Source organism: Lampetra fluviatilis, chromosome 58, assembly GCF_964198595.1.
Source record: "Lampetra fluviatilis chromosome 58, kcLamFluv1.1, whole genome shotgun sequence".
Classification (NCBI taxonomy): Eukaryota; Metazoa; Chordata; class Hyperoartia; order Petromyzontiformes; family Petromyzontidae; genus Lampetra; species Lampetra fluviatilis.
This window is the reverse complement of record NC_136332.1, coordinates 8648391-8711120: the sequence shown is the minus strand read 5'-3', so window position 1 is coordinate 8711120 and position 62730 is coordinate 8648391. Positions and strand designations below refer to the sequence as shown.

The 62730-nt window shown below is 46.9% G+C and overlaps 1 protein-coding gene across 1 annotated transcript; it reads left to right on the top strand.

Moving 5' to 3' along the window:
• The first annotated feature begins 17355 nt into the window (after positions 1-17355).
• LOC144950536 (uncharacterized) lies at positions 17356-55689 on the top strand. Its single transcript, XM_078880674.1, has 8 exons — positions 17356-17470; positions 19972-20100; positions 20826-20934; positions 22574-22654; positions 40120-40184; positions 41770-41903; positions 51450-51569; positions 55534-55689. Exons 1-8 carry the CDS (start codon positions 17356-17358, stop codon positions 55687-55689), a joined length of 909 nt encoding a protein of 302 aa, XP_078736800.1.
• The last annotated feature ends 7041 nt before the right edge of the window (positions 55690-62730 follow it).

Genomic DNA, 62730 nt, shown 5'->3' with positions numbered 1-62730 from the left:
GTATTCCAATAAATACAATTCTTTCGTCAGATGAGTATTTAAACCGAAGACGTCATATCTATATTGTCTTGGAATTGTATTGGTACATACAAAGCAAAATTACTTTCAGTGCTTCGAGTGCAGGAGGATTGTGTGAAGAGCTGCCGATTTTGTTATGCGGTGCCGAGCAACGGATGCTGGTAAAAAAGCAAAGCGCGCGTCACGCCACCAGCAACACCGCCACCACAGCCGTATGTGAGGTTGTCAGGTCCGTTCTCCAATATCTCCGAGCGTGGCTACTGATTAATTCTGTCGTGCGTGCAACACGAGGACGCGGGCGATGTCTCCTCTTGCTCGCGCTGGCTATAATCCAAGGCGTTCCCTTTGCCCGCGACACTATCTTATCAGACAGCTTTAATGCCATGGTGAAGGATGGGACAACAACCCCCGTGACAGACCGACGCGGCCTATGTAGGCGTTCATGTAAGCGTCTGTTTAGTTTTGAAACAACTGCTGCGAGATAAAGAGGTCCATAGGCTTATGAACGCAAATGCTATATTAGTCAATTTGTGTTGATTGTGAAACAGACACGTGCATCTCTATGTATTTATTTACACTGCGCTGTTGGGTAGCGATAATGTTCATGAACTTAACCTAGACTACAACCAATTGCAGACACTATCGCCTGGCGTGTTCGATGATCTCACTGAGCTGGGAACTCTGGGCCTGGCCAATAACCAGCTCGCCTCTCTCCCACTTGGAGTGTTTGCGGATCTGGCCCCGACTGCCTCCGAGTGCACTGAGAGCCGAGCAGCAGCAGAGCGAGTCACGGCTGAGACGCGAGCCACGAGGTTGCGAGATTCGTGTTCAGGCCTCTGTCGATCCTCTGACCAGGTCGTGGGTTCTGGATGGCGAGAGGTGGCGGCGGCTTGCAGATGCTGATCTGGCAGTCGACTAACCGTGGTTGGTGATGATGATGTTTAGAGTGCATGAATAAAATGCACCCTACTCGAGGAATGTCAAATGTTCACGACTGACGAGTTGGATCGACACGGCACTGCGAGGGCTGCATCCAGTCGTAGGCGAGTTGTTATCTCCCTCCCATGGCACATGACGATGTCTGTTGTACATTTGTTCTTTCTCTTCCCGTGGTGTTCGCGTGATCTGTCCTCCGGGTTTTCCTCGCTCCATATTTAAAAAAAAGCGTGCTCTGTTGATATTATTTTTCTGCTACTATACATCCTATGTGTGATGATGATGATGATGATTACGCCACTTTGATAGCTATCGTTTGTGGCCAGGTTGCCTGTGAACCAGAGCTAATAGCTCAATGGACTTTACCTGCTTCATTTAACCACCCGGAACTCGATAGATTATATCAGATCCGTCAAGCTAAGCGCAGATGTGCCTGGATGGCGCGTGGATAGGTGACAGCTATGCACGCCATGTTGCCGCGTGCGGCTCCGGTGCCGTGCTGCTATTCGCTTGCTCGTCAGCATTGGATAGTCCAATCAGAAGGTCCCAATTTCATATCTCAGTTGGAGGATGTCTCAGCGAATATTCCATCCCTCCGGGGTCAATAAAATAGCTACAACTTTGTGGGGATATTGACAGCGGTTGTCCTATGGATATACTCGCTCCTGCCATAGGAATGTGGAACATCCACCACTGGCTTAGAGTTGTAATCTGAAGATCAGCACCGCTGCAGTATTCATTGGAGAAATACATCACGTTGACCTGTATTGACGTTGAGGCTAATCGAGTGAACTAAATTGCAAACTGGGCATTAACAAAATAGAAATGATAAAACATTCTGGTTCACATTGTCGCTATAACTCGTTACAATGAGTTACTGTTTGGAAGTAAATGTGTCAATTAAATGGTTGTATTATAAATAATGTGCACAAAATAGATAGCTCTGACAGCTCGAGTGCGTTCGATACGAACCGGCCGTGTGCACAGGTTAATTATTTACATCTGTGAATGGGTTTTGACCTGGTGTAATACTTAGTGTATAAACGCATACTTGCTGTACAAGTATAGATTTAAAATATGTGTATACGTCTTATTGCACATTTGCTACGTATGTGTGAATGTATATATGTGAGTGTATATGTGTGTGTGTCTCATTAAGTGTGTTATGTATGATTGTGAGTGATTGTGAGCGCGTGGTGGAGCCGAGTACCGAGAGCCGCGGCGTGGCGACTGCTGTGGAGGAGAAGCTTCTCAGCGCGTTGCTCTCCAGCACGAGGGTCCGAGTCTCCGCGGGAATCCCAGTTGGCACGAGGACTCCACCTCTCGCATCACCGCATCGTCTCGATGGTCATTCATATAGGAATATTTATAAACATTAATAATGTACTATTATTATTGACACTGAATCAGTGGCTAGTTGTGTTAGCGCGCCCCCACTGCCCACCCATGTAGCATTACACGCGCACAAACATAGATGATCGGCAGGTCACGCGTGGCGCCCAGCGTGGAAGAGTAGGCCAATTACCATCTGGAGGGGCTCTATAGAGCTCCCTTCCTCCAGCATTGACGTGAGCGACCAATTTCAGGGCTGCGACATCGCTTTATCCGTATCGCGGTGTTTATGGGATACGCATGTGGTCCACTCAGCCGGGATTCGCCGTTCTCGGAAGCTGAGCAAGGGTGAGTCTGGATAGTGCTTGGATGCGAGACCATCATGCACATGGTGATGAAGTATGGCTAAATAAGAACCCACTAGACACTCATCCAGCAGTGGAGTGCTAATAGAGCTGCATGCACACGTTCTATTCTCTAAGAAGAAGAAAAAAGCTGACTTTTCCGGCAATAGCTCTCCTTCAGAGCAAACAGAGATTAGATTGATTGCTTGGAACAAAGTCGGGGGGGGGGGTATTTAACACAACTTAAAAATGTGGTCGCAGGCATAAACAGACACGCACATGGAAGCATGCAGAAAAACAAATACGTTCCTTTGATCGTTAGCATTTTATTATTAAGCACTAAAAATATACTCATTTAATTTTAGTTATTTATCAAGTGTACGTTTGAGATGTGTTGTGTTTCAATGGTCTACTCGCGATGCGATGATCCCGTCTGTACATTGACACAAAGATGGCGACATTGTACTACACAACACAGTCGTTACATTCGTTGCAAACGTTTTAAACGTCATGCATGATATTAGAAATGCTCTACAGTAATTTGGCGCTTGTTGGATATACACTAAGATGCGTACGAGGTTAAGCTACACCTGTACAATAACCAGCTCAAGTCTCTCCCGCCCGGCGTGTTTGGCAGTCTGACTAAACTCCTCACGCTTCTCGAGCTGCATTACAGCCACGCACTGGCGCTGCAAGGGCCGGCCAAATAGCCAGAGGCCCCCACGTCTCGGAGATGGCAGGAGGTCGGCTCACCATCATCGGAAGCGTCGTGCAGAGAAGGCGTTGAGAGTCGAGGGATCTTCAGTCATCCGTCCAACGGAAGCCCGCTCGGAGCTACACGCGAATCAGCAATGTTAATACATCGCTAAACGAACACTCGTTCTTACATTCGACCCAATAACGGGGAATTACCAATTTTGCATTGCCTCTAATTTGTAAATTATTAAGTAGCAATTCATTATTGAATCAATAAGGTACCTTCAGCGAATTATTAATAATGAATCAACACAAATCTACCTTATATCAGCTTCTCACCAATAACGACAAAGGCGGCCGGGCGTGGTGCTGGCCACCCACCCCTTCCGCGTGCCGTTACGACCTTCATCGTTGCTCGCTAACAGCACTTGTCCCAACAGTCTGTCAATGTGATACGGGGGATCTTTGTCTTTTGCTGTCTTTTTTGGGTTAGATCGCGTAAATATAAATGTGTCGTTAAGCCACCACCACCCGACACAGCCAACTAGTAAGGGTTGTCACGTAAACAGAACCTGCTAATAAGTGGCTCCTTCAGCACACCGCTGTGCATGGCAACATGTCTGGACAATATTATACCATTGCATCGAAGCGTAACAATGGAATGATTATTAGCGGCCTCTTTGCTGAACGGGGTGAATGATGTGCGATCGAATGGCGTTCTTCTCGAACGCGTCCACGTGAAAGCAGCCTCTACACCGCCCTCTTGGCAAGCCTCCAGCGGGGAGAGATTGCAGCCGGTTCTCGCCGAGGTATAGCTCCTTCAACGCCACCAACTGCTCGAAGGCACCGCTGGGAAGCGACTCCAGTTGGTTTTTGTCGAGCTCCAAGCGATGCAGTTGTGTAAGGTGCGCGAATGCTGTGGAGGAGATGGTTTTCAGCTGGTGCCAAACCTGTGAACAGTCACGACGACCACCACAACCACGACTACCACCCCATTCACCACCACCAACAACAACAACACAAACGTGCATAAAACACCGGGGGAATTCGCATACGCCCCTAAATGTGTCAGGTCCCCTTGTCGACTTTACACGCTAAGCCAAGGGTTGGGCCTTGCCAGGGCCACGTGTGATAGGCCCCGGGCCGCGGGATGGCAGTGCTGAGTGTCGCCCACTCGCGAGCGTCGCGAGCTTTCTCCGGGTTCTTCGTTTTTTAAAGCACACACTCGTGGATGGCACCAGCCAACCATCTCAATGCAGGACTCCCTTACTAATAGAGATGTGAAACCGCAGTGAGGGGTTTCTTCATAATTAATTGACCACCCTTGATATACACCGGTGATCGTTATGACACGCCATCTCTCCCCTGTTGGATGAAGGTGGTCTCGGGGTGCCTCGACCCATCCTCCTCTTGCGCCTGAGCTGAAGTCATCAAATCCACAGAGGAGGTCCTCTCGGGCCCTCCTCCAGCTGCCCTCGTCCTTTCTGGAGATTTGTTTTCTCCGAGCTCATTTACTTTCCTTATCGGCCACTACGACGTATATGTGCTCGTTCCCATCTGCTCCTCTGTCTGTTTAAATGCCCTCGTTACGTTATTTAGGGTATTCATTGCAGCACAATACCATAATATAATATATAGTGTATGTTAAATACGATGGAATATCATAAGACAGCTCCTGATAACCTAATGATGCTGGATGCAACCTCCAGCGAAACGTCAGGACACATAAACATGTTATTCTCTTGATTCATGTGACACTGTTATGAATGGGCTGTGTCGGGTGGAGGAGAGTTTACCACACAATTTTTGACACGACCTCATAGACAAATAATTACAACCTCAAGTTTTTGAATCTGCTGCATACACAACATCCGAACTGATAATCACCGATTCTGTTGATGAAAACTTCCACATTGATTCAACACGCCCAATGATATATCGTGAGCTAGAATAATAAACATTAATTGATGATGAAAAATGAATATGCTTGACCCTTTCCGGAAATAATACAGGAAGTGTTAAGATGTTCAAACGACAAATAGACACATTGCAAGACATCAAGTCTGTTTTAACCACACATGCGTGTAGTAAAACACGCAAATAAAACATGCTTTGCTAACGTATGCATTGTCCTGGAAACGGATTGGCCTTCACCAGAGACACAGCCTCTTTGATGGCCTTGTCTCACCAGGGCTAGACCAGAGAACGCCAAAAGGCGAACAGCACAAAGGCAATGCCAATGTCAAAGTTGGGTTGAGCAGGTATCGTCTGTTTGGTGTTTGAACATCTTGCCTGTAAGAGTAAAGCCAATTTTTTTCATCATTTGATACCAAGGCTTCCCCATTCAATGTGTCCAGCTCCCAGTGAGTGGAGCCCGAGGCCGCTGTCGTTGGCTGGGAGAGATTTGAGTTGGTTCCCCTGCAGGTAGAGCTGCTTCAGCTCCGCCAGTTGGTCGAACAGCCCCGCGGGCAGCGACTCGATCTGGTTGTTGTCTAGCTCCAGCCTCTCCAACTTAGTCACTGTCGAGAAAAGTCTATCAGGGATTTCTTGCAGACGGTTGTACCGCAGGTTGTACAGGCCGCTGAGAGAGTTTGGACACTGTTCATTCGATGTATATCTACTGGATTTCAGAACATCGTATACAGAGTGCTTCAAAAAAATGTTAACAATGATATGGGACTATCGTTTTTAATGCAAAAAGAACGGATAATACATTGTAACATGCCAACAAATGTATGTTAATGGCTTCAACAAGTCAAATAGTCTCCAACTTGTTCGCCTCCATTGTCAACACATGCCTGGAATCTTCTCCAGGTGGTCTTTAGAGCCCGGAGGCACATTTCTTGTGGTATTGTTGCAAATTCTCGGAAGTGTTAAAAAAAATTTGAAGCACCCAGTATACATATAGTCCTTGACTTACGAACGGGGTACGTTCCTGAGACCCGTTTGTAAGTTGATTTGTTCATATCTCGGAACTCAATATTAATTTTGCATATGGTCAGACATGATGGGGGTCACAAAGATATCAAAAAGCATGCAATGATAGTGTAGTAATTTCTCAGGAGGCTTGACGACGGGATCGGAGGCACACTTATTTATTAACACAACTTGTATACAGTTAGCGAGTATACACAGGACCTAAGGGGTAACGTCCCCTTACTCGGCTAACAGGGAGACACAACATCTAAGCCCCGCTAACCTAAGCCCAAGTCCTCCACTAGGGAGCTAGGGGAGGCTACCTGTCCCAGCCCTGGTCAAGCTGGGATCCGACCCCCTGAGTTCCCAGACCTGCTCGTCAGTCTGGGCTCTCGGGGCCACGCCACCGGCTTGCCCTGGTCGGCCCTTATAAGGACAGCGAGCCAGGGGAGCTCCGGGGCCTATTCTAGCTGGTCTTCCGTCTTCGCTGGTTAAAGCTGATACCTCGACCTCGAGCCCTCCGGCTCACCCCCTCTTATAGTCCGCGGCCCCCCCGGGAGGGGCCCGTGGGGGATGCAGGTGCGGACGTCGGTGTGGCCACCTCCTATGTGTACGGCCCTAACCACGCCCCTTGTGTTTGTTTGCCATCCGCTCCCATACACAATTACACCTCTACATCACCCCCCCCTGTACAGCTCGCAGCCGTCCCCGGCTGCAAAAAAACCAGAATAAAGGTGCATGCCTCCCCAAAACCGTGTGTGCCTCGCGTAAATTTAACAAGAACAAGAACAGTCATAACAACAACAACAACAGGAAACAGGTAGAAGAAGAAAGAGAAAAAAAAATAACCCGGCGCACCCTCCCGAATAAATACCCCATTCCGCAAACCCAACATATATACACGCGCTCCGGATGCCCCTCCCCCACTGTCCGCAAGGGCCCCCCAACGGCCGACCTCACAATAGTCTGCGCGTTTTGGCGCGCGTTCTCGCGGCGGGCCCGTCACAAGGGCTCGACCCGGCACGCTCAGTGGTGGTTGGTGACGGTCCGGGTGCAAGAGAGTCTGGCGTCGCTGCCGAGTGACCCCCGACCCCTCCGGGAGGGGTTGGCGGGCGTGGACCCGTCACTCCTGTTGCACCTGGAGATGGAACAGTTGATGTCATGTCAGGCGAGAGCAGCGACGTCGGGGAGTCGGCGGACCCCTCACACGTTTGGCCATGCGTGTGTGTGTGTGAACCACGGGCCGGCGCAATGAACGGTTTCAACCTTGAGGGGTGCACGTACCACCGACGCCTCCCCCATTTGACGCGAACACATTGCGGCCGTAAGACCTGTACGACCTCCACTGGCCCCCGCCACGGCCGTACCAACTTTGACGAGGTTGCCAGTGGCACCTGGGGACAGTGCAACCATGCCCTGTCCCCTGGTTTCCATTTGAACACATGTACCCGCCCCAGCCGAAGCCTCTCGTTCGCCTTCTGGCGGAGTTCAGAATTTTGCACGGCCGCTTCCCGCGCCTCAGACAATTTGCTGATGTTAAATTTAACGTGTTCGGACAAGGTAGACTTCGCTTGAGGCGCCGAGAGCTTCAGCTGGGTCGTCACAGGGGGGTTAGCCTCGCGGCCATACATTAAAAAGAAAGGGGAAAATCCGGTGGCCGCATGGGGAGCCATCCTGTAGGCCTGCAACACACCGGCTATGCGAAGGTCCCAATCTGTCTGGGATTCGGACACCTGTTGGGACAGCATAGACGTGATGGTCCGATGTAGCCGTTCCACCATCCCGTCAGTTTGAGGGTGATACGGGGAGGTCCGAATTTTCTCCGTACCCAAGAGGTCGCACACCTCGCGGAGGAGTTTTCCCGAAAAATTCTTACCCTGGTCAGTAAGCAGCCGTTCCGGAGCACCTTTGTCGAGGACATAGCCCTGGACAAAGGCCTCCGCGATGGCTGCTGCCGACTGGTTGGCCAGGGGCCAGGCCATAGGCCATCTCGTGAAGTATTCGACCCCTGTCAATAAATACCTATTCCCCCTGGGTGTAGCGGGAAATGGCCCGAGTATGTCTAGCGCAACGAGCTCGTTAACCCGGGAAACCTTTATGGACTGCAGCGGAGGGTTGGACCCCCTAGCTGGTGGCTTTCGCTGCGCGCATTGCGTGCACGACCCCAGGAGATCCCCCACGTCCTTTGCCATGCCCGGCCAGAAGAAATCGAGCTGGAGCGTGGCAAAGGTCTTGTGAACCCCCAAGTGCAGAAGCCGCTCATGAACAGCCCATACCACCTTACCCCTCAATGCTGCAGGCACCACGAGCTGCTGGCGGCGGGTTTTTCCGTCCCAGTGCATTAAAAGACCCTGGAACAACCCCCACGAGTCAATGTTCGCCACCCCCTGCCCAACCCCCCCTGCGCGACGGCGCAGAGCGAGGAGGGAGGTGTCCTCCATTTGGAGGCGTCCCCATTCCGCGACCGACAACCCCAGCAACGAATCCCTCCCTTCTTGCTCGATAGGACCCGAAGCCAAAGGCGCATCGGCGGCGGCCACGAGGACCGAATCGGTGGTGACGTTCGGGGGCCTACAACGCCCCGAACCCAGGAGGCAAGCGCACTCCGAAGTGGGTGGCAACCGTGACAGGGCGTCAGCGTTCGTGTGGCGGACGCCCTTACGATATGTGGTGACAAAGTCGTAGTCCTGGAGAATCTCCAACCATCGAGACAACTGGCCCGATGGTTGTTGAACCCGCAGAGCGTACTGTAGGGCCGCATGATCTGTACGGACGGTGAAACGCCGACCGTACAGATATGGGCGGTACTGCTGAATGAAATAAACAATTGCCAATAATTCCCGACGGGTAACGCAGTACCGTTGTTCCGCTGGAGACAGTACCCGACTACCGTAAGCCACCACATGCTCTACGCCCCCAATGAGTTGGGACAGCACGCCCCCGATGCCCGTGTTACTTGCATCTGTATCGAGCAAGAAGGGTTGTGAGAAGTCGGGGTAATTCAACGGCGGAGCCCCCACCAGGGCATTCCGGAGGGCGTGAAAAGCAGCCTCCTCCTCCAGCCCCCAATGAAACCTGACTCCCTTGGACGTCAAGGCATGCAATGGTTTCGCGATCGTAGCGAAGTCAGCCACAAACCGTCGATAGTACGACGCGAACCCAATGAAACTCCTGACCTCTCCCACCGAGGTGGGAGTCGGCCAGGAGCTGACGCATTCCGTTTTGGCGGGATCAGTGGATATCCCCGAGCGCCCAACAATGTGACCCAAATACCGCACCAATTCGCGGAGCAAATGGCACTTCTGCGGTTTAAATTTTAAATTGGCAGCCCGCATTTTGAGAAAAACAGCACGCAGCCTCTGGAGGTGTTCCTCGAAGGATTTGCTAAAGACGATGACATCGTCCAAGTAAATTAAACACGAATCCCATTGTAAGCCTGCCAAGACCAGTTCCATTAACCGCTGAAAAGTTGCCGGCGCAGAATGTAAGCCCATCGGCAAGCGGTTAAATTGGAAGAGACCTTGCGGTGTCCGAAAAGCAGTTTTAGGTTTTGATTCGTCATCCAGAGGAAGCTGCCAGAATCCAGATAGTAAATCGAGGGTGGAAAAGAATCGCGCCCCCGCCAAGGCATCGAGCGACTCATCCATTCGAGGAAGCGGGTACGCATCTGCCACAGAAATTTTGTTCAATCGCCGAAAGTCGACACAAAACCGCAGTGAGCCGTCGTGTTTTTTCACCAAAACGATCGGTGCGCCCCACGGGCTGTTGGAAGGGGAAATGATATCGGCGGCAAGCATGTCATCAACAGCCGATTTGACATGATCCTTTTCGGCGGGACTGAGCCGAAAGGGATTTTGGCGGATTGGCGCGCTGTCACCCGTGTCAATATGGTGTCGCAGCAATTTAGTACAACCAATATCAAATTTGTGTTTACTAAAAACGTCGGCAAATTCTTTCAGGAGAACTCGCAGCTGCGCACGCTGCGTGTCGGACAGATCCACAGATCCCGCGCAAAGTGCATCCAGCCATCCGTCATCACAGTCCGAATGCGGTCGCGACGGAGGATCGGTGGTTACCTGACCCACGAGTGGTTCCTCATAGGGCGCCGGCGTTGCGTGTGCAAGCACGGTCCCTTGAGGAACCACGGCCGTTCGCGATCCTACATTAAGGACTGCAATGAAGGGGTCCCCATCCCCTTTCACCATGGTCTGAGCCGCTAGCAAATCGGGTCCATTGACCCCGGCCCGAGATGGTCCCAACAAGACCCCCCGATCCGCAACCCCTTTAGCAAACGGCCGACGCAACCTAAGAGGGACGAGCATCTGAGCCCCCGGGGGTACGCGCACAGTTTTTGTCACGAGCGCCTGCACGGTGGCAAACGCCCGACGCTCCGTGGTGGGGGAAGACAAAAATGTAACACGTCGGCCCGATGGGAGCTCGATGCACCCCTGGTCAATCAAGATACGGATGGGCATTTTGGCCAAGAAATCCGTCCCCAACAGGCACGGAACCGCGAGTGAGGAGGAAACCAAAACAGGCCCGGATAATTTAATGTCTCCAATGCAAACTTTGGCGCGGATTTGCCCAATAATGCCCAGCGAGCCCCCGTTAGCAGCATAGCATGGCACGTCAACAGGGAGCAAGGGACGACTTTGAACGGGAAGGATGTTATAAATCAAATCAGATATAATGGTCGCCGATGCCCGTGTCAATTAAAATCCGCACCTCTACCCCATCAATATGACCGACCACAACCGATGATCCCGCCGACGCAGCAACGACACGATGGGCGAGCTCCGACCACTGACCCGGTTGGAGCGCTCGCCGCATTTCAGAACAATCGCGCGCGATGGGCGGCGATTTTCGAACCCTGTTCAGTTGAGCGCGTGAGTGTGTGTCGGATGTGTGCATGGGCCAAACGTGTGAGGTGCCACGACTCGCCGTATTTCTCTGCTGGAGCTTGGGTGGAGACGGCGTGGCGTCCTGACGAGGTGTCGCTCCGCGCTGACGGGGAGCCCGGCATCCTGACGCAACGTGGCCTTGCAGGCCACAGTTGTAGCAGCGTGTGAGCGCCCCAGATGGCCTGGGCTGCTCCTGGCGGCTCGGTCCATTCCGAGCCTGCGGTGCCGCCGATCTCCATTCCCCCCGCCGCTCCACCCCGCAGACCTCCTCTGATGGGAGGGCGGTGGCCGCCATGGCATGGCCGGCCACCCCCTTGGCAGCCTTGCGACGCAGGGACCGCAAGCCCCCGTGGATGTGGCGCGCGACCAGCAGGGACGACATCTCTCCGTCGTCTTGAGCCAAGACGGCGATGTCCAGCTCATCGGCGAGTAGCAGCAGCTTTTCAGCCACCATGGCGTCCACTCCCTCCTCGTCCATCCGCGGGAAAGCTGCCTTTGCCAGGGCCAGGAGAGCCGTTCGGAAGGCCAGGGGCGATTCGTTGGCGCCCCGATGCCGATCGTGGAACAGCTGCCTGCAGTCCGAAGGCGGCCCATAGACGGCTGACAGCAGCTGCAGCGCCAGGTGCAGCGTGGCGCGCTTCTCCTTAGGCGCCGAGGTGAGGGTAGCCAGGGCGTCGTCGTCCAGCATCGCCGGCAGCGCGCATAGTGCCTCGGCGTCCGTCCAGTTCGCCATCTCTTGATGAGCGATGAACCGCCTTTTGAAGCCGCCCCAATCTCCAGCCGCTCCCACGAACTCCTTGAGAGGCGGCAGTCGCTGTTGTAAGGCGACGTCCGTGGCTGCGGATCTCGCTCCCTCGTTCCCAGCCGACGTTACAGTGTGGGCGGGCTGTGAGCATGGCATCGCCGGTCGCTCCGTTGTTGACGCGCTGGCCGGCGTTGATGATGTCACGGCTCGTGCTTGGCCCTCAGCAGTCACCTGACGCAGGCCGGCCCCGCCCTCTGCTCGCACTGTAGTGATGGCGGGAAATTTAACCGCGAGCCGCGTCGGGGTGGCGGGAAATGCCGGCGTGCGTCGGCTGCTGCCGTCTTCCCGCGCAGCCCCTCCAGCTCCCAGCCGCGTGATCTCCTCCAACACGGCGGCCGCGGCGTAGAGCAGCTCCGCCAGGTGGGAGTGAGCCAGCCGAAGTCCCTCGGCCGACGCATCCCCCCCCTCCTGTCGTAGCGGCGCGGGTGTACTCGGCCCCGGCTGCTCCGATCCGACCTCGGCCATCTCTGGTGGTGATTCGGCCGCGGTGTCCTCCCTCTCCGACTCCCTGGTACGTGTCGTCCCTCGTGTGTCCATCTTTGGACGTTTTACTTCTGACACCAGATGTAGTAATTTCTCAGGAGGCTTGACGACGGGATCGGAGGCACACTTATTTATTAACACAACTTGTATACAGTTAGCGAGTATACACAGGACCTAAGGGGTAACGTCCCCTTACTCGGCTAACAGGGAGACACAACATCTAAGCCCCGCTAACCTAAGCCCAAGTCCTCCACTAGGGAGCTAGGGGAGGCTACCTGTCCCAGCCCTGGTCAAGCTGGGATCCGACCCCCTGAGTTCCCAGACCTGCTCGTCAGTCTGGGCTCTCGGGGCCACGCCACCGGCTTGCCCTGGTCGGCCCTTATAAGGACAGCGAGCCAGGGGAGCTCCGGGGCCTATTCTAGCTGGTCTTCCGTCTTCGCTGGTTAAAGCTGATACCTCGACCTCGAGCCCTCCGGCTCACCCCCTCTTATAGTCCGCGGCCCCCCCGGGAGGGGCCCGTGGGGGATGCAGGTGCGGACGTCGGTGTGGCCACCTCCTATGTGTACGGCCCTAACCACGCCCCTTGTGTTTGTTTGCCATCCGCTCCCATACACAATTACACCTCTACAATAGCACAGACAGCACACAATGTTACGTACGCAAAATGGCGCCAAACGGTTCTCTATCATTGCGCATCATGCGTGATGCTGGGACCCATTACATCTCGTGGGGGATTGCTCTGCCGAACAGAATAGTTCCATGGCTCGGTTCATAACGTTCATATCTTGGGCATTCCCTCTCTACATATATATTCAAAAAATAAACACAAGCGATGAGATCACAAGGAAGGCATTGCTGTATAATGGGTGGATGGAATCGGCGACTAGTCTGGCGATTTAAATTCGAACAGGCTGACGACACTTTCTGACACGGCGTTCCACGGGCTCCGCGAGCTCACGTGGCTCAACCTGGAGCAGCAGAACCCGCGAGACAGACCCCCTCCACACTCCGCCCGCCTCGAGGGACGACGGCTACGCACACGTGGCCCGCGTACCCAGAGCGTGTCTCATGTACCCAGAGCGTGCCTCGTGTCCCCAGCGCGGTGATGCCAATCTGCACTCGTCATTTGGTGTATATGCACTGTTAACAAAAATACTTAACAATACTGCCTTAAATATGTATAATCAACGACGTTTCGGGCAATGGCCATTCGACGACGCTTTGGTCAATCGCCCTTCTTCATGGCACATACATAAGAGCCGTTGCCCGAAACGTTGCCGATCATATATACGTTTTTCTTTTACGGCAGTGTTGTTGACAAGTGCCTTTTTAAATAGTAAAGATTGCACATGCAAAAATTAGTCTTCATAAGAAAGTATGGACATGTGTTGTAAAATAAATATTTTTTTTGAGGTTTGCTGATATAAAACATTGTAAAATTACAATATAGAACTGGCTAATTCGTCATACTCATCGTATCAACTTAGTATAATAATTTATCCTATACCAATGGTATTTATGCAGAAAAATTGTATTAGCCCACGCAAAGAATAACAAGAGCAGCATTCTGATAGGGATACCCTGCACTAAGAGTATTCGCTCATCCTAATCGCATTTTCCTGATAATGTAAAATTATAGCAATAATAATTATTAGTCTATACTAAAATGTTATCCGACACTTATGGTAATAACCCACGCTTCTAATATGAGCCGTAAATAATAATGTTATCCAATTCGTCGAGTATAAGCATATGTTAATAGTGTTATCAAATACGCTAACATCATATAATATAATTCTAATAGTATCATTCTATAGTAATACATTTATCTCACACGAATATGTTTGTTCGCATTCAGTATTAGCCCACACGCATTATATCAATCCATGACGACAGCATTGACTTATACTCACATTGCTCTTAGTCCTAATCTCTACTCATGGTATCGACGTTATGAGTCCTAATCTCTACTCGTGATATTGATGTTATGAGTCCTAATCTCTACTCATGGTATCGACGTTATGAGTCCTAATCTCTACTCATGGTATCGACGTTATGAGTCCTAATCTCTACTCGTGATATTGATGTTATGAGTCCTAATCTCTGCTCGAGGATTTGATGTTATGAGTCCTAATCTCTGCTCGAGGATTTGATGTTATGAGTCCTAATCTCTGCTCGAGGATTTGATGTTATGAGTCCTAATCTCTGCTCGAGGATTTGATGTTATGAGTCCTAATCTCTGCTCCAGGATTTGATGTTATGAGTCCTAATCTCTACTCGAGGTATCGATGTTACCACGTGGGGAGCCGCACCCGCCAGAACACTCTGCAGCTGATTGGTGCTCAGACTCAGCGTGGTCAGTTTAGTCAGACTCACTCACGGTGACTGCGTGCAGCCAATCATCACTAATTGCTTTCGAGTTTTAATTTGTAACATATCACACATGGCTGTTGTCTCGTTTACTCAGGAAAGCTTCGCCTGAGTCTCAGGACTCAGTTACAGGAGGGTCCTGCCAAGTTTTCGCAGTAGCGGGGCAATTCTTGCTATGCGTGTACATCCCAGTTGAGTTATTTGCGGGTAATATTTCAAATTCAATGGCTCACTCTTGCCAATGATTGATTCACCGTTTTGTTTAACCTCTTTGTTGATTCATCGTTTTGCTTTAACCTCTCTCCGCCACCACAGCGCCTAGCCATGTAGCACGATGTTGCTTTACTGCACTGAACTCCTCCCAGAAAGCCACGCGGCTGATGGGATGTGTTAACATGTTTTAGAATTTACGTGGCAGGGAGGTAGATGCGTGCAGAGGGCGCATTATCTGCTAATTAATTTCCCCACGACAACGCTGCTCATGCTTATGTTGTGTTATGGGCAGTAACAGTGGGAGCAGTGGGCTCGCATTCGTAGTGGCAGCAGCAATAGCAGCTGCCTGGCAGTGACACAGAAGCAACAGCAGCGGCATGAACAGGAATAGTTTATAACTGTAAAGCAGCAGGAATGTCAGCACCAGCGAATAGTATCGGTGGTTTTCGCTCTAATGATAAGTTGCATTTAAAGCGGAACCAGCTAAAATCTCTCCCACCAAATGTGTTCGACCGCCTGACTAAACTCACGTTGCTTCAACTGAATGACAATCAGCTGTAGAAAGTGCCCAGCAGGAGCGCAGAGGGAGGGAAACCGACGTGGCTTCAGCAATCGGCTTTGTTGAGTGCTGAGTGCCAAATTCGGAAGGGATAAAGGCACGTGCCTGGCTTTATACATTTTCAGTAGGAGAATGTTTTTGGAAATCACCCTTATTCAAAACACTCACTATTGCGCACAGTGGTCGCATCATCTGCTGGATTGGGCAGTGTTGGTGGTGGCTACGCTGCTGCTGCACGTGGCTTCATATAATCCAGCGCTGTGGAGGCAGCAGCGAGGGTTGGTGGATCACACACATGTTATGAAACTCCCTTCCCGATGCCTGGATAGTACTTATTGTAGTATTGGGCCGAGTCAGGAGATGACAGGCATTGCAGCAATGGATTGTTGACTTTATATGTGTAGTGGCATAGCGCTGGCTGCTGGCGAAAAAGGGGATATGTGGTGTACGGAGGTTCTGACGTCAGCATCTAGGGAAAAGGTCACAGAAGGGGCCCATCGTGAAGCCTCATGAACCCGCTGGTAGGTTCCAGAAAGGGGGTGTGCCGGGGGCGGAGCGAGGCCACGCTGAGAGTATGAGGGGGGCCCCTGTGGGGGACCTCGTGGCTGTTGCTGGAAGTGGGATGATCCCCGTCGTGCTGCTCAAGTCCATCGCCACCGTTCTTCTCGTTGTCGTCTCCGTCTTCACCATCCCGGGGCGCCACTAGTCAGACAGCCTACTAACTGTTCTAACTAAGTAGTGCCGCAGACAATAGACGACCTTAATAATTAGTGTGTTATCCCGATGGTGCTTTTGTTAAATACAGTAGTGCCTGCAAGTCTTACTGTCTCCGAGTTAGTCACGACATATGTATGGAAATTTGTATGTTACCCCGCTTGTATGTCTGGGCTTTTTCCGGGCACTCAGGATTCCTTCCACACTCGTTTGTACAACGGTCAAACATCCCAACGTAGCAGGTTCTTCCTGCAAGTCAGGTTCCTCCTGCAAGTCAGGTTCCTCTAGTTAGTCAGGCTTCTCGGGGTAAATAAGATCCATTATAATTGAGTGGGAAAAATAGAATCACAAATAAAACTAGTAGGAATCATAAAATATATAATCATAGCACCATAAATCAATTAACTTCACATGACCTATATCTGAACAGTAACCAGCTAAAATCTCTCCCTTCTGGAGTTTTTGACAGTCTGACTAAACTCACGATTCTGCAACTGGATTACAATCAGCTGTAGATTGCTTTCACAGCTAACGGCTCCACCAGATGCGAGCAGCACATTCCCCAGAGGCTGGCACGATATTGAGTCTTAAATATCCATCCACTACGGCTCGATGCACGTTTACATTCATTGGCATCAGCCATGGTCACTCCCCGAAGCCACCGCCATCTCTCACCATCTTGTAGTGTCATGCTCCAGCTAGCATTATTCTTGACCGTCAGCTGTTCAACCGACGTGTCCTGCCCAAGCCTCCTCACTTTTCTGAGCAGCTTGAATGATGTCAGCAATGGGCAGATGTTCTCGACCCCAAATTGATGTTTGCAGGGCTTTCTGGTTGTACCGCACCTTGTTTGACATGTCCGACGTTTCATTCCACGTGCAGGGAGCGTCTTGATGACCTGAATTCTTCAGGAATATAATTCAGTTCTTAAAAACACACGAGAGTTGTGCAGCACAATCGCGACAACCGGCACAATCGTCGTATAGCTTTACATTATTTCCGTTTCGGTATTTCATTTGAAAAAGAATGAACACGTTTATCCAACATATAACATTAATTATGGTGGCGATGTCCAAAGTGGCCTCGAACTCGCTGGCGACACTCTCTGACACGGCGTTCCGTGGCCTCACGAAGCTCACGTGGCTCAACCTGCAGCTCAACGCGTTGCAGACTCTCCCCTCTGGCGAGACGCAGCTGCCTCCAGTTGCATGAGCTGGGCCAACCTCCCAATCAATGGAGCAGCACCCTCCTCGTCGTCGTCCGGATATTCAAATAGGGCCTCCTGGGTACAGCATTGTGATAAGTGGGCAATAATCGATAGTAGAGAATATTTAAAGTAATTAAATAATAGTAGGAATTATACATTTTTTTATTACTAGAAGTCTAGCTCCTGTGGAGGCCGTCTCGACGTCCCGCGTCTCGCCCGTCGCACCCACTGATGCCCTCTTCTTCATCCTGTGTGCAGATACTACTGACTATTGTATGTAGGGTGTGTAGGTATATGTGCCTACAACAGATTTGTTTTCTTTTTGGAGGGGGGGGGGGTCTTGTAACCATGTTGGATCAACTATAACTTTTTTATTCAGGCGTTCTGAAAGGCTCTTATTATTGAATTGACAGACACACAGACAAACGAACACATGGAACGCCGGGCTTTTATAATAGACTAGCGGGAAGTACCTGGCGTTGCCCGGGTCTTACAAATATTTCAAAACTACTCTTAAAAATCTAACAGCAGTGCGTACTGACTGTGGTGGTACCTGCTATGATTACATCAGTGCATACTGTGGTGATACCTGCTATGATTACAGAAGTGCATACTGTGGTGATACCTGCTATGATTACAGAAGTGCACCGACTGTGGTGGTACCTGCTACCACTACAGTAGTACATGCTGACTCTATAGCAGTATTTATCGACTGTATAGCACAAAGTACTCACCTGACAGAGTGGTGTGGTGAGGCCTAGTCCCGTGCAGAGCCTCCGGTCTCGCCTAGATTGTCCAGCCGGCCGAGGTGGCACCTTGGCAGGCTGGTCGTGCACGCGTCATAAATAAATAAAAGGGAAGCACACTAAAATCGCACTAAATCGCTAATTAAACTAATTTTAAGTTGTGAAAAAGGAATAGCGCTTGCTCACCACGGGGCTTACGGCGTGGTACCTGGCTAGTTTTTTACATTAACCCCACCGTTGGAGAGGCAAATCGTTAGCAAGCACGCGAACACACACAAACCCACAAACAAACCCACAAACAGACAATTTCTTACTTTCATATATATATAGATAGAAGATTGCATTAAGTCAATTTATCTAACATAAGTTTTACGTGCACAGTAACCAGCTAAAATCTCTCCCTTCTGGTGTGTTTGACAGTCTAACTAATCTCACGATTCTGCAGCTGCATTACAATCAGCTGTAGATTGTTTTCAGAACTAACGGCTCCTCCCGCAAAGAGCAACGCATTCTCCAAAGAGGCTGACGTGCCTACAACGCCTCCAATTACGATTATACACGTTTACATTCATCGTCGTCAGCCATGGTCACTCCACTGCTCGATGAAATCCCCACCAAGCCACCAGGACCCTGTGGTGTAGCGATCCACCGAGCATCTGCGTCTGCATCCGAGTTGATTTTATTGCTCCATCGGCTCTGGGAACGTCCTATCGGATGTGTTCCATTCCTTTCTTGTCAGTCCATCACTTGTCTTGACCATCAGCTGTCATCCCTTCTACAGACGCACCCTGCCCACTCACTTTTCTGAGCGGCTTGAGAGATGTCACTAATAGGCGTTTGTTCTCTACATGTTGTTCTCCACATGTTCCTCTTCCTGTCTCTCGTTGCAATGCCAAGCGTGCATCTCTCGCGTTCTTTAGCGTATTTTGCAGTTATCATCCCATTGTGTTTGTTAAATCCAAAATTAGTATGAAACGAGTGAATTATGAATAAGTTTCAGCACTTTGTCCATCAGCCTCTGAACGCCTCGCCACGCCACTTCGCCTGTGGAGTTGGACGACCGCAGCGGTGCGCGTGGGGGCGAAGGGGAGAGACCGAGACCCGGTTCAAATATCACTCGCCACTGATGTTAGCCATGGCCAGACATCGAAGTCAGGTCACCGGGTTCGTAGCGCAGTGCGCGAAACCACGTCACTACACCGCTCTCCCAAGAGCCAAGTTTGTGATCCCTAAATTATATATTGAACACCCAGGCAGGTGAGACAACTGACGTACCCTATACCAGCATTAGAGAATGGAATATTGAACATTTATACAAGTAATGCTTTATAGGTTTATTGATGATGGTGTGAATGTAAGATTTTTGCAAGAATAGCGTAATGCATTTCTATAGTTTGCATAACTTTAGTGTTTGATAAGCACACACGCATCAGATACTTTATATTGTTAACCATTGTTCTAAACTACTGCCTGGTGTGCTCTCTGGTTATACCGCGTGTTGTTTGGCATAATGTCCGACGTTTCATTCCACGTGCAGGGATCTTCTTGATGCACTTACAATTTCAGGCATTTAATTCAATTATTGAAAACACATGGGAAAGTTGTACAGCACAACCGTAAAACAATCTACGCAGTCTTAGCGTACCTACAAATTTATTTCCGTTTCAGTATTTCACAAGCGTATAATAACATGTTTATTCGATACAATATATTCGTATAAATGAATTCCAGTAGCGATATACAAACTCGATTTCAACTCGAACTCGCTGGCGAAACTCTCTGACACGGCGTTCCGTGGCCTAACGAAGCTCACGTGGCTCAACCTGCAGTACAACGCGTTGCAGACTCTCCCCTCTGGCGAGACGCTGCCTACCCGGGCGGCACTGCACAGTGCAGAGTCTTGAATACAATCCGTGCCAAATAACAATCATTGGCGCCGTTGTGGAAAATATCTCAGCATATTTTTTTTACATTTCACATCCTTCACATAATTGTCTCCACGTAAAATAAAACGTTTTTTTTTACACATTCTATTTACCACAGGCCGTTCTGGGAGGAGTATTTGTCCACAGTATTCGTTTAATACAAACTCGATTTCTACATTCAGTGTCTCTCATCAGCAGTCAGGCCCGCTGGAACCAATGCTTGTGAACTGCCAGATATCTGTAGACGGACGATGCTGAATATGGTCCTGGATCCTTCCTTCACCAACCCTCACTGGGCAACGTAGTGAAGTATGGCCAAACCGCCATGACAAACACGGCATGGGGAGGCTTTCGCCCAGGAGTGAATTGACAAAAAGGTCTGTAGCCAAGTGGTGAAACAAATATATTTGTCCTAAGAATTTTAAATAAAATTTCATGAGGGTCCTGCATTCGGATATTTGCCCACTTCCTGTGTCGAGTCGTGCGGTGCGAGTAGAAAAAACCTCACGCATCGCGGGGAGAGCACTTCGGGGATGGGTCCCAAACCCCCCAGGACGCAATGCACCAACCCCGCTTCCCATTGCATTGAAACATTTCACGCGTTATGATTTTTATACACTTGCAGTGAAACACCCAAAATAATCGTGAAAGTTGTAAATATGTTCTCAAAATATGAACGCAATCTGTTCCATATGGGCGGTTTATACCTGAACGATAACCAGCTAAAGTCTCTCCCACCCCGAGTGTTTGACAGTCTGACTAAACTCACGATTCTCTACCTGCACAACAATCAGCTGGAGAGTTTTTCTCGAGCTATAGATGCACATTGAGGGGCGTGATTTTCACGCATCTTAGAGGCTGAGAGGAGGAGAGGTAGCGCAGTGGTTAGCACTCTGCTCTGACCCGAGTTGGATTCCCGACCACGGCTAACATGAGTGGCGAATGATATCAGAATCGGCCGCGTCTTTCCACTAACCTGGGCTGACCAGGGTAGCAGATCCATTCGTTCGTCAGTTAAAAAGGAAAACACTTTTTAAAATTTCGCGAGACATTTCTATATATGCATCAAACTGGTTTAAACCGGTGATTGCATACGGTGACCAGTAATACAACAAAAAGTGGTTTTAACAACGCGAGTGTGTTTGCCAAGTTGACAGCTGTAGCAGTGCGGCTCTATAAGAGCCGCTCTTGGTGGCTGTTGCTTGAACGGTTCTCATCCCAGGGGCTGTTGACAAGGTGCAGAGTTTCAACCTTGGCGAGGCTGTCAAACGCACCGTCAGGAACGCTCTGCAAGTTATTGTCACTCAGTTGCAGCGCGACTGTGGTTACCACTGACCACGACCGTGATGACTATTCGCATTGTCAAAAAAATATGTAAGCAGACAAGACGGTTCTTTCACGAATATATCGCTCCATCTAGAAAAAAAACACGTTTTACACATCCCATCAGACACACGGCTTTCTTGGAGTGCACCATTTCAGCCGTGTTGGTTTAACACCACGCGTAGTGGAGTCCACACAAGGTGTCGCTTGCGCAAGGTCGTGCGCATTGGTGTGCGATTGTGCACGCGCACGTGTTTTAGTGTTGGGTATGTGGATGTGTGTTTATTTGTGATAGCGTGTCTTTGTGTGCGTCCGTGTTCATGAGAGTAGCCAGTGTGTGTGGTCATGAGTAATGGTGGTAGATGTAGGGTTGATCGCTACTGCCAGAAAGATTTAATGGAAATCTCCGGAATTCTTTTGCATTCGTAATCCCACGTGTAATCGGAACTGGGACAAATCTTGGCCGACGCATGTTATAGAATTGCCTGAAGCCGTTTGGTACTCGGGGCTCTGGTCCCTCCCTTCACCAATCCATGCTGGCCAGGCACCATGACACACAAGGCGTTGGGAGGTTTTCACGCAGCAGTGATTTGACGAAAACAACTACATTATTTTATAGGAATGGTGAGTATATGCGTGAAGGTCGTATAAAGGACACGTTGGGATAATGTAAGGGCAGGTAGGCACACTATAACTAAATATGACATTAAAGGCTGATGGAAGAAAGTCGAGAAAAATAAAGCAGGGAAATAGCTGAGGGCTGGGGGAGAGAGATTTGGCAGGAAAGAGGAGGGAGAAGGGAAAGCGAGAGACAGAAAGGCCGAGGGATGTGATTGGCGGAACAAAGACGGTCACCGCATCACGTGATGCTTTCAGATGCACTTCTACGGCCGTCTGGAACGCTCTTCCTTCCGATATTAGGAAGTCACCGGAGGTATGCACTTTTAAATATAGGTTGATGTCCTTCCTCCACACTTCCAATTTTCACGGTTGGCTACCTACGTTGCGAAACAAGCTCAAGATACGTACATACATAGGAATTTTGTACAAAGTGTCATTAATATTAGCATACACTCTTTAATTTGGTGGTTATACCTGGCCACTAACCAGCTCAAGTCTCTCCCGCCGGGAGTGTTTGACAGTCTGACTAAACTCACGAGTCTTGAGCTGCAACGCAATCGGCTGCAGGGTATTTCTCAGCCGTGGGTGCACATCGAGGGTACGTGTCTTCCAGACATCTTAGAGGCTGGGGGAAGAAGAGATGGCGCAGTGGTCAGCACACTGCTCCGTGAATCCTGGTGTGCCGAGTTGGATTCCCGGTCAGGGATAGCACCGGTGGTGAACAATATCATCATTGTTCGTGTCCCCCTGTCCACACTGACTATGAAGGCAGCTCCATTCGTTTTTCAGTTAAAAATAAATAAATACATTCTTTGCTTATTGGTCGACGCATTTCTGTACGTGCGGTAAATCGGTTACAACTTTCAGTTTTGACAACCCCAGTGTGATTGGCAAGTTGACAGCTGTAGCAGTGCGACCCTCGTGACAGTCAACCGTGGTGGCTGTTGCTTGGACGATTACAATCCCAGGGGTTGTTCTGAAGCTGCAGCATTTCCACCTTGGTGAGGCTGTCAAACGCACCGTCAGGAACGCTCTGCAACTTATTGTCATACAGATACAGCGCGATTGTGGTTATCACTACCCGCAATGTTAATCAGTGTTTTTAAAAATTTTGTGATAAAAAATATACAAACAAACAATACGCCTACTTCACACATCTGTTCCGCCATTTAGAAACAAACGCAAATCTGCCATCAAGCCACACGGCATTCTGGGAGTGCGTGTTTTCAGCAGTGCTAGTTTATAGCAAGCAAACTCTGGAGAAATTCTATGTCACTACACATGGATGGATGGATACATAACCGAATAGCTAAACGAGTAACTAAACATATGTCCTCGTTATGTAAAATACATTGGGATATCTGGCCATTTCCTTTGTATCCGGAGAAAACGCACACATCGTGGGGATAACACTTCATAAGAGTTGGGTCCTGAACCCACTTACTGTACTGCTATCTCCCAACCGAGTCGCAATTCACCAACCCTGGTCACACTATATATTCCCTCTCCGTGTAGCACATTTTTAAAGATGAAATAATTAATTACCGTGAAATCATAAACATCTTTTGACATTCACGCATTATTGCACATTTTTGATAGACGTTTGCAGTGAAAATAACAAAAACGTTATTAAAGTTGTAAACATCTTGTTTAATATGAACACACATTGTTCCACATGGCGGTTATACCTGACCGATAACCAGCTAGTCTGACTGAACTCACGATTCTCTTCCTGCACAGCAATCAGCTGGGGGTCTTTTTTATCGAGCTATTGATCCACATTGAGGGGCGTGTTTTGCACGCATCTTGGAGGCTGGTAGAAGGAGAGGTGGCGCAGTGGTTAGCACTCTGCTCTGTGATCCCGGTGACCCGAGTTGGATTCTGGGCTACGGCTAACATCAGTAGCGAACGATATCAGAAGTGGACAAGTCCCTTCACCCACCCGGACTGCCCAGATTAAAAGGTAAATTGTTTATTGCTCGAGACATTTCTATATGTGCATCAAGCTGGTTTAAACTGGTGTTTGCATACGGTGACCAGTAAATCTAACAAAACGTGGTTTTAACAACGCGAGTGTGTTTGCCCAGTTGACAGCTGTAGCAGTGCGACTCTGTAAGAGCCGCTCTTGGTGGCTGTTGCTTGAACGGTTCTCATCCCAGGGGCTGTTGACAAGGTGCAGAGTTTCAACCTTGGCGAGGCTGTCAAACGCACCGTCAGGAACGCTCTGCAACTTATTGTTATTCAGTTGCAGCGCGATTGTGGTTACCACTGACCACGACCGTGATGACTATTCGCATTGTCAAAAAAATATGTAAGCAGACAAGACGGTTCTTTCACGAATGTATCGCTCCATCTAGAAACAAAATAATGTTTTACACATCCCATCAGACACACGGCTTTCTTGGAGTGCACCATTTCAGCCGTGTTGGTTTAACACCACGCGAAGGGGAGTCCACACAAGGCGTCGCTTGTGTAAGGTCGTGCGTATTGGTGTGCGATTGTGCACGCGCATGTGTTTTAGTGTTGGGTATGTGGATGTGTGTTTATTTGTGATAGCGTGTCTTTGTGTGTGTCCGTGTTCATGAGAGTAGCCAGTGTGCGTGGTCATGAGTAATGGTGGTGGATGTAGGGTTGATCGCTACTGCCCGAAAGATTTAATGGACATGTCCGGAATTCCCTTGCATTCATAATCACGCGTGAAATCGGAACTGGGACAAATCTCGGCCAACGCATGTTATAGAATTGAGGGGAAAGCTGTTTGGTACTCGGGGCTCGGGGGCCTCCCTTCACCAATCCATGCTGGCCAGCGTGGTGAAGTATGGTCAAATAACCACCATGACAAACAAGGCGTTGGGAGGTTTTCACGCAGCAGTGATTTGACGAAAACAACTACATTATTTTATAGGAATGGTGAGTATATGCGTAAAGGTCGTATAAAGGACACGTTGGGATAATGTAAGGGCAGGTAGGCACACCATAACTAAATATGACATTAAAGGTGGATGGAAGGCAGCCGAGAAGAATAAAGCAGGGAAATGGCTGAGGGCTGGGGGAGAGAGATTTGGCAGGAAAGAGGGGGGAGGGGGGAAAGCAAGAGACAGAAAGGGCGAGAGATGCGTTTGGCGGAACAAAGACGGTCACCGCATCACGTGATGCTTTCAGATGCACTTCTACGGCCGTCTGGAATGCTCTTCCTTCCGATATTAGGAAGTCACCGGAGCTATGCACTTTTAAATCTAGGTTGATGTCCTTCCTCCGCACTTCTAATTTTCACGGTTGGCTACCTACGTTGCGAAACAAGCTCAAGATACGTACATACAGAGGCACTTTCTGAAAGGATCCAGGGAGAGAGGGAGAGAGGGTATATAAGGGGGTGCGTCGTGTGATCAGGGTTCCTGGGGAGATGGAGTGTGCATGTGGTGTCATGTGAGGGATTATCATTAATGATGCCTTACCCCAGCATCGCCTCGTGTGGACTTCTCTTCGCATGGGTGGACACAACTGAACTATATTCTCCAATTATATTTTGTCCGTTTACATTTTAAATGCCAAATAATGATAATTTAACACTGTATCGATCTATTGGATTATTTCACAGGTTACATGTTTAATAGACACTTGCAGTGAAACAACAACACATGTTTCCTGAGTTGTACAAAGTGTCATTAATATTAGCATACACTCTTTAATTTGGTATTTATACCTGACCACTAACCAGCTCAAGTCTCTCCCGCCGGGAGTGTTTGACAGTCTGACTAAACTCACGAGTCTTGAGCTGCAACGCAATCGGCTGGAGGATATTTCTCAGCCGTGGGTGCACATCGAGGGGCGTGTCTTCCAGACATCTTAGAGGCTGGGGGAAGAAGAGATGGCGCAGTGGTCAGCACACTGCTCCGTGAATCCTGGTGATCCGAGTTGGATTCCCGGTCAGGGATAGCACCGGTGGTGAACAATATCATCATTGTTCGTGTCCCGCTGTCCACACTGACTATGAAGGCAGCTCCATTCGTTTTTCAGTTAAAAATAAATAAATACATTCTTTGCTTATTGGTCGACGCATTTCTGTACGTGTGTAATAAACCCACTCCGGACGATATCGTATTCTCGTTTCTTGTCTTTATTCGTTCTTCGTTACACAGCTCTCTCACATCGCTGGGTTCCTTTTTCCCGTTACTCCCAATACTCGAGCGTGGCGTTCGCTCGCTTTCCTCGCTCCCTCACACTGCTGGCTAACGGCGTTCGGGAGACAGACTCCGGCCTGTCACGTGGTGTCTCCTCAAACCTCTCCACACTGACTACGAGCAGTCTCTCTCCTCCCCTTATAACAGCTGGCTCACGTGATGCCCCGCAGCCAATGATCAGCCTCACCCCTGCAACCTTCTAGATGTTGCTATACAGCCACAGGGCTACGCCCCTGGCTCGACGTCCCATTGGCTGCGGGCTGAGGCCGGCAGAGCCTATCACCATCGCCCATATTACACGTGCGGTAAATCGGTTACAACTTTCGTTTTTAACAACCCCAGTGTGTTTAGCAAGTTGACAGCTGTAGCAGTGCGACCCTCGTGACAGTCAACCGTGGTGGCTGTTGCTTGAACGATTACAATCCCAGGGGTTGTTGTGAAGCTGCAGCATTTCCACCTTGGTGAGGCTGTCAAACGCACCGTCAGGAACGCTCTGCAACTTATTGTCATACAGATAGAGCGCGATTGTGGTTATCACTACCCGCAATGTTAATAATCATTGTTTGTATTTTGTGACGAAACATAGACAAACAAAAATACGCCTACTTCACACATCTGTTACGCCATATAGAAACAAACACAAACTCTACACCTGCCATCAAGCCACACGGCATTCTGGGAGTGCATGTTTTCAGCAGTGCTAGTTCATAGCAAGAAAACTCTGAAGTAATTCTATGTCACTACACATGGATGGATACACAACTGCATAGCTAAACGAGTAACTAAACATATGTCTTCGTTATGTAAAATACATTGGGATATCTGGCCATTTCCTTTGTATCCAGAGAAAACGCACACATCGTGGGGATAACACTTCATAAGAGTTGGGTTCTGAACCCACTTACTGTACTGCTATCTCCCAACCAAGTGGCAATTCACCAACCCTGGTCACACTATATATTCCCTCTTTGTGTAGCACATTTTTAAAGGTGAAATAATTAATTGTCGTGAAATCATAAACATATTTTGGCATATTTCACGCATTATTGTACATTTTTGATAGACATTTGCAGTGAAAATAAAAACGTTATTAAAGTTGTAAACATCTTATTTAATATGAACACACTGTTCCACATGGCGGTTATACCTGACCTATAACCAGCTAAAGTCTCTCCCACCCCGAGTGTTTGATAGTCTGACTGAACTCACGATTCTCTCCCTGCACAGCAATCAGCTGGAGGATTTTTTCTCTCGAGCTATTGATGCACTTTGAGGGGCGTGTTTTGCACGCATCTTGGAGACTGGTAGGAGGAGAGGTGGCGCAGTGGTTAGCACTCTGCTCTGTGATCCCGGTGACCCGAGTTGGATTCTGGGCTGCGGCTAACATCAGTAGCGAACGATATCAGAAGTGGGCAAGTCCCTTCACCCACCCGGACTGCCCAGATTAAAAGAAAAAAATGTTTATTGCTTGAGACATTTCTATATGTGCATCAAACTGGTTTAAGCTGGTGTTTGCATACGGTGACCAGTAAATCTAACAAAACTTGGTTTTAGCAACGCGAGTGTGTTTGCCCAGTTGACAGCTGTAGCAGTGCGACTCTGTAAGAGCCGCTCTTGGTGGCTGTTGCTTGAACGGTTCTCATCCCAGGGGCTGTTGTGAAGCTGCAGCGTTTCAACCTTGGCGAGGCTGTCAAACGCACCGTCAGGAACGCTCTGCAACTTATTGTTATTCAGGTCCAGAGTTAATGTTGATGATTATCAATATTGTGATAAAATATATAAGTAGACTATTACACTCTTTGAATACTAAACGTGTATTATTTAACCAGGTAAGGCCCACTGAGCCATATAACACTTCTTCAGAAGCCACAAATGATAGCTCAACTAAGTGGCTTAATCGTGTGGAAATTTACAGCAGCCAAAAAGTATATACGCATGTTTGTAAATGCGGAGGGAAAAACCGGAGGATCCGGAGAAACATCCACACGACCACGTGGAGAAATATATGCAAATATACAACAAGCGTTGGGGTCAGGATCGAGCCAAAGTCCTCCTGCATACCAGGCAAGGCAAGACAATACACCCCCTTCACACATCTGTCTTACCATATAGATGCAAAACTAAAGACGCGCGTTTTACACATCCTGTCAGCCACGCGGGAGCCCATAATTTGAGCCATTTTAATTCTACACAAGCAAATTCTGGATTGGTTTGGACATGCAGTGTCTTATCAGCAGGCAGTCTTGCTTGATGCTGGTGAATATGATGACATTTAAATTTTTACTTTGATTTAAGGGAGCAGTTGAGCAGTGTTCGGGCAACTTTCTCTGCTAAGTAGCAAAAGAGGCATGTCTCCTCGTGGGTCACCGTTCTCAGCACTTTGCATTGTCTGGATCAACAGTCTTGCCATCGAATGACTTCACTGTTTGAGAATGGACTCGGATCCACTGGCTGAGATAAAAAAAAAAAAGCTAAATTTGTATTAAATGTATCCATCTATCATTTTATATATCCAGAAAATCCTCTCCGAATTTCCAAACTGCTTTTGAGAAGGCTCCTGTATTTTAAAATTAGGAAAATGTACTTTAGAGGAGAGCATTCATGTGAGGGAAACCAAAATATGCCGACACAGAGAAATCTCACACAGGAGCAAATATGGGTTCGAAATTATGCTATTTACCCTGGCATGGTTTAACCAAACCTGAATATACCAACGTGCTAATGACTTTTTAATCATCATCACATTGATGTATTGAAATATGTTTCCCATAATGTACACATACAACTCTCGAACCTACTGCAGTTAAAGGATGAACAATACACCAACGAACACCATTTACTATTTGCACGTTTTAGGGATTGTAACCTAACTTGGAAAGCGGGTAAACCTCTTCATGCTGAAAACCAAAAGCTTCATCGCAGTATCTTTCCTGCGTTCATGGCGGCCTTATTTCTGTGTACAGGGCGGCCTTCTTCTTGTGTACATAGCAGCCTTCTTCCTGTGTACATAGCAGCCTTCTTCCTGTGTACATAGCGGCCTTCTTTCTGTGTACAGGGCGGCCTTCTTCCTGTGTACATAGCGGCCTTCTTCCTGTGTACATGGCGGCTTTCTTCCTGTGTACATAGCGGCCTTCTTCCTGTGTACATGGCGGCTTTCTTCCTGTGTACAGGGTGGCCTTCTTCCTGTGTACATAACGGCCTTCTTCCTGTGTACATAGCGGCCTTCTTCCTGTGTACATGGCGGCTTTCTTCCTGTGTACATGGCGGCCTTCTTCCTGTGTACATAGCGGCCTTCTTCTTGTGTACATGGCGGCCTTCTTCCTGTGTATATAGCGGCCTTCTTCCTGTGTACAGGGCGGCCTTCTTCCTGTGTACATAGCGGCCTTCTTCCTGTGTACATAGCGGCCTTCTTCCTGTGTAAATAGCGGCCTTCTTCCTGTGTACATAGCGGCCTTCTTCCTGTGTACATGGCGGCTTTCTTCCTGTGTACAGGGTGGCCTTCTTCCTGTGTACATAACGGCCTTCTTCCTGTGTACATAGCGGCCTTCTTCCTGTGTACATGGCGGTTTTTTTCATGTGTACATGGCGGCCTTCTTCCTGTGTACATAGCGGCCTTCTTCTTGTGTACATGGCGGCCTTCTTCCTGTGTAGATAGCGGCCTTCTTCCTGTGTACAGGGCGGCCTTCTTCCTGTGTACATAGCGGCCTTCTTCCTGTGTACATAGCGGCGTTCTTCCTGTGTAAATAGCGGCCTTCTTCCTGTGTACATAGCGGCCTTCTTCCTGTGTACATGGCGGCCTTCTTCCTGTGTACATAGCGGCCTTCTTCCGGTGTACATAGCGGCCTTCTTCCTGTATACATGGCGGCCTTCTTCCTGTGTACAGGGTGGCCTTCTTCCTGTGTACATAGCGGCCTTCTTCCTGTATACATGGCGGCCTTCTTCCTGTGGTCACAACAGCACTCTCTTCGACTATTGCTGCCAGCCTGCACACTAGATATGCAAACGCTCGCACGAGAAATGATGGTTGCTCTGACTGGATTCTGCTCAACAGCAGTTGGTAGTACTTGGCTCCATTGTGTGAATAAGCCCAGCCAATCATATGCAAGAAGACGTGACAACATCAGGACCAAACTCGTCAAATGTTGTTGCAGCCATCCATGTTTGCTGCCAAGCCATGCTCTTCATGATCAGTCTAACACGTAGTCGTAGTAGGCTTTCGCGAGCAATATTATCCATAACAGAGTTTTTATTTTATTAGATCGCATACATAGAAATATGTCGTTAAACCCACTACAACACGACACAGCCAATTAGTAATGTTTATTCTAGATTGTAAGGTTTGTCACGTAAAAAAAACATGCAAATTAATTACTAGTTCAGCACACCGGTGTGTTGGAGAGTAAACCCACAACATTTACAATTCGAGTCCGACTTTTCGTCGGTAATTACAACGAGCGTCATCAGGCAACAGCCAGAATTGTGTAGAAATCTTTCGGACTTAAATATGCTCCATTATTACAGAATCAATTTGCCGGTGGTGTTATTTACGATCAGGGATAGAATCATGGCCAGGACAACGCACGGACATTACGTTATTCCCTTCCACCACATACTGCCTTGCCCTTCTCTGCGTCCCACCTCCCATGAACAAATACACATACAGCACATCAACCACGATGGCCATTGGAGCACGAATGTAAACAAGGGCTGTGCACGTACATGGACCTTAACAAGACACGATCGAGTAACTGTGGGAACGCAATAAACATCATCAACAGTCCTCGCATTAATCTGCAGGAGAGAGATGAAGGCCATCGGACACTCTCTTAGAACATAACGCGAATGATTTGCCTCGGTAGGGATGTTGTCAATGCTGAGAGATGTTAAATTAAACAATTCACCGAGCCATCCTGTACCTCAGCGACTTCATAAAGAACAATGCAGAGAAAGTAAAGAGGCTCTTATCCGGCTCGGAGTATCAGTCTGAACCAGACGGGGTAACATGCGACACACAAACGATGTAATAAGTGTAATCAATTAAAAAAAAAATGAAAACAAATCATGAAAATCAATACGCTAATGTGCATAAACAAAGTGTTTAATCGCTATACTAATATTTGTTGGACATTCGCAAAAACATGGACATGAACAAAGACAATTAAACAGAAGCTGAACGCACAGCAGGTGCACGAGTGAAATTGCACTGACAGAGAATATGTATGAGAGAAGACCCACACACACGTTATGGACATCGTACGAACTTGTGAGTGGGCTTGGGCAATAAATGGGCGAGAGAAGGGATGGAAACTGGTGGCCGAGACTGCTGACAGAGTGGCAGACAAAGGAGCAGGCGACATGGAATTTGTTTTGCTTTCTGGACGTCCGAAAAATATACTGACGCTGGCTGAGTCGGCCAACTTTTCTGAAGAAGTCCACAGCATTCTTAGGATGCATCCGGAGCACCTCCAGTGAAGAAGCAATGTCTCCAAAGTGCCTTCGACGAAGACGCCTGTCTGTGGGGTACTCTAGCAAGCAATGTTGCAGAGGCCTTTAGTTTGCTGGCATCTCAAGCACGGCATGGAGGTTCTCGATGTTGCATCTCAAGATAGTGAGATCAGTGCCGGCCCGAGCCTCTTGGGGGCCCTAAGCAGAATTTGATTTGGGGGCCCCCCTCCCACCACGCAGACTCATCTGTGCTAGAAGATTATTGACACAAATGTCACACTATAATGTTATAGCGAATATTATAAACGAATACAGTGAGGTTATGTATTAATAAAAAATAAAAACAACACTTAAAATACTTCACTCTTTTATTAAAACTTCTGAATACAAACGGTCACAAAAAACATATTAAATAAATTATTTGCAAATGTGCATTAAATGTGCAATCTTTTAAATAAAACCAAAATAGACAAACATTAATCTAATCAAAAATAGAATGTTACAAAAAAAAAGATACTTAAATAATGAAAGCAAACATAAGAACAGCAAGGGTTCAACAATGTCAACTGTACAACAATGACCTCAAAATCGTTCCTTCCTAGCTTTTCTGGAGGCAAAGTCACTAATGACATCATTGTATGGTATTGCTTGGCCAACTTTGTTATTAATACTAATGACTGCAAGTCCACTTAGTCTTTCCTGGGCCATTGATGATCTCAAATATGTTTTTATCAATTTGAGCTTGGAAAAGCTCCTCTCTGCTGAGGCAACTGACACAGGCAGAGTGCAGGCTATCCTGAGAGCTACCCAAAGATTTGGGTAAAGCTCACACATCTCATTTTGTGAGAGGTATGTGAGAAGCTCAAAGGCAGTCATCATAGTTTGGGGAAGTTCAGGAAGACTCTCTATCTCTACTGCCAGTGCGCTACCATCAATATCAGCCTCCTCTCCACAAGAGAGTTTTTCCCCAAGAAGCTCACATTGTTCCCTCCGGACCTTTTGATCTAGCTCCCTAAAATTGAGCAGCACTCCAAAGTTCTCTTTAACCTCACTTAGAGACTTAAATCTATCCTCCAATGACAGAATACTACGGTCCACTACAGCATTAAAAAATGACACTTCCAGCCTCTTCATAGCGTCCACTATCGGCTCATCTGCAGCCTCATAGGCAAAGTGCCTTTTTGTAGAACGCAATCGCTTCTCTTTCAGCACTGCTTCTGTGTTCATCCGCTCACAAATTTCTTTAGCAGATGTCTGTGCATCACAGAAGCCTGTTTTTCGGTAACTGATAAGTTCGCCTTTGTTCTTTTTCACAAGGTTAACCGCTACATCAAGCTGCATGTTGGTTGACTGTAGAAGCTTGCTCGTGATGTTAATTTTAGACAAAATGTCACACCAGACAACACAACAAATCTGAAACCTAAATGAACCTATCTCTTCCGCAAGGGAGTTGGCTTCAACAGCCACTACAGGGTCAGTCGCTTTACTTCTCAGTTCTAGCAGGGCTTCCCTCACCTTCTCTGACTGGTAGCGCAAAGCTTCAATACTTTTTATCCGGCTTTCCCAGCGTGTCTCACTCCAGGACTTGAGGGTGATGTCAACAAACTTCCGTAAGATGGCCCACCTTTGAGTGGACCCAGCGAACAAATTGTACAGCTTCTCCACATTTCCAAAAAAACAAGAAGCATCCGTTGATGCTTTAGCCGCATCTGAAACGGTCAGATTTAGTGTATGAGAACTGCAAGGCACATAAAAAGCTCTTGGATTCTTAACTAATAGCCTAGCCTGCACACCTTTGTTTTTTCCCTTCATATTAGCCCCATTGTCATAGGACTGCCCCCGACAATCCTGAAAAGGGATGTTCAATTCCTCAAGCCTGTTAAGGATTAGATTGGACAATTATCGTGACGTACAATTGCGCGCACCTGCCCGCGCCCGCGCCCGCGCCCACGCGAATTGTCAATGAGCCGTGACATCCGTGAGCCGTGACAAAGCAGCAGTTGTCGACAGAATTTTCTTGTCTTGAATCATTTATTCATTCATTCATTAATTCATTTATATCACTTGTTTAAGTTATTTAATTGTAAAAAAAAACGATTCGGGGGCCCCCTGGTGGCCAGGGGGCCCCAAGCAGCCGCTTAGTTCGCTTATGCCTCGGGCCGGCCCTGAGTGAGATGGTGACAGCTTGGGAATGCCAGCATCCAGCAGTGGATTGATGATGGCTGATGGTTGACGATTGCCTACAAATGTGGAGAAGCCACTGCCTGTCTGTGAAGACGTGGAGGTGTATTTGACGAGGTGTGAACCCAAACACAAATTTCCCTTTCCATGTGCAACCTCCAAAGATGAAGGGTAACGCTCCCGTGAGGAGCACTCTGCAGCTGATTGTATTCCAGGTACAGCGCGGCCCTCCTGCACACAGCTCGTTGGTCTCTCCGAATGTAACATGAAATGTCTACATTGAATGTGAACATCATTGTTGTAAATCGGGGTGCCACTGCAAATATGCCATCACTCCGCCATGCTGAGTGTTGCCTTTGTTACTGTAAAGGAGAGCCGACACAAGGTTGCAGGGGTTCGTCCTTTATTCCTCTTCTCCCATCCACACCTGTCCCCAGCCGTCTCAATCTCGTTCCCGTCAAAGCTTCCCCTCTTCCCGCCCGTTCTCCCCTCATATCTCCTCGATTACCCCTCCCCCTTCTCCTGTCACCGTCCCACTAACCCTCCTATTGGTGGGAATCCTTCCCCTGACACCCCTACATTAGCATGCGAGCACGTGACTCATGCGGCCGTATCCAACCAATCACAGCGACGTGCAATGAGAAGACTTTGCAAGGACTATGACGTCGCTGCTGTGGGTTGCAGACGCCCCACGTGCGACTTTGGTTGCCCACTGATGAAGGCCTCGGTATGCCGATCAACACAGACAACAACATTTCTACAAAAGCATCACTGTTAAAAGGAGTGTTCACCTCATAACCTCACCTTTAAGCACAGCAGATACACAATACGAATAATGCTGATGATTGTTTTGCTATGCTAAAATCATTGCAGGCTGTCGTACTGCAGTACAGCAAGTATGCTGTTGGCACGTGCCTAGTTTCCATTGCTGTGCCCTATTATCAATGAGTACTGCATTTTTGCGCCGATTAACAAATTACCCAAAATGTATTCGATCTCGTCAGATCTCAGGAACTCATCACCGTTTCGGCTGAAAGTGCTTGGGTGGGTGACCACCATGCACAAACAGCAGGTGTTATAGGCTGCGGGGCCACGTGGTGGGCAGAAGAGAGCAGTGCAGCAAACACCATTGTTGTTCTGCACTTAGATGTTTCCTTGCCTATGACCCTCACCTTCAACAACTCACAATGTCCAAAGTGGTGAAGGATGACAAAATAACCCCCAGGAGCCATCCAGCAGTGAATTGACCAAGGGCTGTATACGTACCTTGAGCGTCATCACAACTGTTAAGCATATCCCCATTGTTGCATGGCTTGTCGTGATGCTGTTTCGCATTGCCATAATCAAGTGGCACGGTAATTGTGGTATGCTGTGTTAACATTAATAATTTTGTTACTTATCTTGTAATTAAATTCATTTTTTGTAATTGGACACTTTGCTCAGAAACAAACGGCTACTCTCGGTCGTTAGACCACCTGGATCGCAATCAGCTGCAGAGTGTCCCCGATGGGGTATTTGACAAACTCGGCAGCCTGGAACGGCTGGATCTGGAAAACAATAAGTTGCAGAGCGGTTTCTGGTGGGCGGCGAAGTGAGTCATTGGCTGCGTACGGTCTGTAGCCTCGTGCCATCGCTGTTTTGGCTCAATCGCTCATCGTGCTGCGCCACGTTTGACTGTGCGTGAATTATCGTGTCTCTTGGCACGAGCATATCCAATGACGCTGTCGTCCATGAGACCACGGCACTTGTTTTTGCTGCGACCGTGTTACATCGTCAGGATCAACCATCTTGCCATCCACTGACTTCACCGTTTGAGAATGGACTCGGATCCACTGGCTCAGGTACAGGATGTCACAGCTGCCGCAGTTCCACGAGTTGGAGGTGAGGACTATCGTCTGCAGGTTGGGAGTGACGCATACTTCTCATTTTATAACAACAAAATCTGCGCAAAACAACCACGTTACAGGGGAAATCGTAAATACTGCGAAGAACATATATTAATGTCCATGAAATACATTTCCTTTCACTAAATTTGGCATGGACAAATACATTTTTAAATGTGGTCAAACAATCCACACGTCTGATCCACAGGCATGCAGAGGCGTTCATCTAGCAATGTTTTTTACGATGGGGCTGTACATTATACACGCATGGTTTAGTCAACGTTATCGCAGCATGGGACATCATTGACTGCTATGCTCAGGCAGAACAAGGGGCACGTATGGAGAACCCAGTGCAGCTGATTGGAATTCAGCCACAGCTCCTTGAGATTAGTCAGTCTGTCAAACACCCCGGATGGGAGAGACTTCGCGGTGGTTGATTATCAGTATAGACGGAGCTGTCTACAGCAGATACGAGCCCATTCAATCAAGAACAACAGCAACAATAATAATGATATTTAAAGCGTTTAATAAGATGAATATAGAGGCTCAGTAGCCGAGTCAAGTGACTTTCGTCAGCAGTCGAAGGCATTCTTTCTGACACGGCCGATTTTGTGCCGCGTGCTGCATTTGTTCGTGGTTCGAGACCAACGGCCGCCCTGGTAAATACGATGGATCCATAAACCAATAAAACACGATGTACCGTCTGCTTCGCAGTGGACGCTAAAGAGCCCACAACCTTATATATGTATATATTCATGAAAAAAAATAGGTCCTTTGTGTCGGAGTCGTGGACCAAAGTTGAAAATGAAAATATTAAATTTGGCAAAAACCCCCCACATCGTAACATCGTCCTCTACTGGAAGACTAATGCCCTGGGGTCCTTTTGGCCACACTGCAGCAGCAGGGCATTGGACATTGGACGAGACGAGATGGGGCGTGATGTCAGGCTCGCCGTGTCGCTTGAGCATTGAAGCGCTCTATAAAGGCACATTATTAACCTTATATTCCACGTACGAATATAGCCTACATAGCCTACTACAGTGAGCATATTCATATCATTTAATTCATATTGCGTTGATGTATCTCATTGTTCTGGTTTTTTTGCTCTCCTTTTTATGACTCGGGTCTCCCCTGTGACAGATGTTGTGATTGTGAATAATGGTGCTGGTGGTAGATGTGGTGTAGTGATAGATGGTGGTGGTTGGTGGTAAATGTGGAGTGATTAATAGTGGTGCTGGTGGTAGATGTGGTGTAGTGATAGATGGTGGTGGTTGGTGGTAAATGTGGAGTGATTAATAGTGGTGCTGGTGGTAGATGTGGTGTAATGATAGATGGTGGTGGTGGTGGTAAATGTGGAGTGATTAATAGTGGTGTTGGTGGGTGTTGTGTTGTGGTTGTGTGGAGTTTCCGCTCATATCAGCGGCTGGCTTAGCTCGGGTTGCTCACTGAATTCTGCCTTTGACCATCCGCCCTCTTTTTATAATTTCTCTCACAGCACTCGAGTCGCGTGTGCACGTTACACCGTCTGGATCAACAGTCTGATGGTGCATCTATAAATATATAAATCATATATATGTACATACACAGATAACAGCATGCATTCACACATGATGATCATAATCATTTACATTTGTAAAGTGGCGCATTTAATCCGTAGATCCCAATGCGCCACGACCGTGTATGGAAAGCAGGAAACAGCCAGAGCATGCAGGGTACACGACCAGAACACGGGTCAATGGCGAGTTTAAAGCGGTGCGTTTTCAGGCAGGCTTAAATATCTCGAGCGACTATGATTGTCTTATGAGCAAAGGCAAAGCGCTCCAAAGATTGGCAGCTTCACTGACAAAAGGCCCGTGAGCTCCTAATCCCCACACTGGTCACGTGGGATCTTTGCAGAACATGTCACTCCTCGCCTCTCCCCATGCACCGTCGCCATTCCGCATGGACTCGTGTTGCAATGCGTACGGGTTGAACACTTCCACCTCCTCCTCGCGAGAGGCGAGTAATGTGTGTGTGGAGAACTTATTTCGCACCCTACGGAGCCAACTGTGCTAATCCGAGGTGCGGGGGAAGGCCACGTGCTACATGAACGCTGCGTTGGCAGTCTCGACAGACACTCCTACGGCTTGCTGTGAAACCTCCATGCACACTCGTTAGCTGTGCGAAGCTTTCAAAGGCACCGTCAGGAACGCTCTGCAACTTATTCATATTCAGTTGCAGGAGAACAATCATCATGCTAATGCGATTGCTAACATTGATCAATAATAGTGTCCATGATCTGTAATGATATTGGTCTCGACGAGGTCGCTATATATATACTAAATATTGCTTTATTGGAAACCACACATCGCTCATAATTAAATATTAATTGTTCTCGCCCTGTAACCAATTCTATCGCTGTTTGAGGAGCAATAATAGCATCATCCGAATCATCATAGTCATCATCATAACCATCATCATTATTATTGGCAGCAACAGTAGCAGCAAGAGCTGCGGTGGAGGTGGAGGGGCCGGCATGCACGGCAGCATCTCGCGTAATTCATACTCCAACCGTACACCGCGTGTCCATCTCCCCTGCCGCCTGTGATCATTTACATTCCATTAAGAGTTGTTTCGCTCCCAGATTCCCGCGTGATTCAAAGCAGACTCCACGTGCATTGGTCAGTTGCATAAAATGTTCTGAGTGGAAACTTCCACTTGGCAATGTAAGCACCCGGTCTCGTCAGATCTCGCAAGCTAAGCAGTCTGGAGCCTGGCTAGCGCTTGGCTGCGCGGCTGCGTGGCTACCATATAGCAGACGGCAGTGCAGCTAGACCCATCGTCGTACTGTACTCGTATGCTCCCACGCACTGGCACTCATGGGCTTAGTGAAATATGGTCAAATTAACTTTGCAACCCGCACGGCGTGGGGCGGGCTCCATCCAACAGTCGACTGACAATTTTGTTATTGAAAGCAGTCTAAACCAATCTTCATATCTTGTAGAAATTGAAGTCCCATGCACGAGTGTGCACATTATTTATAGCCATACCTCTTTACACGTTGTGTACAATGTAAAACAATGCCTTAAACATGAGCGTGCCCTAGATAAGCAATAGCTATAGCTGAACCTCCATGACCATAAAGTATGACAAGCAATATCTTTTCATGTAAACTCTGATGTTAGACTTGGCTGAGAATCGAACTCACGTCAGGTGCAAAGCGCAGCGCGCTCACCATTGCGCTACTGCTCCCCATGCAATGGCTGTTAACTCTGGTTTAAATCAGTAGTCTACGTAATATATATCTCTATGTGATGTTTCGCTTTGTGTTCATTAACAGATTTTAGTTTATTAATGTATTCTTTTATTATTCTTTGGTTCTTTCTATCACGATAACACACAAGAGGCCTCGTGTAACTTCACGAGATGGAGGTAGAAGATGGCTCACGAAGGCTATCATACCATTTGCGTCATGAGAAATACGTGACCATACTTCACCACACTGGTCTGTACGGGTTGGTGAAGGCAAGGAACACACAGTGCGGTAATGGACTGCTCTGTCCTCTGTTGCACACTGCGTGGCCTTGCAAACCCGACGACAAACCGGTCTGTCCATCGTGGCCACCCATCCCGGCACCATCTAGTCTCAACGCTGCTTCACTTTCGAGATCTGTCTAAACTTGGCATAAGCCGGAAGACTTGGTCACGGGCAATGGAGGCACGAGATGCGGGTACACAAGGGAGCGGTGGCTGCTGCAGTTCCAGTTGTTGCTGTCGAGTAGAATCGTCTGCAGGTTGGTGAGGCGGTCAAACGCTCCGTGCGGAATGCTCTGCAGCTGATTGTTATTCAGGTTCAGGCTACAGAGAAACGCATCGCTTCGCTCTCGGTGACACCGCGACCAACGCTGACAATCAGCAGTAACGCAGGGATATCGTCGTATTAGTTCTTACCATTGTCATGTAAGTTAAACATACGCGGTATAATTATGCTGAACGTCCCCGCTATCGCCGTGGGTGTGGAGGGTCGCAATCTCACGACCTGACATTTCACTGCTTCTATACGTGGTGCTTTAATTGGTCACGTGCAATTGGGCATATCAAATGCTCGTTTAAGTAGTACAATTAATCTCTAGTGTAATTACTCAAATGCATAGTTCGTGTAATTCGCCCCATTCAATGCTAGGGTAATGAATCGAATGCAATGACAGTGCAATTAGTCACATGCATTGCTAGCGTAAGTCGTTAAATGCATCGTAAGTGTAAGTAGTCAAATGCGTTGTATCATTCGTCAAATGCATCGCTAATGTAACGTGAATGGTCTTCATGCGTCGCGTTCACGAGCCGGCTGTACCTGAGTGAGAATAAGCTGCAGAGTGTTCCTGACGGGGTTTTCGACAGCCTCACCAATCTGCAGACCATGTTTATTGACAACAACCCCTGGGACTGGGGTTCGTCGCTTAACTTGAACGCCTCGTGTCGTGTAGACGACACACCTACTACCCCTCGTTAGTTCCACATCAGAAGAGATAGATTGATAATGATCTCAACTCTACGTGGTTTCCCAAATCGCATTGCTAAATACGCACCAAGATACACAGAACATCGTTCGTGTCTATATTTCTCATGATCCCTTCATGGGGTAACCTTGGCCATACTTCACCACGGAGGTCAGGGCGGGCTGCTGAGGCTCAGCCTCGGGACCAGTCCAGCTGCCACTCGCCATCGATGTTGGTCGTGGCCAGGAATCGACCTCATTGCTTCATACTGAAAATACATTCATCAGTAAACCAGTCTGAGATTGCGACAAAATGTCATCACAATCAGAATGAAGCACCCAGACGTGCATTCAACTGGGTTGAGAAACTTATACAATCGGTAACCCTGTTCCCAATGGGCTAGAACCACTACAGCTTATACTATGGGGTTAGTTAGGTTGATATATAAGACATATAGGACATTTTATATTTAATTCCATATCTCCAATCAAATCGAATTTGATGCAACAGGTCACATCTAAACGTTTTTAATTTCAGCAAACGATACCAACGTTATGGCTGGTCTCCGAATTAGTCACTTTCAACCAATATAACCTACGTCTAATCTGCATATACCTAACATCATACACAACCATATACACCCCTCTTAGCTACACATGCCAACCAACATACCTCTCACCTACACTACACCAATCTACACGTTGTTTTAGCCACGTTGCGTATTCGTGGTACAGACGGACTGTGAGAAACCAGATTGCTGTACCTTTCGCATTGTTATTGGACAGTGCTAAGGGCTGTGTTGACGTGTGGGCCGCTAAATGTTTACTGAAGCTGGATTGCCACCCTAGTAAGTAGATTTGTTCTCAGCGTTGCTTGAAGTCTATCGTCTCCTCAGTGTACAATCCCAGGGGTTATCAAGCAGATTCATGGTCTCCAGGTTGGTGAGGCTGTCAAACGCCCCATTAGGAACACTCTGCAGTTGATTCGTGTCCAGGTCGAGCCTGTTCCTGTGCCACATCGTGTTTATGCAATCCATTGTAGCATATGTGAAACTCATAGTGATACAATACAATTCTCATGTATATTTAAAACTGCTTATTATAATGGATATTTAAATCAAATCATCTTCATGTCTTCCTAAACACATTAATTATCATCCTTATAATGCACATTTAATCGGTCTAATTCCTGTCTCATGCGCTGCAGAGAAGGACCATTGCCCGAAGCGTCGAATATTATACATTCGTTGCAATTTCAGGCAGTGTTATTGCCGGATGTGTTTGTTGTGTTGCATGTTACATCGTCTGGAGCGGAGTGCTTGCCGTCTGCAGACTTCACTGTTGGACCGTAATCTCTGATCCACTATCATTCGACTTAAATCAGCTCATTGATTCCCCCGCACACACGATTTACGATTGAATATACGTGTCGCGAGCACGGGATTCTATTTATTATTCATCGCTGATTAATCGAATGAGTGGTCATCGCAAGCCTCAGCTGGAGACGATAACTCTGACGTCCAATGCGTGGAACTGCAGCAGCTGCGGCATCCTCTACCTGAGCGAGTGGATCGGAGCTCACGGTCCAACAGTGAAGTCTACAGACGGCAAGCTCACTGCTCCAGACGATGTAACGCAAACTCAACACATATTGGCAATACGACTGCCTTCAAAGTATAGGCGAGCATGCGTCATGGGCGACGATTCCACGCGGACAACACGCCGATAGCACGTCCACAGCGGAGATGGAGCCTGCAGCAGCAGCAGCAGCTGTAGTCTCGGCAGAGGAGGCGGCGAGAGGCAACGCAGCATCCCCAATAATTAAGACTCAACCCACACGCCGCGTGTCCATCTCTGCAGCCGCCTGTGACCGTTTCAATTCCGTTGCGAGTCGTTTCGCTCCGAGATTGCCGCGTGTATCACAGCAGATTCCACGTTCGTTGGACAGTTGCCTAACAACTCTGAGTGGAGACTTCCACTTGGGCACTCCACTTTGACACTGGAGCCCGCTGGCAAATCACCCAGTCGCGTCTCATCGCTACAGACAGAGTGGCCCACAAGCCGGGGCACAGGGTTTCATATTTACTTTGACAAATCACATAGGATCATTAGAATTACGTACTTTAACAAATCACATAGGATCATTCGAATTACGTACTTTAACAAATTACGTAGGGTTATTTCATTTATTTTAACAAATGTTCAAGCTAACTAACATTCACACGAATACATATATGAATTATTTAAGATTAATTTTGAGATTAAAGGTGCCTTCTTTATAATACGTGAAAACTAATTGAACTCGTTTGTCTTGAGTACATATTCTTTCAATTTGTAAATAAAATCTCAAAATAAGAAGAAAAATATGAATTTACAATGATAACATATTAAATATTAACTTAAATACACATTTAAAATATGTTAATGACAGCGTTAAAATAAATTAAATCATCCTCCGTGTCCTGACTTTTGAGCCACCCTGTATGCCACCAACCATCACACACCACACACACCTACCTCTGGGCTACACACCGTACAACACACCTCTCACCCACACCACACACACCTACCACTGAGCTACACACCATACCGTACAACACACCTCTCACCCACACTACACATACCTACCACTGAGCTACACACCATACCGTACAACACACCTCTCACCCACACCACACACACCTACCACTGAGCTACACACCATACCGTACAACACACCTCTCACCCACACTACACATACCTACCTCTGGGCTACACACGTACCGTACAACACACCTCTCACCCACACTACACATACCTACCTCTGGGCTACACACCATACCGTACAACACACCTCTCACCCACACCACACACACCTACCACTGAGCTACACACGTACCGTACAACACACCTCTCACCCACACTACACATACCTACCTCTGGGCTACACACCGTACAACACACCTCTCACCCTCACCACACATACCTACCAAGTGCCTAGCTACGCGTTCGTTTGATCATGTTGCGTATTCGTGAATAAAGTCCAATCACGCTCTAGCATTCTATACACACGTGTGTGTATATATGTACACTATGTTGAATTTCTTTCGCACCGTACATAGCCAACCGTGCTGATCGGAGGTGTATCGACTTACTGTGAGAAACCAGCTTTCTCTACCTTTCTCATTGTTATTGGATAGTGCTAAGGGCTTGTTGTTTACATGTGGGCCGCTAAAGGGTTTAGGAAGTTGGATTCACGCCTCAGTAAGAAATATTTTCAGCCTTGCTTCAAGCCTACAGCCGTCTCAGTGTACAATCCCAGGGGTTGTCAAACAGATTCATGGTCTCCAGGTTGGCGAGGCTGTCAAACGCCCCATCAGGAACACTCTGCAGTTGATTCCTATCCAGGTCGAGCCTGTTACTAATATGTGAAACGAATAATAATACATCATTATAATGTGGATGTTAAACATTGTTATATATTCACTTTTTTATTTAATTGTTATATGTTTTTCTATCTACGTGACTTTACCGAATGAACCATAGAATATGATACATTATTATATATTTAAACCAAATAATCTTCACACCTACCACAACACAATCATTATCATCCTTATAATTTGGCGCATGCCGGAAGACTTGATCACGGGCAATGAAGGCACGAGATGCGGGTACAGAAGGGAGCGGTGGCTGCTGCAGTTCCAGTTGTTGCTGTTGAGTCGAATCGTCTGCAGGTTGGTGAGGCGGTCAAACGCTCCGTGCGGAACGCTCTGCAGCTGATTGTTATACAGGTTCAGATGAGAGACGAACGCGCCGATTCATCTTCACTCTCGGCGATGCCACGACTCGCACTGACAATCCTCGACGCTGCAGTGATGTCGTTTCAGTCACTTCCATTGTAATTCTTCGTGTAAAATTTGTGGAGTTAAACATATCAAGCGCAACGTCTCTTGCTGCGGAATGCAAACACCGCAATCAAACGGTATGACATTTTATAGCTTGTATACGCGTTTTGTATAATGTATCAATGCATTGTTCGTATAATTAGTGAAATTTCATGTCTGTGTAATTTGCATTAATTTAAGCATATAATTATTCGCACATTCATTAGCTATTGACATCCACATGTAATCTATTGTGCCGTATGCCAGTGCTCAGGCTGAATGACAATAAACTACAGAGCGTTCCTGACGGGGTTTTCGATAGCCTCAAAGCCATGGACAGAATCACACTCGAGAGCAACCCCTGGGATTGTGACTGCGTACAGCAACCACAGGTTCACGGGACCGCAGGCCTCACAACTTAAATCCCCACCCCACCTTGATCACATCTCAACGAATATCAAATGAAAATAGGGTTTTTATACAAAAACAAACATTGTATTCCCATTATATTTTTGTTTCAATTGTTGAAGCAATCATTCTACCACTTTTTAGTCTATTGTAACGTTGCTTACATATCAGCTATTGATTAATCACTAAACAGACTAAACCCACTTTATGATTCCGAATTTCGATTTGGACTGGATGTACCATACAGGACCCACCATAGTGACATCTACTTAAATTCCAATATCACTTCACTTGATGCAAGAGGAAATCGACATTGGGCCCTGTTCATCCATAACATCCTTCTTGGCAAATCTGTGCTATACTTAGCTAACTCGTTAACCCCATTATGAAATTCAAGAAACCTAAGGCGCCCATAGAATTGCCTTTTAAATATCCCTAGAACAAGAATCGGAAAAGGTGACAAAGCCTTTGCCGTTGCAGCACCAACGTTTTAGAAGAACCTTGTTTCCTCCCTTAACATTATACATCTTCGTTCAAAAGATATCCTGAAGCAGAAGATTCGTGCTGGATTAAGTCACATTTGCCAATGTGATTTGTAACTTTGATCGGGTAGAGAATCGAACACATTATTATTCACTGCACGCAGCGAGCCCCGCCTGGGGTTGGGGAAGTTGGCACGGACCACGCTCAGGGCGCGCTACGAGGCGCGTTCAGCAGCACAGTCACAATACCCAGGGGTTGTTGTTGAGGGTCATGTAGTCTAATTTTCCCAGGCTGTCAAAAGCCCCATCGGGAATGCTGATGGGGCTTCTGTGCGATCGCAGTCATGTCCATTCTGAACTGTGAAAGCGCAGCGCATCACACCGTGCTAGAGAATGGCCCACGGAAGAGGATATCAAAGCGCTACCTCTGAGATCCATTTTAAGTGAGCTTTGATCTACCACACACAATGAAGGAAATTTCTTTCCACGCGCACTGTCACTCAAAGTAATGTTCACTATCAAACCGATCTGTTTAATCATCGGAGCTGGAATGTTAACCAAATTAAGTGGGGAACTAAATTTAACGAGATATTTCTTTGTGTGTGTGGACATTGGTGACCCGGATTAGACTATCAGCTTTCACTCCACTCGCATCGCCCGAGTTAATGAATGTTTCCCTCTTGTGTACACGTGCAACATTGGCCAACTATAACAATGTGTACATTTGCATTAGAGTTGCCATGCTATGACTATACTAAGATATATCGTACAATGTGAGATCTGCAATAATTGTATCGTCCGTTTAGTCAAATACCGATATATCGTGATTATCGTTGCTCCTATTAACTATAATTTTTTAACAAAGTAAAAGTGCAATACAATAACAAACACAATTATGAAAGTGCAACTTAAGTATTACGCCTTATATCATGAGTATAGTTCCTGATGGCTAACATCCACTGTGAGTGACATCAGAACCAGTCCTGGACCTCCACTAGATTAACTCAGCCTTAAATGAGTACTTGGTGCGATGTGTAAACATCAGCGCCGGAGACACAAAGGCGGCCGGCCGGACGTCGTGCTGGTCACACCGCTCCATCACGCACCGTAGCGGCCTTAATGTGTGTTGATCTTCTTTCGCACCGTAAGTAGCCAATCGTGCTAATTGGAGGTGCTCGCAATAACAAAGCTGTACGGTTGATATTTTATTCATAATGAGTTTATTTTATCGTCTTTGTATAATGTTACGTCTTAACGGTAGCCCTCCAGCACTCGACACAGGCTATCATATTAAGTTGTCACGTGGACAAATATGCTCATTTATTTGTTTTTCAGCAAACTGAAGAATGTTTTTTTTTAAGACAAGCAACATTGACATTTTTTTATCCGATGTATCACTGGAGATTACACCCATAATCATCCGGCGTTAACAACAAATCTCAGCTCCCTCGCGATTCTAACCCAAAATAAACTATAATTATGAATCGTGATATCGCATACGTAGAAAAATCAGTTTATCTCTGCACCCGTACGTGCACGTGTATGGCAAGCAGCAGGCACACCCCAGGGGTTGTTGCTGAGCGTCGTCGTCTCCAGCTTGGTGAGGTTGTCAAATGCGCCGTGAGGAACGCTCTGCAGTTGATTGGTAGACAGCTCCAGGGGCTACTGTGACGTCAAGTCTCGCTCTTCTCATCGTCATAGCGACACCATGTATCACAGGCGCACGTGATTTCACGTAACTATTTGACTAATTGTCATTTCGTTGCTGTAAAAGAATATGGGTTTGTATATACTGAACGCTGCAATGCTGGCCTGCATATATACTGTGAAGGGCAACACGTTTTATGAACGTAGTGCTTTATACACAACATATACATATTATCATCACCAAAATGACCATTATCAGTGTGAAAAATTACTAAATGCCATATACAGTAATCGTAATTCCTCTTTGGTTCTTTCGGTAAAGTAACGTAGAAAATAGAATATAATAATAATAGAATACGACATTTCTGTTGCAACACTAGCAGCCATCATCAGGTAAGAAGGAATGATAAAACACAGACACGGAAACAACATGTGTGTTTCGCTCGATGTGTCTCTGCATGTGTGTCTGCCTATGTTGTTTCCGTTTCCGTGTTTTATCACCACCCCTATCACCACCCATTTCACTACCCCTATCACTACCCCTATCACTACACCTATCGCTACCCCTATCGCTACCCCTATCACTACCCCTATCACTACCCCTATCACTATCATTATTTTGCTATAGTCTCTGCAAGCACTGAATTATCCTGCCCAAGCCTATCAACTGCCGCCCTGAACTATCCGTATCATTTAACGATTGTGTCTCCAGGCATGAATCTCTTTCTGCAAGGGGGCCGCTCACACAGGCCATTGCATGTTCACGGTGTCGCAGGAGATGCAATGCACGTTGCCTCTGAAACATGGTTGGAGGGGAGTTGTGTGAACGAGTTGAACCTGAAATCCAGAGACGTGGTGTCCGGAGGAATCCCAGGTGTGCTGAAATCGACACCCCTATTCTAATCAAACAGCTGCTACTACTCTTTCACAAACTTAAAATGAATGCGTGCAATGTTGCAGTGTGGCCAAATCACCCGAACTGCGTCCCGTCTCGCCAGATCTCAGGAGCTAAGCTGGTCATAGCCTGGCAAGTGGTTTGATGCGTGATCGCTATATATGACAGCTGTTATAGGCTGCTGTGGGGCTATCGTTGTGGGCATCAGAGGGAAGTGCAGTATAATCCATTGTTGTACTGGACTTCTATGCGCCCACGTTTACGTTTCACTGCACCAACTCACACTCACCAACATGGTGAAGTATGTTTAACATGTAGGCTTTGGCGACCAATATTATTCATAATAATTACAATACCCCCCCCCCTCCTCCGCCTCTGATCTCAGCGCCTGATGGGTTCAGTGATGACGTCATCTTGCTCTATTTAAGACCGGAAGCAGGTGGATTGTTTCACTGTACTGGCAAATCGCCCGATGGTGCTGGATGATGAAATTAGCAGAGAAAAGTCACGGCACTCAAATTGCCAATGTTGTAAATTTACTCTCCAACACACCGGTGGGCTGAAGTAGTAAACTAATTGGTGCGTTGTTTATGTGACAAACCTCACTGGCCGTGTCGGGTGGTGGAGGGTTACGACACATTTACACTCACGCGGTCTAACCCCACAACCTGTATTATGGTAAAGTGTGATCAGACCAGCTCCCAGGACCCGCCCTGCTCGGGGAATCCCTGCTGTAGAAATGGACCCACAAAAAGAGTTGTACGTGTAACACCATATAAAGCATCCAGTACATACAACCATCTGTTATACACGCAGGCTGTGGTGCAATGGTGCCCGTGTTAACCCACGCTCTTGCTTGCGGCGAAACCCCGTCTAGACAGAGCCCCTGCAACGTATTGGTGCTCAGGTCCAGCAGAGTGAGTTTAGTCAGTCTGTCAAACACCCCAGGCGGGAGAGACTTTAGCTGGTTATTGAGCAGGTAGAGCTCTTCCAGGTGACAAACGTTCGCTACCGCCGTATATGACGGTATACACGCACTCTTCCTACAGTCAAATCTATACAAACGCTGTTGTCTACATAGTTTTATCCACAAAAATCCAAATGAACGGTTACATTTAATTGCCATGACACCACCACAGTATGCTCTTGAAATATACAAGTTTGACTCATCAAAACAATGTTGTATTGACGAATACGTATAAAGTAGACGTTTACTTGGCGAGCGCATTGCAACATGAGCATCGCTCCTTTGTGTGCCACACTGATCCCAGGCTAGAGACGATTAGACAAGGCCGGGCATTGGTGACTGCACGCTGCCAGCACTGTGGCGACAAGGGTTGGGTGGATCGCACAAATGCTGTGGAAACGTTCTCCCCGTGGGTGTTGAGGTGCCATCACTCGGTTCGCCAGGAGTCAGATTCATCTCTCGATCTGTCCCTTCTGAATGGGATAGAGTGTTTCCCCCTCGCCCAAGTGGGTTTTTTCTGGGTACTCCGGTTTCTTCCCACATGCATGAACGCTCATTATTTGAATGAAAACATCTTCAAATGTGCGTCCCTATGTCTGTGGATTGTGCAGCGCTGCGTGATGCATTTGCATCCATTACGCTGCTGTATTGAAACTAATAATTATTAAGGTCAATGTGATCGGCTATACTGACTCCTCCATCGGCAGTGCACGAACCCACGACTCGTGCCCTGACGAAGGCTGCGCTGCTGCTGTGTGTGGAACATCCACAGCTGAATCTCGTTGGGCTGAGACAACCAAACTCCCGCTTCTCGATCTAAACTTGAACAATGTGCACTCCGTTTAAAGTGCATATCTACAAAACGTGTTTTGTGTACTCATGTAGGTTAATTGTAACCTTTAGACGTAATTCCATTATTAGCTTAGCTTCTAAATAAGTACTGTACCTGAATAACAATCAGCTGCCAAGTATTCCAGCAGGAGTCTTTGATAAGCTCACCAACCTCGACAGGCTGGACCTGTTTGCGAATCAACTGCAGATCGCTTCTGTGAGAGACCCAGGCGGCAGGCGAGCGTGTACAGCGATGTCATTTACAACTCATAGTACACGTGTTTATGCTATCAAAGTGACAATGACTGCGTGTGAACTTTAGCTGAGCGTAATGCTGAATTACATTGGCAGTTTCAGGCTACATTCTGGTATTTAAAAACTCCACATTATTAAGACGGTGTATGAACAATACATAGCAGCAAGATACAATATGTATCATACGTCGGCTTTCGCGACCAATGTTGTCTATAATAAAATTATTTTGAGCTAGATCGCGTAAATATAGCGACACATTGATACTTGCGAGATCTAATTAAAATTACACATTTCTATGGATGCGATCTAACACAAAAATTAATTCGGCTTATTTCAGCTCTGAGATTAAAAAAATGTGTTTAGATTGCCATGTTCCTCGTGCGAAGTGAGAAACATTTGACATCACTGCACATATAATCACGTAGCGCGATCTTCTGAGGTTCTTCTCTGACACGAGAACGCTGCTCGCTGTGAGAGGCGAGGATCATATTTTATACCGCCGAGTCTTGAGTATATAAACTTTCACTTGCCACATTTAGCGTGCAGCATTTATATTGTGTCAACACTCTTCGGCGTGTGTCAAATTATAATGACAATCAGCTGCAGAGTATTCCCGAAGGAGCGTTTGATAAGCTCACCAGCCTGCAAGAGCTGTACCTGCGTGACAATAAACTGCAGAGCGTTCCTTGACGGGCACAAGGAACACGTGAATGTGACTCTGGCTCCACACTCGTTGCATGGCGACTTGCAACGCTCAGTTAACGTGGACTCCCACGCTATAACATCAATATCGCTGTCGGCTCGTGGTGATAGTGATGCGACATCTTAAGGAAATGTTGCGACTCGTTACACAGGCCGTATTATGCAGTGGTTAAGTAAAAGCCAGTGTCGAGTGTAAATGTAATATCGTCCGATACTAAACATATTTAAGGAATCGTCCATAAAACATAATTCTAATGAACATCGCTATCATATGTATTATAATCTTATTTATCCCCAAAAATATATTATATGTGAGATGTTAATATACGTAACATAAATACATAGAGAGAGGGGGAATTCCCGCACAGATGGAGCGTGCCGGGCTGAGACAATGCGAGTCAGAGGCTGGCGATTTACATTTTCTCTGCAACTATGAGCTCGTTTAACACTTGCAAACGACACACTGCTTTAAATATATATGACGAATGTGTAGATTAACTGTGGCAAAGAACATACATTCGTGTTATCCTGCTATCTTCCCCAATCTAGGTACCAATCAGCTGCAGAGTATTCCAGCAGGAGTCTTTGATAAGCTCACAAACCTCAACAGGCTGGAACTGGTTACGAATCAACTGCAGGTCGTTTCTGCGAGAGACTCAGCTGCCCAGCGAAGTGTCGATAGCGATGTCATTCATAACGGATAATCGAAACATGTATGCGATTGAAGTGAAAATGTCTGCATTTGAAAAATGAACTTAGTGTATAGTGCTGAAATACAATTACATTTTAAGGCCACATTTTGGTGGAAAGTCAACATTATTAAGAGAGTTACCCAGATTCATATACGATTGCATATGTCATCCAATTCGGCTTTTTCCAGCTCTGATATGTAAAACACTCCGTTTAACACGTAGGCTTTATGAATGTGTAATGCGTGTCTGACGAGGCACACACTGGGATAGGAGGCACCACACTTTATTCACCTTACCAGTAACGGCTACAACAAGGCTACTCTAGACCCCAACGAGAGGGAGGGAGGATTCTTCATACCCGGAGCCCTAACACCATCGGCTCCCGCTTCCCCCATCAGTTCCCCACACTGACTGTCCGACACTGTCCGAAGGCCGCGCCTCTTCCCTTCCCCGAGCGTGGCCCCACCTCGCCTCTTGCCACGTCAATTCCCCTGACTCTCCCGATGGCACCCGAGCCAGCTGTGACAGGCCCCTCGAGTCCCCATCGGCAGGTAAGTGCAGGTAAGGGAGCGCGTCTACTGACAACAGTCACGCCCCAGGGCCGCCATTTACATCCCTAAAAATGTAAAACACTATTTTTATGGCGTATGGAATGCTCTTTGTTGTTGGTGGTGCTAGTTCCTGGTTATTTTATCCTAGCTGTTCTGCAATTACTAAAGTCGTAGTTCTGTGGCCGCTCTCTGACATAAGGTGGTGCACTGCTGGCTGCAAACATTCTGGATCATGTATTTTATGTTTGTTCACCGCATGACATGACGATGTTGACACGGCTGTCATATAATTTGGAGAAAGAGGCGACATTTTTAGGTACATTTTTAACCCTTTTTCATATTAAGTAGTGTTTAAGTAATAATTGCTCACTTTGGCATAGTATTGAGTGCTCAATTTTTAGATTAACTTACCTATTTAACGTACATGGATATTGTTTTAAAATATGTTAATTGCTTGTAGTGGAATGCCAATCAGCTGCAGAGTATTCCTAAAGGAGCGTTTGATAAGCTCATCCACCTGCAAACGCTGGACCTGCGTACCAATGAGTTGCAGAGTGATGCTGACGTTCAGATGGGCAAATGAATGGCACTGGCGATTTACACTCTGGCTTCACACCCATTGCATTGCGACTTACAGTGCTCAGCCAACGTGAATTCCCATTGTGGTAGGCACGTAATAGGCTACGTTAATGATTGGCCAAGACATGATGCTGAGATTGACTTAGATTTAAAGATCCTGCGACGTCATTCGCAAAAGTAGACTGCTGTAGGGCTGCGTCGTCATGGTCCAAATTTGCTAATTAAAAAAATACCGAAAATTACTCATGGAATACACACATTAAGTTGGCACGACCCTCCTGAGAACGAGACTTGAGCCTCAGTGAGGTTTCTCGGGCATTCTGATGAGTGGCATTGGCCTCCGTTGCCTTCATAGAAAGTGCCCGGGTAGGGAGGAGGAATAACAACCACGAATCCGTGCCCTGATGAAGGCTGCGCAATTGCTGCTCCTGCTGTGCGGCTAAAGCAGCCAAAAGCTGAATGCACGTCGGGCACAGGTCTCGTTATTCCAGATTCTGTTGCGTTTCGAGGCCTCTGAAACATATTTCAAGAATGATTATCATTACTGATTTAAAAAATGATAGGTTCAAACACCAAATAGACACCTATTGCCAGGCGTCAAGTCTGCATTAAGCACGCATGCTTGTAGTAAAACATGCAAACACAATGCTTTGCATTACATTTCCAAATTGTACTAAGTTTGTTTGATTAAGTGTGTTTTCTCTCTCTCTCTGTGTCCTCGTGTTGTCGCTATAGTATTTCCTGCAGTCACAAAAGCTCAAAATCTCTCATTGACATGTTAATTTCTCTCCCCACTCTCTCTCTCTGCCCCCTCTCTCTCTCTGCCCCCTCTCTCTCTCTGCCCCCTCTCTCTCTCTATTTAAGGCCTCGACACAGAGGCGTTGTTTCTCTGTGTGCCTATGTGTGTGTCTCTCTCTGTGTGCCTATGTGTGTGTCTCTCTCTGTGTGTCTCTGTGTTATCTCTCTCTCAAATTTAGCAATCTTTGGAATAACGTAATCAACCAGGTAAGGGTGTTGACTGTTATGTTAGCCGACTCTCTGTGTTTTATTGCATTATATTTCTAAATTTACTAGGTTTGTTTTCTCTTTCATTTGTACCTGATGATGATTGTAACCCCTCGATTACGCCTTGATTGATTACCCAAACTTAGTACAGTACTGGACAGTATGGGACACACAGCCTAAACACATATAGACAGAATAGCAGCTGTATGTCGTTGAGTTGCAGTTTTCTTGACACCAAACTGTTTCATCCGCCTGTTACGAAATCTTACTCGATATGATAACCACCAATGACGGCGTAGAGGAACGATAATGTTACACTGGATGTGTCACAATTCGGCTGAATATAACACTCGTGTCTAACATGTCCACAACGGACATTATTCGTTCACACATTAAGCAAACCTGATTAATTTGAATTCAGATTGTAATTTTCTTACTTTGATACCATTCCGTTTCCAAAGATAAGAATATATACGTGCACTTCACACCTTCAGCGAGCAGACATTTTAGTGGAATCGTCACGTTTTTCGGGTTGTAATATCAATCAGCTGCAGAGTATTCCCAAAGGAGCGTTTGATAAGCTCACCAAACTGGAAACGCTGCACCTGCAAACCAATGAGCTGCAGAGCGTTCCTGACGGGGAAGGGACGCACGAACGAGGCCTCTGGCAATGTGGAGACGCCTTTAGTCGTGACGTCACAATAGTGATATCATGAACGCGTCTTTGAATTATTCATTATGTAACAAAGCGTAGAACTAGTATCGGGCAGCAGGGGACACAGCCTAGATGTACATCTACAAGATAAGATATATCATTTTTATAATAGTATATTTCTTAGTTAACTTCATATTACCTTTGAAATTGTTTTATTTCTGGGTACAATACGTTGTTCTTATAAGAATTCCATTTAATTAGACCGCTAAAACTGTATTGTACTATGCATAACAAATCTGATGGAGTTACACCTGCAGTTTAACCAGCTAAAGTCTCTCCCACCTCCTTGCGTGTTCGACTGCCTGACGGAACTAAACTGGTTACCAATGACTACTCACGCGGGAGAAAAACACAGCCACGAATAATGTAATTATGTATTCATTTTAATAAAGTCCACTTCTTGAGAATAATGTCAGAGCATGTTCTGTGCTATCTGCGTCCATGCATCATTGGCCAAGACGCTGCGATGTGCTTTACTATTCACGAGTTCCAAATTAATTCTTGATCTCGTGACTTTAATAACACAATCGGGTTTAAAACAAAGCAAATAAAATTAACGAGCAATTACAGAGTGTTCCTGACGGGGCCTTTGACAGCCTGGGCAAGTTGGAGGTTCTGAATATCAACAACAACCCCTGGGTATTGTGACTGTGCTGCTGGACGCGCCCTGGGCACGGTGCGTGCCAACTTCCCCATCTCCAGGCGGGGCTCGCTGCGTGCGCTGTGAATGTCGCCGTCACTCCACTCTCGTCTTCCCACCATGATGCGATGAATTGTCGATTATTTTATTGTCTCGTGTTACCTACTTGTTTTTGTTAATTAATATAATTTTGATGGATGTGTTTGATTCGTTACCCGACTTGTCCAATGTGCCTGAATCTCAAAAGACATTCTCACAAACGCGATTGGAGACTCAATAACAATGATTAATTGGAAAACTGTCTGTTTATTACTCATAATGACATGTATACAGAATGTGTATGTGTAGGCCGGCGCAAATGTACGTGAGTACATGCGAGGGCAAATTATGTGTTCTTGTCCGTGTGTGTGTGTGCATTAGTGGTGAGGAGTGGTGGCGCAGTGGTTAGCACACTGCGTTACAAACCTGTATACCCGAGTTCGATTCCCACTCATGACCGATATCAGTGACAATTATTTGAACCGGTCCTCGGCCTCCCCTTCGTCGATTCAGCCTCATATGAGTATCTTATGTGGTGCCCACCCCTCGTGTCCAGTGCCGGCCTTCATAGGTGCTCGCAAACAGCACTTGCCCCAAAGTCTGATAAAGCTATATGGGGGATCTTTGTCTTGTCTTTTAGTGCTACACTGCGTCTCGAACCCAACCCTCCGAGTTAATTTCCTGGCTGCTCCCCACACCACTGAAATGGGGCATCTGCACTGACCCTGCGTCACCGCTAACTCGGCACTGCTTGCGCTGACATCTCTGCTTCTGGATCACGTCACTCTGTCTCGTGACATGACGCTGATATCGCATTGGGAACATGCTGGGGAGTAAGAGACACCGATATTTTTAATCATTGATCAATCTAAACGAAGATTGTCATTGCTCACTTTAGTACCATTGAGCATTCAATATTATAATATAAAATGCCATTTACAGCTTCAGCGTGCATTGATATTGTTTGCAACGTTGTCATCGTGCAGTGGTGTAATATCAATCAGCTGCAGAGTATTCCCAAAGGAGCGTTTGATAAGCTCACCAAGCTGGAAAGGCTGCAGCTGCATAACAATAAGCTACAGAGCGTTCCTGACGGGCAGGCGAACGCACGAACGAGGCCTCCAGTCAACCAACCCGCGTGAGCCACGCGGTGTGGAGATGCCTTAAGTCGTGACGTCACAACAGTGCTGTCATGGCGCACCTGAAGTGTCTGATTTGTTCATAATGTAACAAAGCTTCGAACTCGTGTCGGGCAGCGAGGGACACACAGCCTAGATGTACATCTACAAGATAAGAGATATCTCTTTAGGCTAGTATATTTCTTAGTTAACTTTATATTAGCTTTGATATTGTTTTATTTCTGGTTTATCATAGTTACAATACGTCGTTCTTATAAGGATGCCATTTCATTAGAATTATAAACTGTACTATACTATACATAACAAACCTGATGGAGTTACACCTGCAGACTAACCAGCTCAAGTCTCTCCCACCTCGCATGTTCGACTGCCTCACGCAACTAAACCGGTTACCAATGACTACTCCTACTCACACGGGAGAAATACACAGCCACGTTAAATGTGATTATGCATTCATTTTTTATAAAGTCTACTTCTTTAGAATACAAATAATGTCAGAGGTAGTTCTGTGCTATTTTCTGCCCATGAGTAATTTGCCAAGACGCTGTGATGCGATTTACTATTCACGAGTTCCGAATGAATGCTTCATCTCGTGACTTCAATAACACAATCGGGTTTAAAACAATAAAGCGAATAAAACAAACGAGCAGTTACAGAGTGTTCCTGACGGGGCCTTTGACAGCCTGGGCAAGTTGGAGGTTCTGTCCATCAACGACAACCCCTGGGTATTGTGACTGTGCTGCTGGACGCGCCCTGGGCACGGTGCGTGCCAACTTCCCCATCTCCAGGCGGGGCTCGCTGCGTGCGCTGTGAATGTCGCCGTCACTCCACTCTCGTCTTCCCACCATGATGCGATGAATTGTCGATTATTTTATTACCTCGTGTTACCTACGTATTTTTGTTCATTTTCGTTTTTTTAATATAATTTTGATGGATGTGTTTGATTCGTTACCCGTCGTGTCCTATGTGCCTGCATCTAAAACATAAGTTCTCACAAATGCGATTGAAGACTTCATAACAATTATTAATTTGGAGAAATGTCTGTATATTACTCATAATGACATGTATACAGAATGTGTATGTGTAGGCCGGCGCACATGTACGTGTGTACATTCGAATGCACATGTAGTGTCCTTGTCCGTGTGTGTGTGTGCTTTAGTGGTGAGGAGCGGTGGCGCGGTGGTTAGCGCACTCTGCTACAAACCTGTAGACCCGAGTTCGATTCCTGCTCATGACCAACACCAGTGGCAATTATTTGAACCGGTCCTCGGCCTCCCCTAGGTCGACTCAGCCTCAAATGAGTACCTTGTGTGGTGTAAAATCATCGCCACTAGGGAGATAAAGGCGGCCAGGCGTGGTGCTGGCCGCCCACCCCCTTGTGTCCAGTGCCCGCCTTCACAGGTGCTCTCTAGCAGCACTTGCCCCAACAGTCTGAGAAAGCTATATGGGACATCTTTGTCTTGCCTTTTAGTGCTACACTGCGTCTCGCACCCAACCCTCCGAGTTAATTTCCTGGCTGCTCCCCACACCACTGAAATGGGGCATCTGCACTGACCCTGGGTCACCGCTAACTCGGCACTGCTTGCGCTGACATCTCTGCTTCTGGATCACGTCACTGTCTCGTGACATGACGCTGATATCACATTGGGAACATGCTGGGGAGTAAGAGACACCGATATTTTTAAACTCTGATCAATTTAACGAAGATTTCATTGCTCACTTTAGTACCATTGAGCATTCAATATTATAATATAAAATGCAATTTACATCTTCAGCGCGCATTGATATTGTTTTAAACGTTGTCATCGTGTAGTGGTGTAATATCAGTCAGCTGCAGAGTATTCCCAAAGGAGCGTTTGATAAGCTCACCAAGCTGGAAACGCTGCAGCTGCTAAACAATAAGCTACAGAGCGTTCCTGACGGGCAGGCGGACGCACGAACGAGGCCTCTGGTCAACCAACCCGCGTGAGCCACACGACGTGGAGACTCCTGTAGTCGTGACATTACAATAGTGCTGTAATGGCGAGCCTGAACGTGTCTTTTAAAGTGTTCATTATGTAACAAAGCTTCGAACTCGTGTCGGGCAGCAGGGGACACAGCCTAGATCTCCATCTACAAGATAAGAGCTGTCTTTGTATCATCAGCTTTGTCATGGCTTTATTACTGGCTTATCGCATCCACAAAAATTAAGTCTTTCTTGCAGAAATGTAATTAATGCAGTTACTTAATTTAATGAAACTATACTATATGTGACAGACCTGATTGAGTTAACTCTGCAGCTTAAGTTTCTCCCACCTCGCTTGTGTGACCACCTGAACACACAAAAAATCACCACATTAAATTTGACTCGTTGGCCCGTGGCCACATATACAACACTAAAGCTATGCTGCCTGCTGCACGCATTTCATTATATGCTTTTACTATCTTAACTCAAGAGGGAAGGCCAACCGCTGTAGGCCCCGCACCTTCCTCTTTAGGCCCAGCCCCTTCCTCTTTAGGCCCCGGTCTTTCCGGTCTTTCCTTATAATGACCAACCCTCTTGCTCGTTCCTCTGTCTCTGCCCCTTTCGGCTCCCGACTTTCCTGTTTAATAACCCGCCCCTTCATGTTGAGACCCGGCCCTCCCTCAGCACACAGAGGTGGAGTCCGTGGGCCGTTTTCTAAGACTCTATGATGCGCTATACTATTGTAAGGACAGTAAGGGGCCTAGTGGCCACAAATAAAGATTGCTGCGATGAGGACAGGCAGGGTCAAGTGAGGTAACTGGGTGAGGAGTCATGGCGGGGGTAGAGATGGAACCCACGAGGTGTTAGTGAAGCTAAGGAAATCTCCGACAGGAGAGCGTTCGGGACAAGGGGCGTGGCGGAGCAGAGGGGAGATAAAAGGCAGCGCGGAGAGAGGCTCAGGGCTGCTGTGGGGATTCGGGGTCCGGACCGTCGTCGCTGTCATCATGGTGGATCGCCCTCATCGTCTTGGAAGGCTGGGAAGGAAGTTATATATCTTCGCCGTGGCCACTTCATCGACGGCTCCTATATAGTCAGTCAGCTATATAGTGAACGTCGTGTGGCAGCTCCATAGAGTCACCCAGTTGTATATCATCAACCTGCGTCCACCTGATGACATGTCATCGAGTCGGGTGGCCTGTAATGTATAAAACATATATATATAACTTAAGCAAGACAGCGTCTCTGAGTGCTACATTAGACTATTAAAGAGTTCATATTCTTTGGGTCTTTCGGTAAAGCCACGTAGACAGAAAAAATAACAAAAATATCGACGTTCCGCAACACAAGCGGTCGTCTTCAGGAAAAGGGGTTATTAAAGAGTTCTGAATATATTCTTCATCTCATGACATGACAATTGGGTAAAAATAAAACAAACAAATTAAACACGAGAGGTTACAGGGTGTTCCTGACGGGGCTTTTGACAGCCTAGGTAAGTTGGAGCTCCTAGATCTCCAGAACAACCCCTGGCATTGTGACTGTGCTGCTGAACGTGCCCCGCGACATGGTCCGCGTCAACTTCCTAATACCCAGACGGGGCCGGTGATTGATCTGGTTGCGTGTACTCTGGACTTGTGCTGCGAATGACACCATCACTCCTCCGTCAAATTTCGATGGTGGTTCGATGAATTGTCCATTCTTCAATTACCTCGTGTGTACTTGCTCGTTTTATTTGTTATTTTTTGTTTATTTCATTTGCATGGATGTGTTCGATTCGTTAACCGACATTTAACACAAGAGCAATATTTGCATATCATTTGCCTAAATCTAAAAACACAATCTCACACACGCGATTAAATGCATGTACCACAATCCTTAGTAATCAATATTAATTGATGATTTCATTGGACATTACTCATAATGACATGTATACGGGATGTGTATACGTGTTGAGACCCTGATTAATTGTAACTAACGTTGGTACCATTTAAGTATTCAATCTAACAATATAAAACATATTCAGCATGCAATTAATATTGTGCTAAACGTTGTTGATTATTGTGTAGGATTGTAATGTCAATCAGCTGCAGAGTATTCCAAAAGGAGCGTTTGATAAGCTCACCAACCTGCAAACGCTGGACCTGCGAAACAATGAGTTGCAGAGCGTTCCTCTCGGAAGCAAGAATGAGGCCTGGGGCACGAGTGCTGAACGGATTCATCACCATCACAACCCGTGGGCAGATAGCCCGCAGTCGGTGTCCGCTGCACATGTATTCATTTTTTTCCCACTTTCCTCTCTCGTGTGCCAATATGTTCAAGTAGTGCCACATCTTTATGGCACCAATCTCTTATGTCGTCGTCAAGACATTCTCTGTTAGGTCTTCCACTCTTTCCGCTTCCTCACATTTTTCCGAACAACAATTTATTTGTGTTCCTGTTCTTGTGCATCCTACATACGGGTCCAAAAAGTTCCAGCTGAACGCATTACACAATTTTATAAATCACGTAGGCCAGCATTTCTCCCACCTGATGACGGAGACTTGTGTTGCCTCCGAAACGTCGTGATTTTTGATTTTATTTTATTTTATTTACATTCATTTTGATGTTTTACCTACGTGACTTTACCGAAAAAAAAACCTAAGAAGATGATTCCTTGCAGTCACGAAAGCTTCAAATCTAGAATTTCTCCCATTTCCAATTCCCTAGGGGATTTACTCAAGGGAATTTTCCGCCATTACTCTTTGATACGACTGCGTGTAAGGAGGATAGGCCCTGTTTGTCGTTGTGTTTGAGCAGTTGTGTGTTTGTGTCTTCTTTGTGGTTGGGTTTTTGTAGTTGTTTATGAGCGTTTGTACTTTCCGTGTGCATCTGTGTTGGCGTACTTTGTGCTCTATTGCTTTTTATGTTTAGTTTGTTGTCCTTGCCTTGCACCTCCGGTTGGCTACGTACGCTGCGAAAGACGTTCAACATACATGTATGATAGTGGTTCTTTGAATGATTTTTTTTGCGTTTGTTATGATTTAGTGTTGTGGATGAGCGGTTGTCGTTAATATTGTAGTTATTCCTAAAGATATAATAAACTATTGTAACATTAACAACTTTACATTCCCATATATTATCAACGTTTTATAACCTTTCTAACATGGTTAACGTTATCTACGCCTATACCATAAACTATTATAACGTCAACAACATTATGTTGTGCTTACCTCTGCAACGTGCACTCCTGTCTTGCGTGCTGCTGCTAAATGCCGAGTTAAGTTGACGGAGGTGGAGACCGATATAACGAACGAAGGTGTCCACCTCATCAGATGCGACGTTCGCCCTTCTCGATAGAGAGGCGCTGTTGCGGCAGATGGAGCATCCTTGGAATTTGGCGCCAAAATACCCGTTGCCACTGATTGGTTGGCGTGGTCGTGGCACTGATTACGTAATCTACAGCAACCTGTGACATGCCCGTCCACGTTCGTAAGGAGGTTGGGATGCACCCAGGATCTCGCCATGTCGTAACTCCGCATATTTGGTGCATTTGCATCTCGCTTGCCCGGTTAGATTTGAGCAACAACGATGTCTCACGCGATGTAAAGACGACTGTTGTAGGATAGTCACGAGAAGGGTATCTCATGCATGGCGTTCCTGAACGCGTCTTTGAAGTGTTAATTATTGGACAAAGCTTCGAACGCGTGTCAACAGCAGTGAACACACAGCCTAGATGTACAGCTACATGATTAGAGCTGTATTTTCATAATGGTATATTTCTTAATTAACTTTATATTCTCTTTGGCATTGTTTTACGACTGGTTTATCATAGTTACAATACGTCCTTCCGATAAGAATGCTTTTCATATTAAGCCAATAAACTGTACTATAAATGGCAATCTTGATTGAGTTACGCCTGCAGATTAACCAGCTCAAATCTCTCCCTCCTCGCGTGTTCGACTGCCTGACGGAACTAAACCCGTTGCCAATGACTACATGCACAGGAGATGCGATTATGTATTTATTTTTAGCAAATGACAGCTGCGAAAATTAGTTTAACATACATAAGTTGTAAAATGTCTTAAAAATGGGGTTTATTACTGGTGTATTACATTGACGATATGCCGAACATATAACACGAACATTCAATTCATGCCATAAACTCGTGAATGAGTTCCGCCTGCAGTATAACAGCTCGAGTGGTGTCCAGCGTCACGTGCTCCGCCACCTGACTGACCTCGCCCGTCCTGCATGAGTGGTAAATCGGGCGCACTTCAGAATGAGCGTCTTTATTTAGACTGCAGGAGGAATGCTATGAGATATGAAGCTCCTTTTCATAGATGTCCGGTTGGGGCAGGTCAGTAATTTACAATAGCGAACAATACAACAAACACAACTAATACTAAAAATGCAACAAACATTACAACACACACAACAAATACTAAAGACACAAACAATACAACACACACAACTAATACTAAACACACAGCAAACAATACTTTATTTGTTGCGTGTGTTGATGGTCTCAGCCCGGTCACTTGCTAGAACTGCTCAAGACTGCCATCACATTAAGTTTGATTCTAGATTGAATTCTACATAACGCCACCACTGAAAGTGCACGTACATTGTGTGTGTGTGTGTATATAGATAGGTTTAGCCATAATTCAACGAGCGGAGGTAGGTCTGTGATATCTGCATCCGTGGGTCATATTCTAAAGACGAAGATATCTGAACGGATCCTTCATCTCACGGCACGACTGATGACACATTCGGGATGAACTAGAGATACATTTATATATATATTGTTTGAAGACGTTGCTTTATTCCAACACATTTTTTTACAAGACCAAACTTCATGTAAGCCTGTAGAGTAGAGATGACAAACCTGAACGAGCTATATCTGCAGTATAACCAGCTCAAGTCTCTCCCATCTGGCGTGTTCGACCGTCTGACTAAACTCACCCGCCTGGAAATGAACGGCAATCAGCTGCGCGTTACTCCGCAGCGCGCCACGAGCACTGCGATCGGCCTCCCAATGTCTCGTGGCCGCTGCTGCGTTGCTCAGTGGTTTGTGGCTGCAGCAGCGGCGGATTGTACCTCAATGTTCCATCCTTCAGTGATTG

Coding starts and splice junctions, on each gene's coding strand:
- LOC144950536 (XM_078880674.1), top strand. CDS start 17,356: ATGTCCAAAGTGGCCTCGAACTCGCTGGCGACACTCTCTGACACGGCG. Junction 20,101..20,825: donor GCAGACTCTCCCCTCTGGCG/AGACGCTGCCTA, acceptor AAGTTGTAAATA/TGTTCTCAAAATATGAACGC. Junction 41,904..51,449: donor AGCTCACTGCTCCAGACGAT/GTAACGCAAACT, acceptor CACTGTCCGAAG/GCCGCGCCTCTTCCCTTCCC.